This window comes from Carya illinoinensis, chromosome 9 (genome assembly GCF_018687715.1).
Source record: "Carya illinoinensis cultivar Pawnee chromosome 9, C.illinoinensisPawnee_v1, whole genome shotgun sequence".
Classification (NCBI taxonomy): domain Eukaryota; kingdom Viridiplantae; phylum Streptophyta; class Magnoliopsida; order Fagales; family Juglandaceae; genus Carya; species Carya illinoinensis.
Window position 1 is genome coordinate 33,347,616 of NC_056760.1, and position 72,089 is coordinate 33,419,704.

The 72,089-nt window shown below is 38.0% G+C and overlaps 2 protein-coding genes across 2 annotated transcripts; one reads left to right on the forward strand and one right to left on the reverse strand.

Annotated features, from left to right (window-relative positions):
- The first annotated feature begins 29,961 nt into the window (after positions 1-29,961).
- LOC122275083 lies at positions 29,962-31,644 on the forward strand. The gene is made up of 2 exons (XM_043084022.1): positions 29,962-30,400; positions 30,955-31,644. Exons 1-2 carry the CDS (start codon positions 30,065-30,067, stop codon positions 31,219-31,221), a joined length of 603 nt encoding a protein of 200 aa, XP_042939956.1. The 5' UTR covers positions 29,962-30,064; the 3' UTR covers positions 31,222-31,644.
- Positions 31,645-53,161: 21,517 nt separating this feature from the next.
- Positions 53,162-56,023, reverse strand: LOC122275252 (thylakoid lumenal 15.0 kDa protein 2, chloroplastic). The gene is made up of 6 exons (XM_043084233.1): positions 55,745-56,023; positions 54,763-54,866; positions 54,385-54,475; positions 54,134-54,202; positions 53,952-54,061; positions 53,162-53,811 (listed from the first exon to the last, which is right to left on the reverse strand). The coding sequence occupies exons 1-6, from the start codon at positions 55,929-55,931 to the stop codon at positions 53,719-53,721; spliced, it is 654 nt and encodes a 217-aa protein (XP_042940167.1). The 5' UTR covers positions 55,932-56,023; the 3' UTR covers positions 53,162-53,718.
- Between the last annotated feature and the right edge of the window lie 16,066 nt (positions 56,024-72,089).

A 72,089-nucleotide genomic window follows, 5' to 3' on the forward strand; every position in this document is an offset into this window, starting at 1 on the left:
GCGTAATTAGCTAGGTTGTTTGAGAAAAGAGGAAAAAGAAAGGGAAGCCCTCCGTTCTGATGAAACTGCTTTTGTTAAGGAGAAGATAAATTCTAAAGAAAAGGGACTTACGTCGTTTTGAGAAACAAGGAAATATATATATATATATATATATTCAATTGTTATAATGTGTCATTCTTTGATTTTTTTGCGGAGAAGTTATTTTCTCATCTTTCCATCTGCTTTTTCTCAAAGAAGCGACCAATCGATCACCGAATTGCACTGCTAATCCTGTGTGATTCACACGGCAAGAGACTGGACACATATAATACCGGCGGGATAAACGTGTCTAGCCACCGAATTGTACTTAACAAACTCTATTAATCATCACTTTTGTGATTATTAAACCAAAATAATGAAAACTTAGCTAGATAGAAAGAAACTCCCTCGCTTACATTGTAAAGAGTACACACATCTCGGTTCCTTTTCCAACTCTATCATTTCCATATATTTTCTCCTCTTTATTTCTGTTAATTTTTCTTCTCCTCTATTGAAGCTTCGCTAGTTTAGGTTAAATTTATTACTTTCTGACAACTAAAGAGTCGGATTTTTTAATGTAGATATCATATTTACTTATTTTTTTTATTAAAAAAAAAAAGCATATACGACTTTTGTGTATTCTATAACTATAAAGGTCATCAAGCTTATTTGTGGGGGGTGGGGGGGACAACTGACTCCAAAAAGTTGAATCATAAAAAGTGATTCTAATTTGACAAAGACATAACTAAAAGGTCATAATGTAAGATCATATATACTACCAAGAAAAACGGATTTATTTTTTTCAAAATAATTATTACAAAAACTCACTTTTCTTATAGTGCATGTACAAAAAAAAAAAAATGCAAGTCTATAACTTTTTGTTCCCAATCCACCTACTGCATCTCATATTCCCACTTGTCTCTGGTTTTCAAAAGCGTGCTAATTGAGAGATTTGATTCATCTATTGAATATTTCGTAAAGTAAAGTTTGGATTTGTGATGTAATTTGACAGCAAGATCCCAACCTACCTGAGGAAATGTTTGATTTTGATGTTGACTTTTGGGCCACTTTGTGGATAAGATCTGGTATTTGTCTAATTCTAAAGTAAAAGTCGCATTGAAGTACTGTAGTCATGTAAATACACCAAATCTCATTATCTGACCAAACGAACCTCGTCGACCCAGCTGAGCTCGTTAATTAGTTTTTACTTTTTATAGCAATTTTATACAGAAGAATACCCAGAGTTGCCTTTCTAAGCATAATTATACGTATACTCTCTAATGTCATTTCTGTGTTTTTTCTTATTTTTCAAGAGTAAATTTATTGGAGCCACAATTAAGAAGTCACGGCAATTGCACTTCGAATCAGTTTATCTCATTCTTCTTTCTCTCCTCAAATTCAAGCACATTCCCACATTTGATGTTCATCTGAGTGGGATAGGCCACCTCGCATGGTGGGATGACTCTGGGTGGTATATCAACCACCCTACTCAATGAGCCACTCTTTATTAATATGGTTCGCAAGCAACCAAGCTACCTACCTCTCATGGAGTTCCTATGGGTATGGGAAGGAAGTGTTCCCTCTTGCCCTCGGCCACCTTCCCTCTATCCTTTCCATGCTAGGAGGACGAGTGTTGTATATTTTTCGTTTATTAATAAATTTAGCATTTATTTTTTCTATGTTTTGAGCGGTAGATTTTTTTTCAAAGATTATGAATTTGAACTTGATGTATATGACATTTTTTTTAATTTTTTATATTTTAAATTATGGTCATGTAGGTTCAGGGTAATGTGGTAAGGCTGCCACTGATTCAATTAACGAAATATGGATAAAATGTCTAATTTATAAAGTTTACAAGCTCAAAAAGTAGATAATGAAATTTAAAACTACCATAATTTTTTAAATTAATAATTAACCTTATAACAAAGTATTTCGTAAATTTCTGATACCCAAACTAGGCGTCTAAAATATAATAAATGCAAGGCTACATAGAATAGATGCTGAGGAAGCTAAACATAAGGCCTAGAGATGAGTTTGATTAATGTCCTTCAACTAGCTTGGCCCACATCCAATTTCAAGAATGTGCTGCGCTCTTAGGAGGACTTTGGGTAGAGAGGAGAAATTTGCAACAAAGTGAAATGCGTGTGCAAGAGTACTTGGGCTTAGTCCATTAATTTCTACTCGGTGCTCAACTAAAGATTTAAAAAGAGAGCCATGGCATAACTACGACCCAGCCCACCTTCATACTATTCTTGAAAACCTTGACCAAATCCCTGTCCCAGACTCTCTGTCTTGAGCCACATTCAGAGATTCTTCCATGGCAATTTGCACCCTTGGCGTTACAAGTTTTGCACTAGAATGCATCATAAGTGCGTGTTACAAACACCGACGTTGTCGCCACTATCCTCCCGTTCTTTCCATCCGCCATAATTGCCATGTTTGAACGAAACAAACAATTTGGGCGACATCTCTTCATCTATACCATCAAACTTAAACTAATTATTACATTTAAAACTCATAAATCATATATACATAATTTGCATTGTTAATGTCATGTTTTTCATACTTTTGAGTCAGGTTTCAATGACTCGGGTATTCAATCTCGGGTCTACACACAGTGAAAACACAAACTCGAGGGTCTTTTTGAAGGCACACTCTCAATCTATCTTATTTCATCTCATCTCATTATTATAATTTTAAACAAACTTTTACATAAAATATAATAAACAATTCAACTTTTTAAATACTAAAACAATAATAATATTGAAAAATAATATTTTAACAATATTTTATTCAGCTTTCAACTTTTATATCAACTCATCTTATCTCAACTCACTGTCCAAAACTAATATAAGTTAGTATCACTTTAGTATTTCGTGCAAGAGAGTAGAAGAATCAAAGACAGTTCTTCATAACCAGGAATTGACTTTTATAATAGGTTTCTGGAGGCCAACCATCCATGCCCTTTGTCAGGGGATGTATCCCCTTAACAATTAAACTATATATGTTCACACGTATAATGGTTTACATTCAAATGTACTGATCTTAAAAATGATAGCGTATTGTTCATGTGCGAACATAAAACACTTAATGTTTGAACGTTGGTCAATTCAGCAACCAACTTTAGTGATGGTTTGACGAAACCATCATTGAAGATTATATTTGGTGACGGTTTATGGACTGTCACAAATTCTGATCCGACACAAAATCTCAAAGTTGCTGTAGTGAAACATGTAAACTGGTCTTCTAATATTTATTGAGTCTTTAATTCTATAAAAGAATTTGAGACCTAATTCATGAGTTTATCTCTTCCTCACTCTAAATTCTCAAATTTGACTAGAAACTTTTAGATATCTAAATCATTTTTTCTTTGAAAAAATAACTACCTAAATTAGGGAAAAAAAATCATACTCCAATAAAACTCTATTGGGTGAACATAGTGTAAAATAAGAATAACAAAATATGCAACATAAGTCCAACAATGTGTCCCAATGAAAGATAATCATCAATTCTGTTTAGTTCACATATATCAATACAACATTATAATTAACGAATAAGGTAAAAAGTTAAAACCAAGGCTTCATTTTCTTGTCAATGATGCTCGGTCCATAGGTTGAAACAAGCATGTCAACAAGAAGGCGAAATTGCATCAATACAAATAGAATAATGGGAGCACCAGCCAAACTAATGGTAGGAACAATGATCCGATATTGTCCATGTAACATAAGTAAAAGAGCAGCAGAAAAGGCTATCATCATGGTTGCAATAAAAAAGAAGAGAGCAAAAGGGCCTATAATCATCTTTCTGGGTAAGGATACAAGAAAGTCTTCTTCTACATAACGCGATGTGAGATTCTCAAAAGCGTTAATACTGAAGTTGAGGAAGAAAACAAAGACAAAGAATCAGTTACTATAAAGAGTTTAAATATGTTGTCATGCACGAGGATTGGGAAGCCTATATCTTAGTTGTTACCACCAAGAATAGTAAATGTTGTTGCAAACATAATGGTAATAATGAGAACGCCGACCACAGTACAAGAAGTAGTTGTGTCCTTCATCCATCACTCTCTCTCTTTCCTCAATTCTTGGTGATCTTTCTTAAACAATTGTTTGGGACTCAAACCATCAATATTTAAAAGTTCCTTACAAACAAGAGGGAAAATGCTCTCCACCTCCTGCATTTATCCAACTAAATCTTAGAAAGCATAGCAACTAAAATATTGCAAGAGAACTATCCATCAATTATTGAGTACATACTATGACTCTCATCAACTTTTCATAAGATTTGTGTACATACATAAAATAGATTACTCTCTAGAATCCTTAAAGTTTGTAGGATGATTCCATATTAGAGTTTGTAGAACATAATCTACTACGAAGTTAAATGATAAAGATTTTTCCACCCCACATTCATTTCCAACATTTTCATACTGCCAATGAATTGTAACCAAAAAAAGAAAGGAAAAAAATAAATAGTTTTAAAACGTATCAAAGTTAATATATAAAATAAATACTAAAATATATATTTTTTCGTTGGTATAAGTTTTGAAGACAAGTAGTAATTTCATATAGTATGAGAGTAGAGGTCATAAGTTTGAACCCCGATTCTATACTCTATCCTATTTATTTAAATATTCTATCTATTGGTTCCACTTATGAAGAGTGAGTTTTAAGATATAAAATAAGTAATAAACTTTACTTTGAATTCCCATCGGTTTAAGATTTTGGAATACCTGGTGATTTCACAAACAAATACTACCATGGTAATTTACTAAGAATGTAATTAGGTAATAACTTCATATTTAAGAAACTTCAAGATACGGCAAAGGGTTTCAAGGCGACTCATTGCCTAATAACTGAAGTTTACACCTACTTTGCTTATGTTCGTTGTACTTGTCCTTTCTCAGTACTTTGGAAACCTCAGATTTTGTAACATATGTAGTAAGACACAAGTAATTAGAGAGTTATGCCCGAGAGAGCAGACCTTAAACATATCTTTGCATTTGCAAAGCTGCACCTCTTATGTGATCAATTGGAGTGATTTTTGTTAATATCCCCGCCATGTGTAATAAGGTATTTTCCAAGTCATCTACCAAACTCAGTCCAGAATTCCTCTTATTTAATCCATATATAAGGCTAAAGATCCTTGGTTGGCGATGCAGGACAACGCAGTGGAATATGCTCCTTCCTTTGCTATCCAAGATCAGCAACAACTCTCAATTTGCTTTACGTAAACGATAAAAAAACTCAAAGTTCCCTGCACTGATGGCACAGAACAGTGCTGTTGCAAAACTGCTCAGTAGTAAATCATGATCTTGACTTGTACTAGATGTAATCACTTCACACATATGAGACAGTAGTTGTTGGAATTGGGCATGTACCAACTTCATTTCATATAAAAGCTTGAATCCTTTGAGCAATTACGAAATAATAAATGAAAAGAAAAGGGATAAAACAAAAATATATCAATTGAATGGATGCAATATTATACCCAAGAGCTTCAAGAGACTTGAAACGAGTTGGTGCAATCGAGCTCTCGCTGCAAATGAAAAGCGAAATTTACTCATCAAAAACACCAATTAGAAAAATATTACTAAAATGGGTCAAAAACTAATTTAACTTGTTTATTATTCAACTGTTCTATTGGGAAGTTTGTGATATTACCATTACTAGAACCTCTTGCTGTGTTAGTAGTTACATAAATTCTCTGTAAAATTAGCTTAATTTAGAAATTAGTTAACATTATCATCTATAATATTATGGCATGTTCTCTCTCCAAAAAAGAAGCCCGCTATAAGTTTGCAATCATTATTGTGACAATTTAAGCTCACTATCTTCTACATGGATTAAATGTTTTTAGTTTGCTTAATTTTGTTATGGGTACTCATAAATCCAAAAAATTTGGGCTCTATGATGTTGAAATATTAAATAAACTATTAACTCATTCACATCTTTATACAAGTTTAAGGTTTTTGGACAAATGATGACTTAATATTATATAATACAGGGTGGTGGTCACCCTTAGTGGCCACACCCCTCTCCCTTGAATTGCCAGCAGCAACGCTTAGCATTACTCCAAGCATTATGCCTGTATAATGAATTGCCTATTTTGGCCACTTCTTGCCCATTGATATGGCTATGGGTAATGCCCAACCAGGGATTACACAGTTGGGACTATATACAGAGAGTAGTATCACATGCACTTACAATTATTACTTATATTTTTACTTATAATATTCAATTTGTTAGTTTTTTTTTTTCTTGAAATTCAAATTTTAAATTTTAAATTTTATAATTTTCAGTATATCAATAATTAACACGTGGAAAAATAAGTTTTTTCTGAATTTTTCTTAAGTACAAATATCACTTTTCATATATATATATATATATATATGTATATATATCCCCTTACTTTTGCTACAAATACATGTACAGAAACATTTATTTCTCAAAATTAGTTCGCTGTGAAAGGCTCTCTACGTCGTACACTCCAGTCACTGTGTATGGAGACAAACTCAAGTTGATCAGATCTTGTAAAGTAGACATGAAACTTGTGGAACAACTACACTATTGAAACTAAGGTATATTAACCTCTACTGTGTATAATTTTTATGAATTCTAACACGTGATCGTATTCAAATAGGCCAGGATATAAAGTTCAAGTCTGTATTTTTTCCTACTTTGTGAGCTATTGCGTATTGTTGTAAAGTGAAAAATAGGTTTACCAATATATACCGTTTTCTTCGTTGAAAATATCACTATTCCGACAAAAAACAAAGCCTCCCAAACTTTGATTAACTTTGTCACTAGTCAATTAAAACTTCAGGGGAAAGAAGATGAGATTGATAGTAAGTAGGGAAAGAACATAACTTCTCGAGGTTCTCCCCCTGAGACCTGTGCAGAAGTTTGGTTTTTCCTCTCGTCTTTTTGTATGAGGCATGGCGGAAGATTTATAGCAGCTGTATGCGAGTTTGCTGTTGACAGAGAGGGAGAATGAGGAAATTTCTTTGGAAGCTAGCCAGATCGAGGAAGTGCTTGAGAGAGGTGGCTTCTGTGTCATCATGAAACTTTTGACTCGAAAGCACTATAATCACGATGCTTTCAAACAAACGATGAGGAAGATATGGAGTCTTGTTAAGGGTGTAAAATTTTGGGACTTGAATTTTGTTTTTACTCTTGTTGAATTTGAAAATGCTCAAGATAAATTAAAAGTTATGCGCAAAGGTCCTTGGACATTCAACAAACATCTAGTGCTCTTGAAGGAATTTGATGGAAAGATATAGATCCATAATTTGCATTTGGTTCATGCTCCCTTCTGGTTACATATCTATGACTTGCCTCTCATGGCATGAAACTTATATGTGGGTAATCTGGTTGGTAATTCGTTGGGTGAGGTGTTGGAAGTGGATTTGGATATAGGGGAAATGGAGTGGGGAGAATAGATGAGAGTTTGAGTGAACCTGGATATTTCCAAGCCATTGTTACGAAGGAAGAGTATGGGAGAAGGGGATGGTAAGTCCTGCTTGCTTCGTTTTGCTTATGAAAGGTTACTGGATTTTTGCTATCAATGTGGTCTGGTGGGTCATACTCTACGTGAATGTGATGAAGTTGAGGCAACCAATAACTAAGGAATTGTTCAAAAATGCAGACATTCTTCTCTCTTTTTCCTCTCTTTCTCTCGGCCAGGTGGGAGAATAGGATCTAGAGGTGAAGTTTTTGTTGAGTCCCGGTGTACAGTTTTGATACTGTACGGGGGGTGGTCTTCCTAATTCAGTGTGCTAAGTTGAGGAAGGGTTACTATGGATGCATTGGAAGAAAAATGGAAGCACTTTCGGCTATCGGAGGAGGAAGAGGAAAGTATAGTGGTGGTTGAGGATTTATTAGTTGTTTCTCTTAGAAAGGGTGAAAGGAGTCTGGTGGGTAAGTTGTGTTCTGAACGAGTGGTGAATAAGGATGTAATACACAATACCATGTCCAAGATATGGAGAGTGAACAAGCCTTTTCAATTCCAAAGCATAAGTCCTAACTTGTTTGTCATAATGTTTGAGGATGAAGCAAATATGGAGAAGGTGAAGATGGGGAAGCCATGGTTATTTGATAATAATTTGTTTGTTTTAAAACCGTTTGATGGTTTGGTATCTCCAAACCAGTTAGTCTTTGATACTGAGGCTTTCTAGATCCAGCTCTATAATTTACCATTGGCTTGCATGAATAAAATGATCGGCACCCAGATTGGTTCTTCCATTGGTGAAGTGCTAGACATTGATGTTAAGGATGATGGTACGGGATGGGGACAATTCTTGAGAATGAAGGTGGAGATAAATCTGTATAAGCCCATAGCAAGGGGTAGATGCATTAATATTCATGGCTTGAGTACGTGGATTCCACTCAAATATGAGAAACTGCCCAAGCTTTGTTTTAAGTGTGGAAGGATCGTGCATGATGGTCAAGGTTGCAAAGGTGGGAAGATTGACAAACTAGAATCAGGCCATGATCAGTTTGGTGTTTGGCTTCGTGCTGAAACTTTTTTTAAAAGAAAGTTTAATGATCACTCCAGCAAAGATGTCCATCAGAGAGGGTCCAGCTCCGATCAACAAAGATGGAGGAAGGAGGTGGATGGAGAGATGGCGGAGGGGTTGCAGTCTTCGAGGAGGCAGGATAGGATGCAGATTGTTTCGGAGGTTGGGAGAGGCAATTTAGGAGGAGTAGTTATTATGGATATGCCAATGCAGGATAAGGATGGGAATTTGAATTATGAAAAGGGCAGCCAGGAGATAAGAAGCAGGGATGGGGGAGACTCTGGGAAACAGAAAGATATGGTGGTTACGAATCAAGAGGCTGCTGATTTGGAGCCAACAGTTTTTCAAAAAGTAGTTGAGGATGAGGTGCCAGTCTTAAGCTGGAATGCTGAGGCTGCTTACCAGTTGGGCCCTACACCAGAGCCCATATTACTGAGCCCAACGCAAGGAGTTGCTACTAATGGGCCTTCCTATTATTCTGTTGAGAAGGGTAATAGTATGGAGGTATCTAACCAGAAGCCAGGGTCACATGGTGAGGTTAAAATGGGCAAGAAAAGAGGGTGGAAAAGGAGAGCTAGATAGCAAGGTCTCCTGAATAATAATGAGACTAAGGCTCAATCTAGCAAGGTGGAAGTTAGTCAGAAGAGAATGTTGAATGATGAAATAGCACTCCAGAATAGTCAAGGTCCAAAAAAACGTGGGCGAGTTCTAAAAATAGATAATGGAACTAAGGGTACAGGTGTCATGGCGGAGGCTATCCTACAGCCCCGCCAATCATTATGAAACACCTAAGTTGGAACTGTCGGGGGCTTGGGAACCCCCGTGCAGTTCATGATCTCTGCTTGCTGGTCAGAGAAAAGAAACCCAACTTAGTTTTTCTCATAGAGACAAAACTAAGAACATCAAAACTGGACTCAATTAAAAGGAAACTTGGGTATGATTGTTGCTTTGCTGTGGAGCCTTTGGGAAAGAAGGGAGGATTAGTTATGTTGTGGAAGAAAGAATATGTTGTTGAGTTAGTGAATTACTCACAGCATCACATCCATATGTTAGTTACTGAGGAGGAGGATCAGCAGCAGTGGTTTTGCACAGGTTTTTATGGTCATCCAGAAACCAGTAAAAGAAGCAGTACATGGAATCTTCTCTCTATGATTCGACCAAGTTTTAACCAAGCTTGGTGTGTCATGGGCGATTTTAATGAGATATTGACTTCAAATGAAAAATGGGGTGGCAGACTAAGACCTGAAAAACAGATGGAGGAGTTTAGGCATGCAGTGCATTGTAATAATCTACATGATTTGGGCTGGAAAGGGAGTTTGTTTACCTGGAGCAATAGACAGCAAGGTCATCATTACACAAAGGAAAGACTAGATCGTGTAATAGCTAATCCTCAATGGATAAACATGTTCAAAAGGTCAGCTGTGGAAACTTTAGCTGCAAGAAGATCAGATCACAGACCAATTCTGTTGACCTGTTATAGAACTGGTTTCCAAACTGTGGTTAAAAGTCATAAGTTCATGTTTGAGGCTAAATGGACTAAGGATGTGGAAGGGGAGGATGTTGTTAGAAAAGAGTGGAGAAGGGTGACATGTGGGCAAGATGGGTGGGGAAAGATTAAGGAAAAACTCAAGGCTTGTTATATCACTACTGTCAGCTATTCAGTTTTGATAAATGGAAAAATTGGGGCCTCTTTTCAACCTGAACGTGGGATTAGGCAAGGAGATCCACTATCTCCTTACCTATTTATCTTATGTGTTGAGGGTTTAAGTGCCTTGATAACTCAGGCTGAGCATAAGGGGGAGATTAAAGGAGTTGCAGCTGCTAGAGGAGGGATGAGGGTTAGTCATCTCTTTTTTGCTGATGACAGTGTGCTCTTTTGTAGAGCAACTATTGAGGAGTGGCAAAAGATCCAAGGATTGCTTCAAGTGTATGAGAGGGCATCTGGACAGTGTTTGAACCGAGACAAAACAACTGTTTTCTTCAACTCAAATACCAGTACAGAAAAAAAGCAGGAGATTGTTACAACAGTAGGTGTATCAGCAGATAATAGCTATGGGAGGTATTTAGGACTACCAACTACAGTTGGAAGGTCTAAATACCAATCTTTCAGATCTATTAAAGAAAGGATATGGACCAGAATCTCAAGTTGGCAGAATACTTTCCTTTCACAAGCTGGGAAGGAAGTATTACTAAAAGCAGTAATTCAAGCAATCCCAACCTATACTATGAGTGTTTTTAAGTTGCCTAAAAAGCTACTGCAGGAAATCAATTCGATGATGGGAAAATATTGGTGGGGAAGTAGTAATAACAAGCAGAAAGTTCAATGGAAATCTTGGACAAGTATGGGAGTTTCTAAGAAGGATGGGGGTTTGGGTTTTAGAGATTTGGAATCTTTTAATAAAGCCATGTTGACTAAGCAAGTCTAGAGAGTTCTCAACAATCCAAATTCCCTGGTTGCACAACTCCTAAAACAGAAGTATTTTAAGAGGGGCTCTATCTTGAATTCAAAGAAGGGGACTAATTCATCTCTGGTGTGGCAGAGTCTATGGTCATCCATTGAATTGATCAAGGCAAGAAGTTTATGGAGAGTGGGGTCGGGTTCTAGTATCAGTATTTGGAATGATAAGTGGGTTAAGAATGCTGTGCTGTTACAACCCAACTTTCCTATTCTTGGTTTTAGCAGGGATCCATCTGTTTCTGAGTTGATTGATGAAGGGGAATGCAGATGGAAGAAGGAAATGCTGGATCAGTTATTTCATGAGGAAGATGTGGAGAAGATTTGTCAGATTCCTCTAAGCAAAACTGGGACTCAAGACCCCTACAAATGGTTGTTTCACTGTGAGAAGTGCAGACTACTTACAACAATCTCTGGTCAGACAAATGAAGGGGGAGTGCTCGAGTATTGTAACTGGTTTGATAGATTGGAAGCATTTATGGTCTCTAAATGTCCCTATGAAGATTAAGCTGTTTGTATGGAAAGCTGCCCACAATGTACTTCCCACTTTGCAAAATCTGGCAAGCAAAAAGATAGTTAATGGTGACTTGTGTTCTATCTGCAAGAGAGAAGTTGAGTCTCTACTACATGTAATTTGGGGTTGTCCTGCAGCTAGTGATGTTTGGGCTATGTCAAGCTGTCCTATACACAAGTGGCCTATTTTTTTCCCTGATTTTAGGACTCTATGGTTCTCTTTGTGTTCTAAGCTGGATGTGGATTCACTTCAGCTGGTCTGTTTTATTATGCAAAGGATCTGGCTAAGGAGAAACTATTTTGTGCATGGAAAAGATTTAGAAAGCCCTCAACAGGTGGTGATTGCAGCAACTGCAGATAGAGATCTGTTTTTATGCTCATTAACAAGCACAGATGCAGTACCTTCTAATAATAGGAGTGACATAGGAGACATAAGGTGGAAAAAACCAGAAGTTAGAACATTGAAGGCAAATTGGGATGCTTCAGTGAGTACTAAACTCAATAGAGTAGGTTATGGTATTGTTATCCGAGATGAGCAAGGAAGTATAATGCTCTGTGTGTGTGCAAGCCACAAGCCAGTTGTAAAGCCTGTGTTGGCAGAAGGCCTAGCCTTAAGGAGGGCAATGGAAGTTTGTGCTGATTTGGGCTTGGGAAGGATGGTGTTTGAAGGTGATGCTCAGATCATTGTTCAGGCAGTGACTTCTGATGAGGAGATTAGTGCAGATTATGGGGTTCTTGTTAATGATGCTCGAAGTATGTTAAGAACTTGGACTCAATGGCACATTGCTTTGTTCACATAGAGCCCAACTATGCTGCTCACCAGTTAGCAAAGTTAGCTTTAGACTATGAGTATGAGAAGATCTGGATGGAAGATGGTCCAATGCAGGTTATGTTGACTGTACAGTTAGAACAGTCTATGTAATGTTGATAGTATCTTTATCTGTCTTTGCATTTTTTACATCAATATATGATCTATTTGATTTGATTCAAAAAAAAAAAAATTCGGATGTAGATAACTATCCCTATGGGCAATGTTTGTGTGCTGGTTTTTTTATCAATCAGAGAGGTGGACGACGACGGTATGAGATGAAAAGGTCAACAGTGTCACCTAGTGCAGAGCCTCCACCGAAGGTGGCTACCGGTGGTCCGGTAAGTAGTAACGGTGGGAGTTATGTCTTAGTGTCAGAGATGGAGAAGGTTACATCCGTTCATAATGGAGTTATGGAGGGAGTTTCGGTTACCACTAATGATGGGGTGGAGTGTCCTTCAGAGAAGATTTCGAATGTGAGTGCAGGTTCATTAATTTTGGAGGTAACGAGTGATAGAAGGAAGGAGGGGGTAGATCCAAGTTCAAAGGGGTAGGGCCCGATGGGCTCTAAATCCTGAAGGGCAGTTGAGGAGGGGGTATTAATGGATGTACCTATCTCTGAGGCTGCTGAAGTGGGCTTGGGCCCGAATGGGCTTATGGAAGTGGGGGGGCCAGTTTTTACAAAAGGCTTGTTAGATGCAAAGGGTAATCACAAGGGCCTTTCTTCTCATCCACTTAGGGCACATTCAAAAAGGACACGAAAGATTATACGTGCTATAGAGGTGATTGCAGATGGGATTTTAGAGGAAGTTGTGGCTAACGACAGAAAGAGGAAGGGGTCTGAAGCATTTGCACCAAAGGGAACCAGTCCAAAGAAAGTTGCAGGAGGGGCCAAGAAGGTCAATGCAGTCCAACAACCCGAGATATCGGTGGTGGCTGTGTCACAGCCCCGCTAGATGCCATGAGAATCCTAAGCTGGAATTCTCGTGGGCTTGGAAAGCCACGAGGAATTAGATCACTTCGTGATTTGATCATAAAGGAAACTCCTGACGTGCTGTTTTTACAAGAGACGCAGTTGTCTTCACGGAAATTCGATCTCTGTAAGTTTACATTTGGATTTCCAAATTGTTTTGTTGTGGATTGTGTGGGTCATAGTGGTGGTCTAGCGTTAATATGACGCCCCCAAATTCCCATGCGCGGACACGAGAAAATCGAGACGTCCGAATGATGACATCACGGGTCACCACCCTATCGACGTGTGCCAAGTGTGTGGATAAGCAACAAAGGTGCACGAGAAACACGCAGTGAAAAGCAAAGTCAATAACTAAGTACCAGAATTTTTTCTTAGTTTAATACAAAACTATTCAAAACATACATAATAAAATATTACAAAATACAAATATTATTTCAAAGCCAAATACAAAACATAAACTCCACTCAGAACTTCGGTGGAGCCGCATCCTCGGGCTCAACCTCCTCCTCCTCCTCCTCGAACTCTGCACCAAAATCTACGGAACCAAAAATAGTGCCGCAGGTAAGTAAAATCCAAACACCACTAGATAAAAACATATAAAACTCAAACAATATGCTTGAAAGGAAAACCAACGCACACGTCTCGTAAAACCATATTTTTCCACGCACGCCAAAAACCCATTTGGCCCAAAAAAACATATCGCTTAAAACCAAACCTCGCAATTATCCCAGATAATGGCCCAAACCACCATTTTCCCAGAAAATGGATCAGAAACCTCAAAACCAAACCTCGTCATTTTTCCAGAAAATAGCCCGTATCCGAAAATCATAAAAACCATCCAATTATGCATGCACCATGATCTCCCCTAGGGATCATCTGCACACCCTGGCTCTGTGCCACACTACAGGTAACGACTACGCATGTGATACCTAAACGAGCGATGCCCAGACTCGCGCCCCGCGCGTACCTGGCCAGGCCATCCTCTAGTCCCCACCACTCTAGGGACCACGGAGTCGACACGACAGCGTTACCGTATCGTGCGATCCGGTCGTCACCCTACGACAACCTAGGGGATGTCACTCAATATTATCCACTCCCGAGTGACCAGAGGAGATCCACCGAGATAATAACTCATCCTGGCTTGGGCTCGTGAGACACACGCACCCAAAAACCATTTACGCCAATAAAACGGGATTTTCTCAATTAAAATAAAATGCACAAACATGCAATATGCAACGCACGCCTCATGGCATGAATAACCAACCAAATCACAAACAAACATAACCAAGCACTCTGTCATCAAACCATCCGACCCCCGAACTCCTTGGACTCAGTCCGGAATCAACCAACCAGCAGATAAATATTTATTGTATGAGCAAAATACATTTAAATCTAAAAGTAGAGTTTTGAAAATACTTACAGCGCTATATGGTATTTTTAGAAAGCACACGGCATTGCAAAAGGGGGAAGAAAAGCAACATAACAGTGAAATTTCACTGTGGCCGTGGGTTGTAAAATATCCACTTTTGAACGGGGACAAACCAAAGCTCGGGATTGACAGGGAATAGCCTAAGGATTTTTATGAAGCTAGTGGAAGTGGAGTTTGACCGTGGGTGGCGGCAAAAATGGCGGAGAAATGCCAAAATACCCAAATCGGAAAGCTAGCTCGTGGGAGCTACTCTGGTGACAGAAAGAGGCCGGAAATGGGTTGGTTAGGACGGCAAGGAGTCGGTGATGAAGTGGTGAAGAGGTGGTGGCCGGAGGTGGAGCGACGGCGGCAAATCGGAGCCAAAACCGTGTGGCTTGAAGGTGGTTTTTCGGCTAAACAGCGGCTCCGTTGGCGGTGGAAATTTGTGGGGTGGTTCACCAGAGGGAGGGGAAGAGATTGGTGGTGGTGGTGTGCCGCACGGTGGCCGGCGGCGGTGGGTCTGGGCAGCTGGACGAAACGGCGTGAGGGAGAGGAGAGAGAGTGTCGCGCGTGAGAGAGAACCGGGGAGGAGAAAAAAGAAAGAAAAAAGAGAAAGAAAAAAAAGAAAAAAAGAGAAAGAAGAAAAAAAAAAGAAAAGAGAAAAAGAAAAGATGAGGAAAAGAAATGAGGTCCAGTCCTCACTCCGGAAACCAAAACAAATCTGCCGAAAACGATTTTAAAAACCGTAAAACGACTAAATAAATAAAACACAACATCAAATAAATTAAAAAACCAATTTAAAACACAATTATTTAAAATAAATAAACCAGTATATTAATTAAATTAAAAACAACCCTTCAGTGAAAATACACGTAAAAGCAGGTCATCACATCCTCCCCCCCTTAAAAACAAATTTCGTCCTCGAAATTTGCAAGATCAAACACCAACTTGAAACAAGCCACATAATATCACGTAAACCACCTGTGACCAAGATTAAGAAACGTACCGTCATTACTCAAACAAGTATGGGTACTGCTCCCTCATGGCCGCTACTCGCTCCCAAGAGAAGTCTTGAGCTAACGGATCTCCCCATGCCACCTTAACCAAAGGTATCGTCTTGGACCTCAACTGTTGCTCCTTACAATCCATGATCTGCAACGGAACAGCCTCATAAGTAAGGTCTGGTTGCAACTGAATACCCTCTGGGTTGACAAAGCGTGGCTCTTGTTGTCCAAAACTCTTCTTCAAGGATGATACGTGGAAGACATCATGAATATCCCCAAAATATTCTGGCAAAGCAACTCTATAGGCGACGGACCCTACCTTCTCCAAGATCTGAAAAGGGCCGACATACCTCGGATCCAGTTTCCTCTTCTTACCAAAACGCTTAACACCTCTCATGGGAGAGACTTTGAGATAAACCCAATCACCTTCTTCAAAAGATAACTCTCTCCTCCTGGTTTCAACATAGCTCTTCTGACGGCTCTGAGCTGCCGCCATTTTATCCCTGATGATCCGAACTTGGCTTTGCATCTCTTGAATTATTTCACGTCCAATTATCTTACTCTCCCCGACTTCATCCCAACACAAAGGCGATCTGCACTTCCTCCCATAAAGAGCTTCATAGGGAGCCATCTGAATGGCCGCATGGAAGCTATTATTATACGCAAACTCTATGAGCGGCAAATGGTTTTCCCAACTCCCTTGAAATTCCATGACACATGCTCGCAACATGTCTTCAAGGGTCTGAATGGTGCGCTCTGATTGGCCGTCTGTCTGCAGGTGATATGCAGTACTGAACTTCAACTTAGTACCCAATGCTGCCTGCAAACTCTTCCAGAACTGAGACGTGAACCTTGGGTCTCGATTCGACACTATACTCTTCGGTATGCCATGTAGCTGCACTATCTCTTTCACGTACAAGCGTGTCAACTTACCTAAGGAATATGTGTTATTAACAAGCAAGAAATGAGCACTCTTCGTTAACTGGTCAACAATCACCCAAACAGAATTTTTCCCACTAGGCATCCTCGGCAAGGCCACTACAAAGTCCATCGTGATGTCATCCCATTTCCACTCAGGGATAGGGAGGGGTTGGAGCATACCTGCGGGTCTTTGATGCTCGGCCTTGACTTGACGGTATGTGTAACATTTCTCAACATACAAGGCAATATCCCTTTTCATTTCATCCCACCAATAATTTTTCTTCAAGTCCCGGTACATCTTTGTACTGCCAGGATGAACTGAATAAGGGACCACATGAGCTTCTGTCATGATCCGATCCTTGAATTCTGAATCTTTTGGGGACCACCCTATGATCTCGGAACCGAAGAATCCCATCTTTATCCATACTATAATGCAACGACCCTCGAGATTTTCTGATATCCAGCAGCTTTGGATCCTTCCTTTGAAGAGTCTTCGATTCTTCAAAATTAGTTACCCGAATATCAAGAACTGAAGATAAAATCTCTTCTTGCTGTGAACTTTCAATAAGGAGCCTTCTTATCTCACAAAGCAAAGAATCCAATTCTGACGGCTTGGCTTCATCTTCCAAATGCGATTTTCGGCTCAAAGCATCAGTAACTATATTTGCCTTCCCCGGATGATACTTGATCTCGCACTGGTAGTCACTGATTAACTCCAGCCATCGTCTCTGCCTCATGTTAGATTTTTCTGGGAAAACAAGTGCTTCAAGCTCTTGTGATCGGTGTATACTTCACAAGCTTCCCCATACAAAAAGTGCCGCCAGATCTTGAGAGCAAAAACAATCGCAGCCAATTCCAAATCGTGCGTCGGATAATTCTTCTCATGGTCCTTTAGCTAACGAGATGCATAGGCAATAACCCGTCCTTCCTACATAAGGACACAACCCAATCCAAATTTAGATGCATCGCTGAAGACTACGAATGGCTTATGCGGTTCTAGAAGCGTTAACACTGGTGCCGTCGTCAACCTGTTCTTTAATTCTTGGAAGCTTCTCTCACATTTATCTAACCAAAATAATTCTGCATTCTTCCGAGTCAAAGCTGTGAGAGGTCTGGATAGGCGAGCAAATCCCTCCACAAATCTTCGATAATATCCGACAAGTTCCAAGAAACTCTGGATCTCGTGCACTGTAGTCGGATGCTGCCATGACAAAATGGCTTCCACCTTAGTAGGATCAACAGCCACTCCGTCTCGGGAAATCACATGCCCAAGAAATCTGACTTCCTCCAACCAGAATTCACACTTACTGAGCTTGGCATACAACTAGTGTTCTCTCAATTTTCCAAGAACTAGACAAAGATGATACACATGCTCTTCAACATCTCAGGAATAAATCAGAATATCATCAATGAATACTACCACAAAGGAATCCAGATAAGGTCGAAATACTCGATTCATTAAATCCATGAAAGCAACAGGGGTATTGGCTAATCCAAACGGCATCACCTTAAATTCATAATGCCCATATCTCGACCTGAAAGCAATTTTAGGCACATCCTTGTCTCTGATCCTCAACTGGTAGTATCCCTACCTCAAATCAATCTTCGAGAACATAGCTGCTCCTTGAAGCTGATCAAACAAATCATCGATTCGTGTGAGAGGATATTTATTTTTGATGGTCACCTTATTTAATTCCCGATGATCAATGCACATACGGAGGGTTCCATCTTTCTTTTTAACAAACAGAACTGGCGCACCCCACGGCGAAGTTCTTGGTTGAATGAACCCCTTATCTACCAGCTCTTACAACTGAGTCTTCAACTCTTTTAATTCAGCCGGTGCCTTGCAGTAAGGAGCTTTATGTACAGGAGTCGCTCCAGGTTCCAAGTCTATAACAAACTCCATTTCTCGAACAGGGGGTAGTCCAGGCAAGTCATCCACAAACACATCGGGGAATTCTTCCACAACTGGAATGTCTACCAAAGACTTCTTCTCAGACAGCGTGGACACCATCTGGACTAAGAATGCATCCGCTCCCCATGCAATCTCTCTTCTTGCTTGAATTGCCGATATAATTACCGGCTTTTCTTTTAGCTTACTTCCCGTAAATTCCAAACAATCACCATCTGGAAGCTGAAAGCTAATTACCCGACTTCTACAATTAATACTCGCAGAATATCAATATAGCCAATCCATCCCGAGGATGATATCAAAACCCAACAGCTTAAACACCACCAAATCAGCATCCAAGAACCTTCCATCAAAATTTAACGGGCATCCCAAAGCAACCTTGGAACACCACACCATTTCACCATTGGGTAGAGTCACTACCAATGACTTTGGCAAAGGTTCGGTGACCAAATTACACATCCGAGCAAACGTGGAAGATACAAACAATTGTGACGCACCGGAATCAAACAAAGTGCAAGCATAAAACTCATATAAACGGACTCTCCCTGAACCAAACACATAAACCCATGAAATCCAAAAGCACAAAGAAATCAAAGCACACCAAAAATCAAATCCAACATAAAATTAAATTAAATCCATACCTGTAATTACTCCAGCATCATGGGTCGCTGGTGCTTCATCATCCACGTCTCCGGGTGTGACAGCATAAACCCGGGTTTGCACTGCTTGTCTTGGATTTGTTCTTCCACCGCGTCTACCTCCACAGCTTCCTTGAACTGGTCTTGGATACTCACGGGAAAAGTGACCCTGCTGGCCACAATTATAGCATCAAGCCCCACCAGAAGGGCACTCACCCACATGGGCTCTATTATAAACTCCGCAAACTGGCACACGTCCTCCCATGCGAACATCTGAGGATGCTTGCGGTCAGGTTCCGGTCCGCTGAACAAATTTCTGAGGTGAACCCGAGCTGCTTCCTTCACCAAAAAAACTCCGCCTCTTATGTCCTGGAGGGGAGCCCATACTCAGATTATTCTCTCGCTCTATAAGGGTGGCCACATCCACTAAGTCCTGAAAAGTGGATATCTGGTGACTGACCACCATACGGCGTATATCAGTGCGTAGTCCCTCCTGAAAACGCTCAGCTCGCATTTCCTCAGTGGCAATGAGGTGGGGAGCAAATCGCCCAAGTTCTATAAATCTTCGGGCGTACTGTTCCACTGTCGCGCTCCCTTGGACCAAATTTGAGAACTCTCTTGCCTTTTGCTTCCTTACAGAAGCGGAAAAGAAGCGATCATTAAACTCTTTCTTGAAGAGCTGCCAAGTCACAGCGGTGAAAGATCCCAATTCTGATTTCAGCATTACCCTCTTGGTATCCCACCAATCAGAAGCGGTGCCTTGCAACAGATAGCTGGCGTAGAGTACTTGTTGCGCCTCGGTGCAACCACACACCTCAAAAGTTCTTTCCAAGTCTTTGATCCATTTTTCAGCTTGAAGTGGATCCTCTTCTCCAGTGAAGTGTGGAGTTCTATGCGCCAGAAAGCGCTCATAAGTGCATCCAGCTTGCACCATGCCACTAGGCCCTCCTGGGTATAGCCAAGGCCCACCCTGATGTGGCCAAGGACCTCCTAGTTGTGGCCAAAGCCCTCCTTGTTGTGGACAAGACCCTCCTTGTTGTGGCCAGGGACCCCCTTGTTGTGGTCAAGGTCCTCCTTGTTGTGGTCAGGGCCCTGTCTACTGTGGCCTAAAATTCTGCTGCATAAACTCTGTCATCTGTCGTATTGCTTGGACTATGGAGTCATCTCTTGATGTATCGTCCCGTGGCTCCTAAGTAGATTTCCTTGGTCTCACCATTTTTCCTATCACCACAACCTTTGACCCCCTTTAAGAAAACAAAAACAAATAAAACCAACAACAAAAAAACAAAACCCAAAAACCAACACCACATAACAAGAAACAAAAAGAAACCAGCTTGCAAAAACATAACTAAATAAATAAAAACAAGCAAACAAAGCTCAAACAAATAAAACAAATAAAACAAATCAAATAGCATTAACATAACTTTTAAAACATGACTTTAAAAACATTCTGATACTACCTACGGGACATGTGGTTTTACCCAGAGCCAAACCGCTCTGATACCACCTGTGACGCCCCCAAATCCCCATGCACAGACATGGGAAAATCAAGACATCCGGATGATGATATCACGGGTCACCACCCTATCGACGTGTACCAAGTGTGTGGATAAGCAACGAATGTGCACGAGAAACACGCAGCGAAAAGCAAAGTCAATAACTAAGTACCATAATTTTTTCTTAGTTTAATACAAAGCTGTTCAAAACATACATAATAAAATATTATAAAACACAAATATTATTTCAAAGCCAAATACAAAACATAAACTCCACTCAGAACTCCGGCGGAACCGCATCCTCAAGCTCAGCCTCATTCTCCTCCTCGAACTCTGCACCAAAATCTACGGAACCAAAAATGGTGCCGCAAGTAAGTAAAATCCAAACACCACTAGATAAAAACATATAAAAGTCAAACAATATGCATGAAAGGAAAACCAATGCACACGTCTCGTAAAACCATATTTTTCCACGCACGCCAAAAACTCATTTGGCCCAAAAAAACATATCGCTTAAAACCAAACCTCGCCATTATCCCAGATAATGGCCCAAACCACCATTTTCCCAGAAAATGGATCAAAAGCCTCAAAACCAAAGCTCACCATTTTCCTAGAGAATGGCCCATATCCGAAAACCATAAAATCCATCCAATTATGCATGCACCATGATCTCCCTTAGGGATCATCCGCATACCCTGGCTCTGTGCCACACCCCAGGTAACGACTACGCATGTGACACCTAAACGAGCAATGCCCAGACTCACGCCCCGAGCGTACCTGGCCAAGCCATCCTCTAGTCCCCGCCACTCTAAGGACCACGGAGTCGACACGACAGCGTTACCATATCGTGCGATCCGGTCGTCGCCCTGTGACAACCGAGAGGATGTCACTCAGTATTATCCACTCCCGAGTGACCAGAGGAGCTCCACCGAGATAATAACTCATCCCGGCTTGGGCTCGTGAGACACACGCACCCAAAAACCATTTACGCCAATAAAACGGGATTTTCTCGATTAAAATAAAATGCACAAAAATGCAATATGCAATGCATGCCTCATGACACGAATAACCAACCAAATCACAAAAAAACATAACCAAGCACTCCATCCTCAAACCATCCGACCCCCGAACTCCTCGGACTCAATCCGGAATCAACCAACCAGCAGATAAATATTTATTGTATGAGAAAAATAAATTTAAATCTAAATGTAGAGTTTGGAAAATACTTACAGCGCTATATGGTATTTTTAGAAAGCACGCGGCGTTGCAAAAAGCGGAAGAAAAGCAACGTAACAGTGAAATTTCACTATGGCTATGGGTTGTAAAATACCCACTTTTGAACGGAGACAAAACAAAGCTCAGGATTGATAGGGAATAGCCTAAGGATGTTTATGAAACTAATGGAAGTGGAGTTTGGCCGTGGGTGGCAGCGACAACGGCGGAGGAAGGCCAAAATATCCAAATCGGAAAGTTAGCTCATGGGTGCTGCTCCGGTGACGGAAAGAGGCTGGAAATGGGTGGGTTAGGACGGCAAGGAGTAGGTGATGAAGTGGTGAAGAGGTGGTGGCCGGAGGTGGAGCGACGGCGGCAAATCGGAGCCAAAATCATGTGGCTTGAAGGTGGTTTTCCGACTAAACAGCGGCTCCGTTGGCGGTGGAAATTTGTGGGGTGGTTCACCGGAGGGAGGGGAAGAGATTGGTGGAAATTTGTGGGGTGGTGGTGGTGTGCCGCACGGTGGCCGGCGGCAGTGGGTCTGGGCAGCTGGACGAAACGACATGAGGGAGAGGAGAAAGAGTGTCGCGTGGGAGAGAGAACTGGGGAGGAGAAAAAAGAAAGAAAAAAAGGAAAGAAAGAGAAGAAAAAAAGAGAAAGAAGAAAAAAAAGACAAGAGAAAAAGAAAAGATGAGGAAAAGAAATGAGGTCCAGTCCTCACTCCGAAAACCAAAACAGATCCGCCGAAAACGATTTTAAAAACCGTAAAATGACTAAAAAAATAAAACACAACATCAAATAAATTAAACCAATTTGAAACACAATTATTTAAAATTAAACCACTATATTAATTAAATTAAAAATAACCATTCAGTAAAAATACACGTAAAAGCGGGTCATCACAGTTAATGTGGAAAGATGATTTTGATTTGTCTATTGTGAATTTCTCTAAACATTATGTGCATGCTAAATTTCATGGTGCTGATGGGGAGAATTGTTTGTTAATGGGTGTATATGGTCATTTTGACCCTAGTAAACGTCCGGAGATATGGCAGTTAATTGAGGGTCTGGGTCGTGGCGTTGGGTTGCTGTAGTTAGTGTTTGGGGATTTTAACAAGATTTTATTTCATTCTGAGAAATGTGGGGGTAGAAGTAGAAGTGAGAAACAATTAAAGGATTTTAGGGATGTGTTAGCAGTGTGCTGTCTTAGAGACTTGGGGTTTCGTGGGGTGCCTTACACATGGTGTAATGGGAGGGAAGGGGACTAATTAGGGAACGATTAGATCGTTTTCTTGCAAACTCTGTGTGGTGTGATTTGTTTCCGAATATGAGAGTGCATCATGGGGTAGCTGCTTACTCGAATCGTGTTCCTATATGCTGGGTTTCAAAGGGAGGTTTTTCAAGGGTTCATCACAAAAAATTGTTTCGGTTTGAGGCTATGTGGGTGGGGGAGAAAGAGTGTGCAAAGGTCATTGAAAGGGCTTGGAATAGGTTGGATGGGTCCCATTCTCTTAACCAAGTAATGGGCTCCATAGCTAGATGTGCTTCTGACTTGGGTAGATGGAACCAACAATTTTTTGGGAATGTGCAAAAGGAGTTGTCTAGTGCTAAAGAGAGGCTAAGATTATTGCAAGAGGCTGATCCATTGAGGTTCTCTCATACAAAACAAAAAAAAAGCTAGAGATGATGTTCACAAGTGGCTTGAAAGGATGAAGTCATGCGGAAACAGTGGTAACGGGTTCAGTGGCTCAGAGAGGGAGATAGTAACTCAAGGTTTTTTCACTCAAAAGCTTCAACACGCAAAAAGAAGATTTCTATATTTCAATTACAAGACGACTCCGATAGCTGGAAGAGAGGATCTCAGTTGGATGAATTAGTGGTGGACTACTTCAACAAGTTGTTTATTGTTGCAGATCAGGTCGAAATGGATGAGGTTCTTTCAGGGATTGAGGTTCGAGTGACTGAGGAGATGAATAGGGACTTGATGAGACCATATGTAGCTGAAGAAGTTGAAGCTGCTGTTAAACAAATACATCCATCAAAGGCTCCAGGACTGGATGGGATGTCTCCAATTTTTTATGAAAAGTATTGGAATGCGATTGGTAAGTCTATAAATGAGTCAGTGCTTTTGGCATTGAATACTGGAGAGTTTCCCAGGGATTTGAATCGTACTTTCATAACTCTAATTCCTAAAAAATCTGGTCAGACTAAAGTGGCAGATTTTAGACTCATTAGCCTTTGCAATGTGCTTTACAAGATTTTGTCTAAAGTCATTGCAACTAGTCTAAAACAAGTACTGCCATTGGTTATTTCCGAGACCCAATCTGCTTTTGTGTCTAGTAGTCAAATTTCAAATAATGTTATGATAGCTTATGAGTTGTTACATTCTTTTAGGAACAAGAGGAAGGGTAGAAAGTGTTTTATGTCGCTCAAACTTGATTTTAGTAAGGCATACGATAAAGTGGAGTGGCTATTTTTAGAGAAAATGATGGAGGCTCTTGGCTTTGCTAGAGGTTAGTCTTATTATGAATTGTGTCAAAACAGCTTCTTTCTCTGTTTTGGTAAATGGGAGTCCTAAAGGGCATATTATTCCAAGTAGAGATATTAGGCAGGGGGATCCTTTGTCCCCCTACTTATTTCTCTTCTGTACCGAAGGCCTTATTAGCTTGTTAAAAAGATCGAATAGAAGGGAGGGTGTGGAGGGGGTGAGAATTTGTAGAGTGGCCCTGAGAGTTAGTCATTTGCTGTTTGTTGATGATAGTGTGATTTTTGGTAAGGTGAATGTAGAGACTACTGCAAAAATTCAATCTTTATTGAGTTCCTATGAGAGAGCATTTGGGCAATGCATTAATAAAGAGAAGAGTTCCATGGTTTTTAGTAGGAATGTTAATGAAGACCTAAGGGCTCAGACTATGCAGCTGTGGGGGGTAGTCATATTCAAGAATTTGAGAAGTATTTGGGTCTCTCACCTATGGTTGGTAGGTCAAAGAAACAAGCTTTTACTATAATTAAACAAAGGATGTGGCAGAAACTTCAATTGTAGAAGGGTAACTTGTTGTCACAATGGGGGAAAGAGGTGCTAATAAAGGCTGTAACTTTATCCATTTCAACTTATGCTATGAGTTGTTTCCTATTTCCTAAATCTCTTTGCACTGAGTTAGAGAGTATGATGGCTCGGTTTTGGTGGGGAAATCAATCACAAGAAAGAAAAATTCATTGGGTTAGTTGGGAGCATTTGTGTGTTTCTAAGTTTCAAAGTGGGATGGGTTTTAAAGACTTAAGGCTGTTTAATTTAGCCCTTTTAGCAAAACAAGGTTGGAGACTCTTGAAAAACGAGAACTCACTATTGTTCAGCATCTATAAGGCGAAGTATTTCCCCACTACCAGTTTCTTTGAGGCTAAAGTTGATGTATGTTCTTTTGAGATTTGGAAGGGTATTTGAGAAGCTCGCTAATTTTTAAAGAAAGGCTGCAGATGGCAGGTGGGAAATGGAAGAAATGTCAGAGTTTTCAAAGATCCTTGGATTCCAGGATGTGATCAACTAGCTATCCAGCTTTTAGTTGACGAAGATATGCGCGTAGAGTCTTTGATAGACGAGAGGACAAGATGGTAGAATATTCAGCAGTTAAGAGCTCTATTCAATCCAAATGTGGTGAGGCAAATTTTGAAGTTGAATGTGTGTTTAGAGGCAGAATATTCAGTTTTCTGGGAATATGGGAGAAATAGAGTTTATTCAATTAGAAGTGCATATAGGATGTTTCAAAATAATGGAGTACAGATACTTGGTGAAAGTTCCAGAAAAATAGCTGCTTCAGCTTTTTGGAAATCATTGTGGCATTTGAAATTACCAAGAAAATGAAACTTTTTGCTTGGAAAGCCTGTTTGGAGAAATTGCCTCCATATAGAAACTTAAAGAGAAAGCACACTATTGATAATGATGCATGTTTGTTCTGTGGGTGGGAAGGAGAAGATGCTACTCATGCTGTATTTTATTGTCCGAATGTGAAGAAGATTCACAAGGAGCAGGTTCATCTATACAGAAATGTTGATTCTAAGAAGAGTTTTTAGGATTTGGCAAATATGACTCGGGATAGAGTTTTGGAAGAGGAGTTGGCTAATTTTATTGCAATTGCATGGGCATGTTGGCATAGAAGGAATAAGTTTATATATGACCAGACTCTTCTGGGCATACGGTGGGTGGTTAATAAGGCTCTATCTTTGAAAGTAGAGTACAAACAGATTCAAGTTTTTGATGCTTCTCAGAATCGGAGTAAGAGAGTAGTATCTTAGAACTCTCCTCCACTAGGTTACTTAAAGTTGAATGTGGATGGGGCAGCTTTCTATGATCAACAAATAGCTGGGATAGGAGTGATTCTTCGATATCATCGGGGAGAGGTTCTAGCTTAATGCAGTAAAGTGGAAAGGGAGGTTGTGTCCTTTGAATTTATTGAAGTTATAACAATGCTAAGCGGAATACAAATGTGTGCTCAATGGGGTGTTCCAAAACTTATTCTTGAAACTGATTGCTTGCTGCTAGTGAATGTTTTGAATAATCTGGCTGACTATATTACAGATTTTGATTTTCTACTTCAAGATATTCGAAGAATGTTCAATTGCTTTCAGGAAATTCAAGTCTTGCATGTTAATAGGCTCGGCAATACTGCTGCACATCAGATGGCACGCCATGCTTGGAAAATTCGGGATATAGAAGTTTGGTTGAATTACTGTCCTTCGTTTGTAAGAAAAGTCATTTAGCTTGACAAAAGCAATTTGATGTAAGGACTTCTTTGTTTCAATGAATGAATTGTTGGTTATAAATATAAATAAATCTTCAGGCAAAAGAAATTAAGCATCAGCATTAACATACCTGATCCGATAGTTTCTTCTTGACCTGTTTGAATGCTCAGACGGACATGATCGGTAGCACTAGCACATGAAATGTGTATACCTTCCCCTATCAAAACAAAAAATGAGAACAAAAGCCAAAAAATAATATGGCAGTACTTTTAATATATACAATTGATAGAACTGTTCTGTTGAGTGAAACAAGAATTTATTTATTAATTTTATTTATAAGTAAGAGGTAAATTTTATTAAAGAGAAAGAAATAGGCAAAACCTATGTACATAGGATGAAGTATATAAAAGAAAGCTGAAACAAGAAAATTAATAAATAAATCTTCGGCACATGCATGCGGCGGATATTATATGCAACAACTGTAATGTATAATCTTGATTCTTAACAAATAAAGTTTCAGTTTTTGTGACTTTCTTTATATAATTTATATATACAAGTAGTGGAGTTGAGTTTTAATTTAAACGGGTTATAGTGTTTATAAATAGTGCAAAATTAAAAATTAATACCTAAGTCTTCATGGGTTAATTATATATCTTAATAAACGAAAATCAATGCAAATGAATGGACATGATATATCTAATATAATGATATACTTGCAATAATGTTATATATGGTTCTTTAGAACTTGTTTTAATCGAACGATACGTAATTATGTCAAATTTAAAATTAAAATATGCTAATTATGCAAATTAGTTTTGATAATGTTGTACTTTTACATTAATTGAATGTAAAATGAATTGTAAATTAGTTGTATGAATATATTAATTCATTTAGGGTCAAGATGATGAATTTACGATCATTTTATAATCCTACTATTGTTGATGTTGCATGCACTGTTAGATTGATTGGTTGTAAAATAAGTGACAAAAAAAAAAATAACTAAGAGGAAATTAAGGAGAAATACTGGTACTAACAGTGATTGTAGATCCATCATTTCCAGAACACGAGCTGATTTCCAGTCTCGAATGCGTTAGTCAGATTAGCCAATGCGGACAGAGGAGAAGCATCTATATTTTATGGCTCCAAGGCAAAAGCCAAACGAGGACATTCCTCCATTATATCCAAAGCCATATCTTGCATCATCATCATCATGTGTTGTTGTACCACAGTTCATGAACAGTAAAAATGAGATAATTATATATGAATAATTCTATTTAGCATCTTTACACACGACTCTTCTTTTAATTTTTTTTCTTTTTTTACATAACAAATATGTGGTGTATAGATGATGATCAGTAAAATAAATTAATTAATTGTTCATGAATAAAATAAAATAAAATTTTAAAATATATATTGTGTATAGTGTGGAATGATTTCTAATTATATTGCCAATAATGAATGCTTAAAAGAAAACAAGTACACTAGCATCTTGTTACCTATATCGTGATAGATAGAACGAGTAAGAAGTTGACAACCCCGGCAGCCTTTTTCTGCCATTAGAATTTTGAACGGAGTGTGAGAATAGAGATAGCGAGCTAATTTTTTTCCCCATATCGCATAGCCATAACAACGGGAAGGTCCATGCAATCTGCAATGCTCACCAACTCCTTGTTCTTTCTAACTAGGCACTCTACCATCCTGAAATCATGGATGTATTTTGTTAAGTATGTTTGGATTACGATTTAACTATTTTGGATATTATAAATTTGGTGTATAGTATTGCTCAAAAAAAATTATCTGCTGTGAATATTGCATAATACTATATGCTTGTTAGGAATATTACATCTTATATGTCATGAACGAGGACAAGTAACCTTGTGTCGAATGTCTCGACATTTTAAATGTCTGTTCGATCCCAAGCGAAATCTTGAAACATCAAAAGCAGTGTCAAGAGAATCAGCTACCTCATCTACGAGGAGACATGTGGTGTTCTCAAGATATTTCTCGAAAACGTTATCCGCAACGACGTGACATATATAGAGCATGCTTGTAGGAAGACGGTGACAACCATGGATATGGTTTATGTGCTCAAGAGGCAGGGGAGGACCTTGTATGGGTTCGGTGATTGATTTGGTTTGCTATTATGCTCTTTCAGACCTGTAAATCGGTTAATTATCAATGTACTAGTCATAGGTTCTGGTCTAGAGTTCTTGCTTATGTAGTTGGGTTTTTGCTTGTAGCGAAAACCTCTTAGCCTTTGGTTCAACTTATGCTGAATTCCTCTCGAACTATTTTTTGGAAAAAATAAAAAAAAATAATAATAAAAAAATAAAAACTAATCTTTATCGGTAATTTGCTCGTTGAGATTCTTGTATTTCTATATCAATACCCAGATCGAAAGTTCTTAGTCCTCGAAGTGTCTGCATTAATGGTTTGCTCATTAGTATTTGAATTGGACAATTATTTGAAAGATGATTATATTCATACGGCATGGAACAACATTCTAAAACTTCTTTGCGGTTTCTTATCCGATCTTATTGGTTTGTTCAAACTACAACATATGAGAGCGGCGGAGGAGTTGAAGAAAATGAGGGAATTGAAGAAAATGAGAAAACGAGAATGCCAAGTACGTGTTTAAAGACAAATGAGAAAGAGTTTTGCTACATATAAATATAGTCGCGCACTAATCTGTATACCAATATTGATTTATTCATACTTAAAATTTAAATTAATACTGTTTTCAATAAAATCTACTTTTTGACCAATCACATCACATTAGTGTACAGATTAGTACACAATTATACTTACAATTATATTTTTCCAATAAGAAAATGGCAGTTGAATTCTCAATTATACAAATGCCCCTTGACATATATCATCTTTCGGTGCGCAATGGTACATGAAACTGCTTGTAGCTAGCAAAACTGTTATAATAGTCTAACTTAATTGTATATATGAGAATGGTTGAATTAGGAAGAGTTTCCAGATTATATGAGAGTTTTTTACAAAAGTTTTTGAGATTTTTTTTTTCTTTTGTAAAAGTAGAGAATTTTGTATAAAATATATTTTGGATAACAATCTTTTAAAATATATTTTGTGTTAGAGTATGTTAAAGATATAGTTAAATTTCAAAAATAACTTGAATATATAATATTAGAGTTATTTTTTGTGATTTTTATATATTATTTTAGAGTTACTTTTTGTATTTTTTTATGTAAATCTAAAAAAATGATTGGACGAAAATATTTCAAAGAATTTTTTTTTTTTTTTAAGTATATGAAGATGTTTGTATTGAAATTAGAAAAAAATATGACGAAAAATTTTAAAACCTTTTTAAAGTTGGTCCAGTCTTTCTTTCCAGACATACATGTCAAGTGTCAACAATGGTTTCCAGAAAGAAAGTCCTTGAGAAACAGTAGCGTGCTTCGTAAGTCCACTTCAACCAGATCGAATGGCATCGGCAATCCCTCAACCACTGTGGCCACTGTTTCGCCAGCACAGATCAAGTAGAAGATTCCTCATCTCCCTAAATCCTCCACAAAAATGCACCGCGAGAAAGAAGAGCAACAATGTTTCTAGTTGTCTTCCTAGACTCCCCGATCTCCGTCTTCGTCACTATAATCCTTCTCATCTTCCTCTCCCGCTTTGCCCTTCTCTTCTTCTTCCTCGTCCTCCTCTTCATTCTCTGCTCCAACCTCGTTCACCTCCTTTTCGTCATTCTCTGCCCCTCATGAAAACCTATCAGGCTGCAGCTCAGGACTCGACCACCCAGCCCTCAACCAAAACGGTACATACCCATCTCGCTCTACCTTTATCTTTTGTTAGTAATAATGTGTTATAGTTGTCTCTCTAAGATTTTCAATCATATCGGTGTAATGGGTGGCTGTGAGGTACGCTAATTAATGATAATTGGCTGTCCCTCTAGCTTTACAGTCATATTTTGAGTAATGGGGCTCTTGATTCATTCGGTAATTCATGATTATGAGCTTTTCTGGACTCTTCTAGGTTTTCCAGTTCGTCAGAACTGGGTAATGGGTCACCGTGAAATATGAATTAACTAATAATTGGTTCTAATTAGCTGTTTTGCTGGGTTTTTCCATGATTTATGTGCAATTTTCACTCTAAACTCGTTAATAGTAGTGTTTTATTTGGCGTTTGCATAGGTCTTTAGTCTTACGGAAATGGTGGGTTGCTCTGTATTAAATTGATACTAAGTGACAATGGGTTTTGATTCAGTCATGTTTTTTAGTAGTGTTTCTCTCTTTATTCATCGGTCACGGCCTGGTTATAATTTGTAACTTCCCAAATAGTGTTTAACGAATTTTGGGTTTTGAAGTACAGGTGAGGGTGGCGATAAGGGGAAGGGTGCAGGGGGTGTTCTACAGAAAATGGACGGTGGATAATGCTAACCAACTGGGGCTTAAAGGTTGGGTGCGGAACAAGAGGGATGGCTCTGTGGAAGCTCTGTTCTCTGGGAGCCATGAAGCTGTGCAGGAGATGGAGCAAAGGTGTCGCCGGGGACCAGCAGATGCACTGGTTACTGGCCTTGATGTTTTTCCCTGCAGTGATGATCCCGGCTCTGGATTTGAGCTCAAGCCAACAGTGTGATCAAGCCATGTAAAAGCATTTCCCCCTTGTTGCTAAGCTAGGATGTATAGCATAGTATTTTCTATATTCGAAAATATGCTTCAAGACTCTATTTAACCAACATATATGAAGTCAATATTGTTGAATGTTAGGCATCTGCATATTATAGAGTGATGATAGGGATGCTAAAAAAACTATGATACGTTCAATTATAGGCTTTCGTCGTCATTTAGGTTGATGACAAGTGTAATTTGTGATAGCGGCCAATTAAGCACCCCGCAACCAAATTCAGAGGTTGGTTAGTGTGATACATGTAGCCGGCCATGTCAATTGTTACTCTTTTCTTGTAAATTTATGGTACCCCTAGCATTCATCTTTTATTATGCCATCTGATTGTACCAATCAAAATAAAATTATGTCACCTGACTGTGGATTTGGTGTCCCTTCAATCGTCTTTGGTAGATGAGTATTTAGTTCGCCCAGTATTTTGTTTAAATTGGAAATTGCTTGTACATGACTATTGCCCCTTGCAATTCATCTTTCATATAAATTATATTTGGTTGAGTAGTTGCTTTGCTATCGAGGAAGCGTATGTTGATAGATACAACAGAATACTTTATCTCAAAACTTCTTGTCTTACCTCATATGCATGGAAAAGCATTTGTTGGGCGAAGGATATTTTGGCAGAGGGTTGTATATGGAGCGTAGGCAATGGTGAAAGTAATCAAATCTGGTAGGATAATTGGCTGCCCTCTTTTACACAATAGAAGGTTCCGTGTCCCCATGTAAAATACTGCAGCCAAATACTATGATCAATGAACCGATTGAGATGGAAACATATAGTTGGAAAGCAGAGATTATTATAAATATCCTCTTCCCTTTTGAATTTGAACTTATTTTAAAGATTCCTCTAAGCCCTCCCCCTAGAGCAGTGTAGACCAATTAGCATGGGGAGGAAACAGGAGGGTGAGTTCTCGGTGAAAAGTACCTACTTAAAGCCTATAGTTAAGGAAGCAAGAAGACAGCTGAAAGTTCTAAGAGTGGTGAAAAACCAGTATTTTGGATCCAACTTTGGAACTGGAACATAACAAAGAAAGTCAGGTACTTTGCTTGGAAGGTCTGTTCTGAAACACTGCCAACTAAGCACAACCTGTATAAGAGAGGCGTCCTCTCTGTTTCCAAGAACCCATATCACTGTTTCTACTTCTGCAGTTCCTGATAACGATAATGGTGATTATGATCAACTGAAAGCTAGCTAAGGAAGGCAACTCTGTATATGTAGCTTCATTGAATTGATAACTCTATTATGGAGTATTTATGACTTAGGTATTTGAAAATTAAGAAGCTATATAAATAACTAGCACACATGCACGTGTGAGAGTGAGAATGTGTCTATACCTAAGTTGCGATTTGAATGTTGAGATAAAATGAGATGAGATATGAAATCTATAAATAATAGTGAAATGGTTTGAGTTAAGATGTTTTATAGAGTTTTGGAAAAGAAATGAGAAAAAGTTGAATAAAAAAATTATAAAGTTAAAATACTATTAGAATATAAATTTTTATTATAATTTTTTTTTTTTAATTTGAAAAAGTTGAATCTTTTTTTTTTTTTTTTAAAGTTTGAAAAAATTGGAATGATTAGGTAATAATTAGATGAAAAATTTGAAATTTTGAAATGAAAAATATTTGTGTTTGAGTGGTATTTGGATGTTAAGATGAGATGGGTTAAGACCAACTCAACATCCAAACAAGGAATTGATGTTCTTTGGAAAGAAAATGAGATAAAACTAAATGGGATGAGTTATGTTTTTAAACATCCCCAAAGTGTTAGAATTAATCTTCAATTAGGGAGCCCTCCTCCTAAACAAAATAAGAAAGTAATGTATATAAATACAATATTAAAGTTTTAGTGAAACGCAGTGGATGAAATGGGACAAGCTAAGCCAAGGTAAAAATAAAGGCGGCTTGGATTTGAGAGATTTCAAAAGTTTTAATGTAGCCATGCTGACCAAACAAGGGTGGTGGATACTTCAGTCACCCCATTCCCTGCCTACTCAAATCCTAAAACAGAAATACTTTCCTAATGGGGAGTTCTTAGAAGCTAAATTGGGTTATAGGCCATCCTATGTATGGAGGAGTATCATGAGTGGGATTGAGGTACTGAAAGAAGGACTAGTTTGGAGAATTGGAAATGGTAGACAAGTTAGAATCTGGGAGGACAAGTGGATCCCTAAGGCCCACACATTCAGAATCCAATCCACCAGAGGGGAACATGCAACACAGATGATGGTGTCAGAATTAATTGATGAAGATTTGAGAAGTTGGAATGAACCACTTCTGGCTAGGCTCTTTTCGGCCCAAGAAGTTGACATAATCAAATCGATTCCACTAAGCATGGGGGGTAGAGAAGATCAACTAGTCTGGCACTACACCAAAAATAGCCTTTTCTCTATTAGGCGTGCATATTTCTTACACAGGGCTATGCTAACAAGATCCACAGGAGAAACATCCAATGACAAGCTGGAAGATGGGTTTTGGAAAGGAATATGGAAACTTCCAATTCCTAGTGCAGTTAGAAGCTTCATGTGGAGAGCTTGCAATGAAGCCTTGCCAACAATGGTAAACCTGATGAGGAGGAAGATAGTTGAAAACAGCAGGTGTCCTATCTGTCTAATGGAACCTAAATCTTCAGAACATGTTCTATGGAGCTGTAGGGCTGCTAAAGATATATGGAGCCAAGGCAGTCGACAAATCCAGAAAATGAGTACCCTTTGCTCATCCTTCAAAGAGGTTTGGGAACACTTGAGTAAGAATCTGCAGGAGAGCAGTCTCAAGGAAGTGGCAGTGATTGCAAGATTAATCTGGGCCAGAAGAAATGATTTCATTTTTGGCAAAGGTTTCATGGACCCGAATCAAATAGTCAACAAAGCCAGGAGAGAGCTTGAGTTGTTCCAACATGTTCAGAGACAACACGAAGGTGGTCTGCAAAGAACCAAGGACCAGATTACTGCTAAGTGGCATAGACCCCCAATAGGTTGGTATAAAATGAACTGGGATGCAGCTATAAGCGAGGCTAAGGGTCAGGTTGGCATGGGGGGCATAATCAGAAACAGTGATGGTCAGGTGATGGCTACCATACAAGCTCAAAGACAGCTGAAGCTGGAGGCTTTCAGTGGTGAAGCATATGCAATGATGATGTGTGTAAGTTTTTGCAGAGAAGTTGGGGTAAACTAGTTCATACTTGAGGGTGATGCCTTGCCGGTTGTGAAGTTACTAAATGAACCACAGAAAGATTGGAGTTGTGGAGGCCTTATAATTGAGGAAGCAAAGATGCTGTTGTTCAATTTTGCAGAGTGGCAGGCAGATCATACAAAGAGGGGAGGCAACAAAGCAGCCCATGGATTGGCACAAGAAGCTTTATCTCAGTTCTGCTTGGCCACTGAGAATTCTCAGATGAGAATTTTGAGTTTTAAGATTAAATATTAAAATATTATATTTTAATATTATTATTGTATTGGGATTTTAAAAAGTTAAGAAAAAGTTAAATTGTTTATTATATTTTGTATGGGGATTTGAAAAAGTTATAATGATGAGATGATAATTATTATGTTTGAGATGAGAATTTTAGTGAGGATGTGTATGTTTTTGAAGAAATTCCTTTTTGTATTCAACAAGTTGTAATCTAGAAATGTTGTAAGGATTTCTTAAAATAATGAAAGTAACTTATCTTTTAAAAAAAAAAAAGTGATATATAGGTTTCGGAATTTTGAGAACTTGTTAGTTATGAACATGAAATAGTGATGGAGATACAATAAGGACCAACCACTTGCCACCTTGAGGTTGATCGAGTTTTTGGCAAATCCCTTAATTTTAGATATGAGACTTGTTGGCAAATTCTTTAATTTTAGAGGATGAGTCAAATCCCTTAATTATAGAGGATGAGACAAATTCCTTGATTTTAGGGATGAGGAATTGGAGGAAATGACCAAGTTGTTACTTATAAAAATTAAGAATTTTACCAATTTGTTAATTAGTAGATTTATTTCATTAATTTAGGGATTGTTTCCCTTAGATTTAGGAGTTTGAATTATTTGGGATTGAAATCTAGATTGGGGGAGGGCTAGCCGAACCCTAGATATATTTATTTCGGATTTGTATTATATTTTTATTATGCTATTTTTCAATAAAAGTTTAAACACTTGTTGCCGAGAATTAAGTGCTAACCCAAGTTAGTTTTGATTTTTATACTCCAACCAATTCAGATCTTAGTGTTGTCCCAAGGTAACCCTTGATTCATCCATCCAACACGATCGTAAACACCTAAGCACGAGCGAGGCTTCCATCATTAGTGCTTATGTTGAGAGGGGCGTCCAACCCATGGAGAGGAAGCCAAGGGAAAGATCATGGTCGATCGACAACCAACGCATAGGGAGTGGATTGAAAACCTTAAAGCCACTTTGGAGGCACAATAAACCGCCATCAATTAACGGCTTGGAAGGATAGATGAGGTATTCCAACAATTGGTGAACCAAATGAGGGTACCCGAGAATGGAAGTGGAAGGCACTATAGAAGAAGGGCCGAGAGACATCATAGTCCCAAGGGTTCCGTTGGATCTAGAAGAAGCCAACACCATGGGGTGGAGGATTCAGATTCATCTAATAAAGATTCTTCAAACTCTAATGAGGAATCAATCGAGAAAAATGAAAGGGAAGAAGAAAACGGAGATGAAAGAATAGGTGTTTGTAATGGAAGTCGAAGGGGGGGAGCCATCAAATCTAAGATGGACTTTCCCATGTTCAATGGTGATGACCCAAGCACTTGGGTAAGTCGGTCCAAGCAATATTTTTAGTATAATCACATGGAGAGACATGCTAAAGTGTTCTATGCCGCCTACTTCCTTGAGAGGGAGGCTAACCAATGGTGGCAATAGATGAGGAAGACCTATAGAGCTCAAAGAATGGAATTAAAATGGCGAAAATTTGCCAAGGAGCTGTTGGGGAGGTTCAGGCCAACCAAATATATGGATTACCATGATAATCTCTCAAAGATCATGCAAACCAGATTTTTAAGGGATTATCAAAATGAGTTCGAATACTTGTTTACAAGGGTACACAGGTAGTCGGAAAAAGCCCTCATTGGGACTTTTGTGGGATGCTTGAAAAGGGAATTGGCGGTGGAGGTAAAGATTAAGAAGCCGAAAACCTTGATGCAAGCCTTTGAGGTTGTACGGATTAAGGAGAATCAACTTCAAGATCTGAGGAAGAATAGCCGTTTTGAGGTAAGGAAACTACCCCCAATGATTTCTAAGTTTGGTGCAAACAAAACTTTTAGTAAGGATTGTTCACCAAGAGGCCTTAGTAGAGGTGCATCAAATGGAGTCAAACCACTACCTGCAAGCATCAAGAGGCTATCATGAAAAGAGATGCAACGATGAAAAGAGAATGAACTTTTTTTAAATTGCAATGAGAGGTTCACAATGGGCCACAAATTCAAGGCAAAGTAAATTTTTCTCATTGAGATGGAGTTGGAGGAGGAGGAAGTTAGGAGAGGAAGAACAATGAGCAATTTCCGAAACTTGACCTCGGTCTTGAAGGGGGGAGGACTGATGGAGAAGCAAGAATGACCAACCACTTGCCACCTAAAGGTTGATCGAGTTGTTGGCAAATCCCTTGATTTTAGAGAATGAGTCAAATCCTTTAATTGTAGGGGATGAGGCAAATCCTTTGATTTTAAGGATGAGGCGGATTGGAGGAAGTGACCAAATTGTTGCTTCTAAAAATTAGGAATTTTACCAATTTGTTAATTAGTATATTTATTTCATTAATTTTAGGGATTGTTTCTTTTAGATTTAGGAGTTTGAATTATTTTGGATTGAGATCTAGATTGGGAGAGGGCTAGTCAAATCCTAACTCTATTTATTTCGATTTTGCATTATTTTTTCAATATGATGTTTTTTAATAAAAGTTTAAACACTTGTTACCGAGATTTGAGTACTAACCCGAGTTAGTCTTGATTTTTTTACTTCAACCAATTCAGATCTAGTGTTGCCCCGAAGTAACCCTTGATTCATCTATCCAACACGACCGTAAATACCTAAGCGCGAGCGAGGCTTCCATCAAATAGGCGTGGTTGTGATATCCCCTTTTTACGTGTATTTTCACTGAAAGGGTTTTTAATTTAATTAATATAGCAGTTCTTTTATTTTAAATTATTATATTTTAAATTGGTTTTATTTTATTTGATGTGGTGTTTAATTTATTTTAGTCGTTTTATGTTTTTAAAATCGTTTCTGGTGGATCAGTTTTTGGATTCCGGAAGTGAGGACTGGACCTCATTTCTTTTCTCTCATCTTTTCTTTTTCTCTTTTTTCTTTTTTCTTTTCTTTTTCTTTCCCTTTTTCCTTTTTCTTTCTTTTTCTTTCTTTCTTCTCCTTTTTCCTCTTTCTTCCCGCACACTGCAGCTCCCCTCTTCCTTCCCATCGTCGTCCAGCCCTCTCACCCTACCCATCGCCGTCCGACCGGCGTGTCCGACACAGCCACCACCAATCAACTCCCCTCCGGCCAGCGCACCACCCCACCAAAAATCACCTCCATTCGAGCCGCCTATCACCACCTAGAGCCCCATCTTTCCGCACGGTTTTGTGCCCTTTTTGGCGCCATCGCTCCACCTCCGGCCACCACCTCTTCACAACTTCTTCCCCTATCTCTTGCCGTCCTAACCCACCCATTTTCGGCCCCAATCCGTTGCTGAAGCAGCTCTCATAAGTTCAACTCCGATTTGGCCTTTTTCCGCTTCCACCACCGTTTCCATCACCACCCACGGCCAAAGCTCACTTCCTTTACCTTCATAAACATCTCAAGGCCATTCCCTATCAATTTAGTGTCTTGGTTTGTCCCCATTCAAAAGTGGGTAATTTACTACCCATGGCCACAGTGTAAAATACACTGTTACGTTGCTTTTCCTCCGCCGTTTGCAACGTCGTAAGCTTTCAAAAAATATCTTATAGCGCTGTAAGTATTTTCCAAACTCTACTTTTAGATTTAAATATATTTTTGCTCTTACAATAAATTACTAGATTGGTTGGTTGATTCCGGACTGAGTCCGAGGAGTTCGGGGATCGGATGGATTGAGGACAGAGTTGATTGGTTTGTTGATTTGTGATTGGTTGGTTGTTTTGTGCCTTGAGGTTGCATTTACATGGTGCATGCACGTGCATTTTATTTAAATTGAGAAAATCATGTTTTATTGGCGTAAATGGATTTTCGGGTGCGTGTGTATCACGACCCCAAGCCGAGATGGGGTATTATCTCGGTAGAGCTCTTCTGGTCACTCGGGAGCATAATATACTGAGTGACGTCCCCTAAGTTGTCGCTAGGCGACAACAGGAGCGGGCGTGATAGTAACGCTCTCGTACCGACTTCGTGGCCCTTCGCTGGCGAGAGCTAGAGGATGCTTGGCTATGAATGCGCGGGGCGCGGAACTGGGCATCGCTCGTTTAGGTGTCACACGCGTAGTCGTTACTCACGGTATGGCACAGGAGCCAGGGGTCATCCGCAACACAAGTCACCACCCTATCAACAAGTGCCAAGTGTGTGTACATGTAATAAGTGTGCAAAAGAAAACACACAGCGGATAAACAAAGTCATATAACTAAGTACCAGAATTTTTTTATGTTTAATACAAACCTGTTCAAAACATACATAATAAAATATTACAAGCTACAAATATTGTTTCAAAACCAACTACAAGGCATAAACTCCAAATCAATACTCCGGCAGAGCCGCCTCCTCGACCTCAGCCTCCTCCTCCTCCTCGACCTCTGTATCAAAATCTACGGTACCAAAATGGTGCCGCAGGTAAATAAAGATCCAAATGCCACAAGATAAAAACATATTAAACTCAAATAATATGCATGAAAGAATGCAAATGCACATATCCCATAAAACCACATTTTTCCATACACGCCAAAATCCTATTTTGGCCCAGAACATATCCTTTAAACATAATCTCGTCATTATCCCCAATAATGGCCCAAAAACCAAACCATCAGAGCACTGTAGGCGGGAATCGCATGCGGGGCTCACCACCATCCCTACGCCGTGTGCACCGTAGGCGGGAACCACAGGCAAGATTCTACTGCCGTCCCTGTTTACCACTATTCCTACACATGCTTTTGACTCAAACCAGTCAATCCAATCGTTCACATATACCAAAAACATTTCTCACTTGAAAGCCCAGTTTTCAAGTTCCAACACATGTACATACATGCAATGCACACCTCAAGATACAAAACATTCAACCAATCACAAAAACAACAAAAACCAAACAACTCTATCATCAATCCATCCAACCCCCGAACTCCTCGGATTCAATTTAGAATCAACCAACCAGTCAAATAATTTATTGTAAGAGTAAAAATATATTTAAATCTAAAATAGAGTTTGAAAAATACTTACAACGCTATAAGGTATTTTTCGAATGATCACGACGTTGCAAACGGTGGAGAAAAAGCAACGTAACAGTGTAAAATATACTATGGCCGTGGGTTGTAAAATACCCACTTTCGAACGGGGACAAAGCAAGACTTGAAATTGATAGGGAATGGTCTAGAAATGTTTATGAAGCTAAAGGAAGTGAGTTTTGGCCATGGGTGGCGGTGGAAATGGTGGTGGAAGCGAAAAAATGGGTAGATCAGAGTTGAGCTCATGGGAGCTGCTCCGGCAACGGATCGGGGCCGGAAATGAGTGGGTTAGGACGGTAAGAGGTAGGGGATGAAATGGTGAAGAGGTGGTGGCCGGAGGTCGAGCGATGGCCCCGAAAATGGCCCAAACCTGTCCGGCTTAGATGTGCTCTAGGTGGTTAACGGCGGCACAGATGGGGCTGGTTTTTGGTGGGGTGGTGCACCGTCAGGAGGGGAGTTGACCGGTGGGGGCGGTGCCGGCCACATCGCCGGCAAGCGGCGGGTCTGGGCTACACAACTGGATGGCGACGGGAAAGAGGTAGAGAGAGCAGGTCGCGCGTGGGAGGAAGGAGGAAGAAGAAAGAAAAGAAGAAAAAAAGAAAAGAAGGAAAAGGAAAAGAAAATGAAAAGAGAAAAAGAAAAAGAGAAAAGAAAAAGAAAAGATGAGGGAAAAGAAATGAGGTCCAATCCTCATCTCCAGAGTCCAAAAACTGATCCGATGAAAACAATTTTAAAAATCATAAAACGACTAAAATAAATTAAACACCACATCAAACTAAAATAAAACCAATTAAAATACAATAATTTAAAATAAAAGAATCAATATATTAATTAAATTAAAATACTCCTTCAGTAAAAATACACGTAAAAACAGGATGTCCCATAAAAGATCATAAGTTGGACAGATTTTTTTTTTACCTAATTCTACTGAATCTGTTCTATGTGCAGTCAAGAATAATATTTAAGGAGTATAATAATAATATTTTGAATGGGTAGCAGCTTATACTTATTCAACTACTAAACATAAATGTGTTTAGCTTTTAAGCCTTTTATCTAGATGTTATTTTTGCATTTGGTTCAAATCCTTTTGTTTTTTTCTGCTTGTGGAAGTCTTTAGTCTCGTCAACCATCTTCCATTTCTTTTATCCCTAATTATACACTTGATTTTGTTATCCTTTATACACTTGATTTTGTTCTCCTATAGTCCCGTAGAATGGTAGAGGGCATGACCTTTAAAAGCTCCCACTGATATTGTCACCATGTCCCATCTTCAGTGTTTAGAAAAAATAAATAATAAAACGATAAGTGATTGTTTACCCAAAATTCTAGTATGTAATAGGCTGCATGTGAATCAGGGGACCATCACTTTGTCCACCACATTGATAATTTACCTATTGTATTCGTGGGTGGTGATGGGATTCCTCTGAGCGTAAGGAATATATAATGAGTAGCTAGCTTTATATCTTAAAGCTAATAAAAACTCCCCATAAATAATTAATACATGATTTTGCACCTGCCCTTCTACCTCAAGCAAAGACCCTCATGGCTGCTTTCTCCATCTCAAGCTAACTTTCTCACACGCTCTTGAAAGTTTGCTGAAATCTGCACAAACGCACGCGAATCAAATGGCTATATTAGACCAAGAAGTCATAATAATCTGCCGCCATTCTCTTAATTAGGAACCTGCCCTTTGAATAACAATAGGTTCTTTTCATTAATATTGCTTGAAATTCCAGATTCAGTGTAGGTAGCATGCATGTGTACATGAGGTTGTTGCATATTCAGTAAGATATGCACTTATAAGCCCCATTGAGAGTTGCTATTATAATGTCAAGTGCTGCCATCTAGTTGGAAGGACCCATGGATAGTAATAGTCTTATTTTTTATACACTAATTGGGTATATTGCAACTTTTTCCTAAATCCTATCATTTTCAATATGCAAGAGTCATTGTCGAGGTAGCTATAGCCTGGCCACCTGCATGCATGTCCTCCGGAAAAGAGCCATTGCCTAGGCATTACACTTCTGGATCCATAGAAACTCTCGTGACACTCTCTCTGTGGCTCTAACAGTCTCCTATATATAATCTCCGTATATATATAATAATCCCTAAACAGAAAATCACAAAGAAAGAAAATCACAAAAAGATTTGAGATCATGATCAATGCAAACAAATAACTATATGCTAGATTAATATATATATATATATATATAGTCCCAGCTTACCTACTATACTAAGCTAATTCATCAATTTGTCATCTGATACTAATATTTTCTTGATATTATTATATATGATTAATGGAATCACATACGCTTCAATTAATATATATTATATGGTCAATATATATAAATAATATTTATAGTCGTGAAGTGCGCAAGCTCTGTGTAAGTTGAAACTTGTCAATGTATAGTTATGATATAAAGGTTCTTTACTGCTTTATTTGAACTAAATATAAAGTGATGGTCTTTTTTGTAACTTTTTTTTTTTATGGTGGTTAATATAAATCTAAAACCTCATGATTTATTTTTTGTTTATGTTTTTTACAGGATTGAACCAAGATATCAAGAAATATATAGCAAAAACATTTCAGAAGCTGTCAAAGATCGATAGAATCAAAGTTCAACCCATATAGAAAAAATTTCACTTGTAAATTTATATTCCATTGTGATGTGTTGGATGGTATGGTGTAAAACTTAAAACATTGGCAGTGGTGAATTTCAAATATGTACTTTTGAGGTTATCTGAATGATGTTATAAGCAAACATAAATTTCTTCAAATATAATATTTATTAATTTATTAACAATTAAGTACCTGTCATAAAATAAATAACTATCAGGGAAAAAACAACATACGAACTAAAAAAGTATGCTGAGATTTCAAGCATTTCCGGCGAAAATAGTCAGCCAAAATAAAATTTTTGGCCAATTCCAATAGCCCAGCAACTATTTCCGGCTAAAAATTGTAGCTGCAACAACTTATTTCTAGCAAACATAAACCGCCGCAATAAAATTGACTATTCCAAGAAGATAGTAGTTATTTCCGGCTCTAGAAAAGTAGCCGCTAATATATATTTCTGGCGAAAAATGTATGGCTGGAAATAAAATTGGCAATGGATGATGGATCTTGGAAAATTTTTTTGCGACAAATTTTTTGACATTGGCGGCTATTATTATTGTCGGAAATAATGTGTATTTTTAGCTATTCTAAAAGTAGCCGAAAAAACACATACTTGGCTCTTTAATAGCGGCTCTTGGCAAATATATATAGTCGGTAATAGTTAATAGTGGTGAAATTCGGTATTATTTCCGGTGACTTGGGTCGCCAGAAATGTGTTGGGAGCTGTTCTGACACAGAGACGATTCTAAATAAAGGAGGGACGAAATTTAACGTGGTTCGGCAATTGCCTACGTCCATAGCTGCTGTAATTTCACTATAAAATGATTTTTACAGAAATCTCTCTCTCACCCACTTTGATACACTTCTCTGCTACACACACAGCACTCTCTATTTTCTCTGCTCTTTTTTGCTGCACACTCCACACACTTAAGCTCTCCTATTTATAGGAGAGCAGATCAGTACATTGCAGCAATTTGCTGCATGATTCATGGGGAGGTGGGGAGGTGCCTAACAATACAAAGGAGCAAATGGTGCAACGGTGCATTCGGTGTCTTTCGGTGCACTGTTCACTGTTTTTGTCTCCACCTGCAACAATCTCCCACTTGGAGACAAATGAGTCTACATATCTTTATAGCAACTATCACAGCAACTTCAAGTCATCCCTTTAAGTACGAAGTCCAACTGAAGCTATACACAGCTTCAGTTTGTCAGCAGTAACTACTTTTGTGAACATGTCTGCAGGATTCTCTGTTCCTCGAATCTTCTCAAGTATCAGCTGTCCACTATCGAGAAGAGATCGGATAAAATGGTATCGCAACTGTATGTGTTTTGTTCCGGAATGAAAGGCTGGATTATTTGCAAGAAAAATAGCACTCTGACTATCACTGTGCAGAATGCCTTTTTTATTCTTCTTTCCCAATTCCTCCAAGAATGACTGCAACCAAACCATTTCCTTCCCTGCTTCAGTTATAGCAACGTATTCTGCTTCTGTAGTTGAGAGAGCAACAATCTTCTGTAACTTAGAAGCCCACGATACAGCTGTACCACCCAGCGTATACACAAATCCAGTAGTACTTTTTCTGCTGTCAACGTCACCTGCTAAATCAGCATCTACATATCCCTGTAGTTTTAAACCTGCTTTTGTAAAGCATAGTGACGTATCTGAAGAGCCTTGTAGATATCTTAAAATCCAATTGACTGCTTCCCAATGCTGCTTTCCTGGATTACTCATGTACCTGCTCACAGCTCTCACTGCTTGTGCAATGTCTGGCCTTGTACAGACCATGGCGTACATAAGACTACCAATAGCAGATGCATAGGGTATTCTGTTCATGCATTCTTGCTCTTCCTTCGTCTTTGACGATTGATCCTTAGTTAGTCGAAAGTGACTAGCTAAGGGTGTGCTCACTGGTTTCGCCTTGTCCATGTTAAACCTTCTGAGCACCTTCTTCACATACTCCTCCTGCGAGAGCTTGAGAGTATCATTAGACCTGTCTCTAATAATTCTCATACCAAGGATTTGTTTTGCAGCACCCAAATCCTTCATCTCAAACCGCTTTGACAACTGCTTCTTCAGTTCATTGATTTCCTCGATGCTTGACCCTGCAACGAGCATATCATCCACATACAATAGTAGGATAATATAAGACTTGTCAAAGTTCTTCATATAGCAACAATGGTCAGCCTGCAGTCTTGTAAATCCATTACTGCACATGAAGTTGTCAAACTTCCGGTACCATTGTCGTGGAGCTTGTTTTAGGCCATACAAGCTCTTCTTCAGTTTGCAAACTAGATTCTCTTTTCCCTTCACTGAGAATCCTTGTGGCTGGTGCATATAGATGTCTTCCTCCAAATCACCATGAAGGAATGCAGTCTTCACATCTAACTGCTCAAGATGTAGATTCTCTGCAGCCACAATTGCCAACACTAGCCTGATCGTTGTCAATTTTACAACTGGAGAGAAAATGTCTGTGTAGTCGACACCTTCTTTTTGTTGAAACCCCTTCACGACCATTCTGGCTTTGTAGCGCTTGCTACCATTGTGTTCTTCTTTAATTCTGTACACCCATTTATTGTGCAAAGCCTTCTTGCCTTTTGGAAGCTTAGTTAGCTCCCATGTCTGATTTGACATCAGTGACTCCATCTCATCTTGCATGGCTTTCTCCCACTTGATCGAATCTTCAATTCGTAGAGCTTCATCATAACTTTCCGGTTCACCACTATCTGTTAGCAAGATGTAGTATAGAGATGGTGAGAACCGCTGTGGTGGCCTAATTGTTCTTGAAGATCTTCGAGTAGCAGTGAGTGGTGTACGTTGTTCGATCTGTGTATCATCATTTTCTTGATCCTTGTTCTGATCAGTGTTGACTCGAGTAACATCAAAGTCAACAACCTCAAGTTTCTTTGGCTGTTCCTCAGATTCAGCTTGTGACTTAGCTTTGTACAGAATCTGCTCATTAAGTATCACATTTCTACTTCTGATGATTTTGCGATTTTTATCATCCCTAAATCGATAGCCAAATTCTTCATCACCATAACCGATGAAAAAACATTTTCTAGATTTGGCTTCTAACTTGTTACGATCAGTAGAATCTATGTGAACATATGATAAACAGCCAAAAACTTTCAAATGGGAAAGATTTACCTTCTTTCCGCTCCAGACTTCCTCTGGTAGATCTAACTTTAAGGGAACTGAAGGTCCCCGATTAATCAAATAGGCTGCAGTGTTAATTGCATCAGCCCAAAAACATTCAGGCAATCCTGAATTCAGCCTCATGCTTCTGGCACGTTCGTTGAGAGTTCTGTTCATGCTTTCAGCTACGCCATTCTACTGCGGTGTCCCGGGAATAGTCTTCTGAAATCTAATCCCATTTGCAGCACAAAATTCTTTGAACCCTCCGTCGATGTACTCTCCCCCATTGTCTGACCTCAGACATTTTAACTTCAAGCCTGTTTCATTTTCAACTATTGCTTTCCACCTCTTGAAAGTATCAAATGTGTCAGATTTATTTTTCAAAAAATAAACCCATACTTTCCTGCTTGAGTCATCAATAAATGAAACATAGTACCGCGATCCTCCAAGAGAAGCGACTGGGGATGGCCCCCACTAATCTGTGTGCACCAACTCCAACTTTGTAGATTTTGGAGTTCTACCATTTTTCAGGAAACTAACTTTTTTCTGTTTCCCAAAAATGCAACCTTCACACATTTCAAAATCAGTTGATTCCAACTTTGGTAACTTCCCCTTGGATAATAGTACTTTCATTCCTTTCTCACTCATATGACCAAGCCTTTGATGCCATAAGTTGGCATTTGCATCAGCAATTGCAATAGTATCTCTAATACTTGAAGTCATGTATAGAGTACCTGTTTTTGTGCCTCGAGCTACTACCATAGCTCCTTTTGTTATCTTCCACGTGCCACCAGTAAATAGTACCGAATGCCCATCAGCATCAAGTTGTCCTACAGAAATCAGGTTCCTCATGAGTTTGGGAACATGTCGCACCTTCTGTAGCAACCATGCACTTCCATTGGGCAGATTGATTGGTACATCTCCCATGCCTTCGATTTCCAATGCTTCACCATCTGCTAAGTACACCTTCCCGAAATCACCAGTGACATAATTCTGCATGATTTCTCGGTGTGTTGTAGTGTGGAACGAGGCTCCCGAATCTAACACCCAAGATTCAATTTAGTTGTCGACTGAAAGGAGTAAGGCATCTTGGAGATCTTCTGTTGTGGCATTAACAGAGTCATGCTCATTCTTCTTCTTTGCTTCCTTGCAATTATTTTTGAAGTGGCCAATCTTGCCACAATTCCAGCACTGTACTTGTTTTCCGGACCTTGATTTACTTCTGCCTCTTCGGGACTTCGATCTGCCCCGATTTGAACTTCTACTAGCTCCTCTACCTCTCGTCTTGAGGTTTAAGGCAGAACTGGAAGTTGATGCTTCTCCTGTATCTCTTTTGTGAACTTCCTCGCTTAGAATATGGTCCCGGATATCTTGATACTTCATCTTTGTTTAGCCATAAGAATTGCTAACAGCTGTTCTCATGGCTTCCCAGCTCTTTGGCAATTGAGCTAGAGCAATCAATGCACGTACTTCATCATCAAATTCAATCCCCACTGAAGCTAATTGATTGATGATGGTGTTGAACTCATTCAGATGCTGAATAACTGGAGTTCCTTCTGCCATTCTCAAGTAGAATAGCTTGTACATCAAATGTACTTTATTATTGGCTGATGGCTGCTCGTACATGTCCGATAGAGCTTTCATCAAATCCGCCGTGGTCTTCTCCTTTCCCACATTGTGTGCAACTAATCTTGACAGTGTTAGTCGAATGACTCCCAACACTTGTCTATCAAGGAAACTCCAATCTTCATTGCTCATGTCATCTGGCTTTCTTCCTAGGAGTGGAAGATGTAGTTTCTTCCCATAGAGATAATCCTCTATCTGCATTCTCCAGTAGGCAAAGTCTGTACCGTCAAATTTCTCGATACCAACACCTTTAGCTTCTTCTCCAGCCATAACTTTACAAATGAGTTCAAATTCAAACAAACAAAGATCACCGTTGCGTCCGAAATGATCCAAATAGTTTGTCAGCACTATTTGATCGTCGCGATGGAACTTCAACTGGCGTGATCTAGCCCAAAATGATCTGCAACACGTGGATGGTTCAGATCCAATGTACTGATGCCGAATCTCAAAATTTCGACCGTATGGATGAGTCCGGAATGATCCAAATAGTTGGAAAGCACTATTTGATCGTCGAAATCGGACTCCGAATGGCTTAGATCTAGCCAAAAACAGATCTGAAAAATGGACGGTTCTGATCTGTCTGGCGCGTGAGATACACGCGCTGCACAGTGCGCATGGCAACGCGTGGGCGCGTGTAGAACACGCGCGTACAGTACTGTGGCGCGTGGGGGAGACTGAGGCGCGTGTGACACACGCGTCGAACCTCTCTAGGGCGCGTGGGCGCATGTCCTTCACGCGTCTTCAACCTCTGGCGCGCGTGGGGGTGCGTGGGAGCGTGTGGTGCACGCATCTTCAACCTCCGGAGCGCGTGGGGCGCGTGAGTTGCAGCAGATGCACGCGCCAATCTTCTAGAGGCACGTGTAGCCTCGTCCGACCTCCGTTTTCGATTCCGTTTGCGGCAACGAATTCGTCTCGACGCGAGGAACACCGTGGAGTTGTCAAAAATTGATTTTGAACAACTTGAATTTTCGGACAGCTCGAACCAGTGCTCTGATACCAGTTGTTGGGAGCTGTTCTGACACAGAGACGATTCTAAATAAAGGAGGGACGAAATTTAACGTGGTTCGGCAATTGCCTACGTCCACAGCTACTGTAATTTCACTATAAAATGATTTTTACAGAAATCTCTCTCTCACCCACTTTGATACACTTCTCTGCTACACACACAGCACTCTCTATTTTCTCTGCTCTTTTTTGCTACACACTCCACACACTTAAGCTCTCCTATTTATAGGAGAGCAGATCAGTACGTTGCAGCAATTTGCTGCATGATTCATGGGGAGGTGGGGAGGTGCCTAACAATACAAAGGAGCAAACGGTGCAACGGTGCATTCGGTGTCTTTCGGTGTACTGTTCACTGTTTTTGTCTCCACCTGCAACAAAATGACCTTATTTCTTGTAGTACGTGTGAATCTCATGCATAGTTTGGATCATGTGTAAGACATACGTGCCATTCGTTTGGAATATTCTTCTAGAAGTTGAAGGATCGGCAGATGAGGCATCTTGTGGCGTGGTGCATGAAGGTCATAGGTGACTGAAAAGTAGTAGATCGGCCAATCTCTATGCTATAGTCGAAAAACATGAAAAGAAGTTGGAAAAAATCCACTGGACAGCTTAGGGAAGAACCGAAGAGTTGGAGGAAAGGTGGAGCAACTGATCTGGATGGAGATGGGAGGATCTTTAAGAGATGGGTGGAGGTTTGTGAGAGAGCTTTCGGGACAAGAGAGAATGAGGTTTCTTCTGTTTTTTTCTACCCTTCACATCGGAATGACCAGTTAAAAGGTAAGGTATAAATAGCAAAATTAAAGTTTTTACTGGTATACGGCTTTTGCAATTTTCCAGATACTTAACTCTCGCCTTCATTAAAAAAAAAAAATACTCACTTTCCTTGTTTTGAGCTTTTCCTTCACATCTCAAACATTTACAAGGTGCAGCCTTTTTTCTTTCTTCCCTTTTTCTTTTTAATTATTTTTGAGTATTTAGTCTGCATCATATGCTTGTATAAGTGAACTCTAAGGGCTTCACTGAGAACCTGAGAGGACATGCATCCGCGTGAATGGCCCCAGCCATAGATGCATTTTCCTCTAGTCTCCATGAGTCTATCCTCTATGTGCTTTAAATGGGACCTAGTCTCTTTCATTGTAAGAGTTGGGATTGTTTCTTTCTATATCCTCCAAGCTGGTGCATTTATGTTAGCTTTGTTGTTTTCTTCTAACTAAACTTATCTTTTAATGGAGTACTCCCATGGCTGCTTTCCAGGAAAGGACGTTTGAATAGCACATCAGCAACTTAAAAATGATAGACCAACCAACACCAAGATATTTTAGGAGAGAGCGAAGGAATTGCAGAAGTCCTCATGACCTTTTACGATATGTACGTTTGTCCTTCCAGGTGTTCTTCTGGACCCCATTATTGCAGGTTACGAAAAATAATGCATCAAAGATACAGCTAATTTCGTCTTGAAAAGGGGGTGCAATGAAACTGATAATTTATGAAGTACCACATGCAATGGTCCCACAGTAAAGCTGTCTGGTTAGCAATTTTTCTTATCTGCTGTTGGAGTTTGATACTGGATGCATTATATATACCCACTTTTGCTTGTGGTAGAACCTGGAAAACATCTTCTTGTCTCGGAGTTAAACTGAAACATGGCTAAACCTGGAGATTATAGGGGAAAAAGGAAGGGAAGCAATGGAATTCTAGGCTCCATTATGGGAAAGCTGCACACTAGTATTTCACTCTTAAAAGGAGTGAAACAAGGCTACTTTGTTGTAGTTGCAACTGAAGGCTGGAAACCAAAGAGGTTTGTCATTGAACTGGGTTATCTCAATAATCCCGAGTTTTTGAAGTTGTTAAAACAGGCCGAGGAAGAATTCGGGTTTTCCCAGGAAGGAGCCCTTGCAATTCCTTGTCGACCTGATGATCTGCAGAGAATCATCGGAATGAGGAAGCTATGAAAGAGAGAAGTTGGAAGGATTACATCTTTCACGTTAACTACGTTTATTTGTTCATGTATTTTATATATAGTCTCCTTTGAGCTTTTTCTCTTGTACTTAATTCTGTTACAAGTGTATTCATTGATTTCAGATAATTCAAGTTTAGATAGGAAAATTGTTGGTGAAGAAGAGAGAATAAAACTCAGTAATGGTATCTATTCATGAATTAAAGAACTGGGAGTACGGCTCTTGGTAATATATATGCAATAAACCTGAAACGTACCAAGTCTAATTTAGTAATGGTTGATCAAAATAACAGAGTAATTTAGAGAAATTGAACATGAACAGCCAAATATTCCACTAACACGATGCTGCAACCACATGCATGCAATGGCTCCACACTGACCCTTTGAGAAATTTCTAGGATTTCTCACTCTTAGACACCTAAGGACGGAATATCTCAGTCTGGGCAAAAGATTCTTGATGACAGAAGGCAGAAGAAAGCTGGTGCTGGAGAGTGTCTGACCATAATTTATTGCAGGGTTTTTAGGAGAATGAACAGACGTGCATGTATTTTTCCTTTTTTTTTTTTTTTAAACCCCCGGGAAAGCTTTCCTAAATCAATACTGTTGATTTCTCTCGAGGGAATAGCCATATGCCCACCAAGTAAAACGGCAAATAATGAACATCCTATTAATTACATTATCTATTTCTGCCTTCTGGGATCAAGATGGTAACACAGAGATATGAAATGGTTGGAGGAACTGCAGCAGGTTCACATTGGTGGGGAAGTATATCTTTCATCCATGTGAAGTCAGCTGGCAATTGCAAATGCTATAAGATGGTATATCACAACAGCAACAGAATAATGATAACTAAGCCCGGACCGAGAAATAATCTCAACTCATCGCATCTCATCATTACAATTTTGTCAAATTTATATATAAAATATAATAAATAATTCAACATTTTCAAATATTAAAATAATAATAATATTAAAAAATATATTTTTAATAATATTTTATTTAACTTTCATCTAAAATTATCTCATCTCATCTCAATATCCAAACCGCATCTAAAGCTTGGAAAAAGCACCACACAAGAACAGTCTCATCAAGCTTCTTCCTGGACCCTATCACATATATAATTTTTGAAGCAAGTAGTTTTGCTCACATGTAATCTATTTTTGCATTAAATGGTTATAAACTAAAAAATAATTTGAGAGAATATGAAATTTTAAAAGCCTGGACTTCACTATAAAGTTTAAAAAAACAACTAAGAATAGAATATACTTTAAAACAATTAATAATTTATATCACAAATCATGCGGATGCGCAGCTACTATTGTTAATATCTACCCGAGTATACAACCATGTGTCGAGAGACAATAAAGCATGTTTGGACACTAAGTATCTCATAATTTTCTAAATAGGAGTGAGTACATCTATTTCATTTGATTTTAAGAGATGAGAGAAAAAAAAAATTGAATAAAAATATTATAAAGTTAAAAAATTATTTGAATATTATTTTTTAATATTATTTTTGATTTGAAATTTGTAAAAATCGCATTTAGTTTTGTATTTTTGTTTTGAAGTTTGTAAAAATTGTATTAATTTTCATGTTTAACCAATGATTAGGTAATAATTAGATGAAAATGTTAAAAATTTGAAATTGAAAAGCATTTTATATTTGAGTGATGTTTGAACTTTGAGAATTCTCATGTCGACTTTTAAATTCATGTCGATAAGTGATTTGGCCATAGTTTCACAGTGATTGACTATATAATTTTGGGGAAATGATGCATCCCAACAAAAGCTACCGATTCCTTCTTTTTTTTTTTTATTTAATTGTTAAGAAAGTATTTTTAAATGAATTTGTGAATTTTTTCCTCTTTTTGTTAAATATTTAAAGGGATTTAAAAAATTCTTTAAAAAAAAACAAAAAAACAAAAAATTTGACCCTAGCAGGACTCATAATTTTGACCCATATGATGCGTTCATATTTGAAACTGCTAGTTCTAGAGGATTACTCTCAAAAAGGCAATAAACCTCACATATATGATTTATTGAGAGTTTTGATAATATTTCAGAATTTTGAGAATTTTTATAAATGTACCGTTTAGAATGGAGATAAAATTTTGAATAAATATTTTTGAAAATAATGTTTGTATTTTAGCTCGTGAAAATGGATAAATAAAGTTAAGAAGTTGTTTGAATATAGTTTTTTTTAGAGTATTTTTGTTTTGAAGTTTATATTAATTTTAGTGTTTGGGTAATAATCAGATGAAAATTAGAAATATAAAACTTTTTTAGGTTTATTGTATGTTTGAGAATGAAGTTATGAGAAAAGTTGAAAACGTTGAAAAAAAAGACTGATAAAATATACTTGGGTGCCAAACAAGACCTTAGACTTGAGCATGATACCTCTTGCCGTACAAGATGAACTGAAATGCTCAAACTAAATCAAGCCATCATATATATAACGATTGCTAGTAAATCCGCTTTCAATGGCAATGGCTCCTGCCTTTCTATCTTCTTTGTTTTGCAAGAAAACGAACCTAAAATAGGACTGACTGCTCATACAACAAGCTGTTACCTAACTGTCAGACAACTAGAACAAAAATATACAATAACAGAGTGCCGTACTATATTTGCACTTCACCAATACATTGCATCAATGAATGTTCACACTTAAAACAGTACAAGAAGCAATTGTTCAACTTTAACCTTTGATTGACTACACAATTGTTCAGATATTTGAGACAAAAAAGAGTGGCGTGGTTTTTGGGATGCTAATCATCTAAAGATCAATCGATGCAACAGGTAAAAGAATGTGATAATGGAATGCTTATGATATATAGCAGGTTATTTTCTGCAGATCAGGTAGATGGGGCAGACATATGCATGTGCCCTGTGTTTTGAAAGACCAAAACGAATTGAGAAATTACTGATTCAAAGAGTTAGAACATAGTTTTACACAAATCTATAGATGGAAAACTTTTAGTTTCATATCACCCCAACCTGTCCAAAGTAACAATAACAAAAAACTTTGAATTCTGCATATGAATAAAAACATAAACTAAGATTTATTACGTGGTAGAAGAAATCTAAATCGACGTTATTAAAGCTCGTCGGAAGATGTCAAGAAAATTAAATTTCTAGTTTATGCAGAATAATAATAAATGTGAAATAACATATAGCCCTGTAGTATTTGAAAGCTTAAATATTATAGACATATGGCAGATTAAACAACAGAGTAGTACTTTAAAAAACCGACACACCCTCTTGTTACAACCTACCAGCACCACATATTTTGTTTGGTGGTGTTTGCTACAAATGTACGCTGGCATAAATCTAAGATGTGCCTAAAGTTGAAGCCTGTGATTTTGTCCCTAGCCTCCTTCCAGACAAACTTAGGAGCCGAGGTCTTATCCTCCTTTCAGAATGTTGATGAAAGTACATATTTGCAGTCTAGAACTAGTAGTGTGATTATCTTAAAAACCAGGACACTGCTCAATCTGTGGCCCTCTTCGGAACAGCATCACATGACTCTCTATAAATACATATACTGGCTGTAGTTCCAATAGGACAGAGGAAACAAGCATTCACAATTTTGCTGCCTTTTATGTAATATTACTTAGTATTGACACCTAGCTGTAGAAATCATGAACGCATTCTCATACTTTACAAAATTGTTGATGAGTACAATTGAGAGAACTATCTTTTAGTATCCATTTTGGTACTATTTTACCTCTGAGCAATTATTTGGGCCTACAGGTTCTTTCAAGCAATTAGATATTGCCATTACAGCTGCTTCAATTGATGCATCTTCCCCCTGTGTTAGGCAGAAGGAAACATTAAGTACTATTTTAATAACACCTCGTGTAATCTAAACAAAATTAAACTCAGCCACGAAGAACAAAAGTAATCAACCCTAAGAAAATACAGCGATCCAGGCAATAACTAACAATCTACCTTCTCTTTCCAGTAAAAAATATTTCCATATTTCCCCGCCAATCGGCTCCAAAAACTACGAGGAATGTCCAGATCAATAGACGCCCCAACATTGAAGTTCAATATGTTGCCTGGTCAAATAGACCCATAAACATGAAAATCTATGGGTATTCAGAAGAAGATAGTAACTTTGAATCCTTTACCAAAAGTGGGGTCAGCAACAAAGACAATAGTTCTATCATCCACTTGCCAAAAATCTTTAATCGCCAGCCCTACAAGAATGTTGGTCATGGTAATGATTAGCCCTTTAATATTTTGAATTTTCCCCAGAAAAAATGTTTTCAAATTTAAAAGAAACAAAGCCATTGATTAAATAGAAAAAAACATTAAAAATCAACAAATATATCGATCAAGTAAACCATTTGAGCACCAAAAATAGAAACGTTAAGCATACCTGGTGTTTCGGGGTAATTCTGGGCCAGAACTCTCAACTTGAACCCAGTATCCTTTTCAATATCATCTATCTCTTGAGCCAGTCTTTTCTCCTGCTCACTGACCACAGGGCATCAGCAATTTATCATATATTGCCTTCACAAGATCCAATCACTCAAAAAGGCACCACTCGTAAGTAAATTTATAAACCAGACAATTGCTTGTCTATGTAAGAGTTCAGATGTGTTGATCTTGGAAATAAGATTAATATATTTATTTTAAAAAAAGAAAACCGGAAAAAATGAGGGTACAGAGAGAATGAATGAACTGAATTAGCAAAAAATTTTACAGAAGGCTATAGTACAGACTGAATCAAAGACCAAGAAGAAAGAAACCTGACCTGGCCATCAGACAGGAACCCGGCTACATCAATGACAGGACTAAACTCTTTAGGAAGCAATTCAGGCTTGTTGACCCCAACCTTTGCCTCTGCAACTCCAATTCCTACAAAGATAAAGTTTGGTTTTTTGTCAACTGCGATTTTTCATCTTTCTCCAAACATTTTATTTCTCCTATCTTGAGGCTCAGAACTGTTTGAGTTTCCTAAAAGAGTATAGAATTGCGATGTTGTTTCATTTTCCTTTGTAACGACTCAAGCAAAACCCAAGTCAAATATGGATTTATACTCCAAAATGACTAGTAAATGATACAACTGGAGCCCATTGGAACCATTATAAACCATGAGAATATTACAATAACCTCAGCTTAAGTCCTTGGTGTTCTCAGCAAGCCATTCCATTGTACGTGTTACAGCTCAAGTCTCACACTTGTAACTGGAATTAACTCCGGTAGAATTTATACAATTGGATTCCATATTGCTTGAAGAAGAATTTCTTGCAGTTTTTAATGATCCTAAGGGACGGAAGAGCTATTGCAGTTTCTAATGATTCTAAAGGACTCCAATTGTAATATTAACTAGTTCTTTTAAAGTATAGCCCAGATGTGGCTTGGACCTTCTCCTCGGATCATTACAAATGGTATTAGAGCCAATCTCGAGCCATTAAATGAGGGACTTAACCATTTCACCTATAGTCCCTCAAAAAATTTTCCATTATTTCTCATCCACATCTCATAATGTTAACAATAAAATATGTATCATACCATAAAATGATACATATAATTAACTGCTATGGGCTTTGTCAACCTGCCAATTGCGACTATAAAATGAATGACATACAATGTAGAGACCCAGTTGCAATAAGGTATGTTTATCTTTTAAACCAGAAAAACATGACGCTTGCTGAAATAAAAAAATCCCCTAAGAACATGGTACCTTCAAAAGATAGGCACAAAATAGAAAGAACACAAAAAGAAAAATTCACCTGCAAGGGAGAGACCGACCGTGAGAGCCCCTGAGAGCACGAGATTGAAAGACTTAGACCGAACCCACTTGGTGAGTTTGACCGAGTTTTGAGTCGCGAAGGCTGGTAGAGACAGAGGAGCCGATGCTGCCGTGATAGGGACTCTAAACGCAGGACGCGAGGCAGTAGGAAGACGGAGAGACGCCATTACACTCGCCAGCGACAGAATAGTGATGGCCGATTTGGTGTCAGTGTGGGCTCGCTCTCCAGTCTCCACCAAAATGCACTATGCCTATGAAGTCATCGGACAGCTCACAATAATCCACGTCATTTACTAATTGTCTTTCTTTCCAAACTTTTTAACAGACCAACGGCTGTGGCTGACAATCTTCCACCTCATCTGTAGTCTATCCAATGCGACAGCCGACAGGTAAAGCACGCCGCCAATTCCTCGGTAAGGTATTCGTTATACAAAATTGGAGAACAAAGAAAAATAATTTATAAATAATAATAAAATAATTTTAATTATAATATTTTATTCATTCTCTCACAAAGAAAAGTAGTTATTCTAAGAGAATTGGGATCCTTTTTTGAGTTTTATTTTATTAATATTCTATTTCCTTAGGTTAATTATGAGATTCATATACCAAAAGTTCATTGTGAAATTTGAATTAGATGAATTGTTTCAAATTCACATTAATAATTGAGGTTACAAAAAATGGCAACCCTAAAGGGATATAATTCTCATCGTAAAAGTATTATATCAAAGTTACTATGTTAAATCTTTTTTTTTTTTGTATAGTACATGGAAACACATCTTTATTCCGTATTTTAGACTTTAGTTCTGTGGAATAATATACTACTGCTCAGACACAGAAGAATTGAAATCTTAGATTAAAACATTAAATATAGATAATATGAACTACTTAAACAAGAATTCTTGAACATTGAACAATCACAGCTATTAGTCACTACATCAAAAGATTTTCATTAATGAAAGATGTAAATCTATTGGAAAATAAAAAAATATGCATGTCGAATGAAATGGTTGTTTCTATCTGTTACAATAACAAATCATTGGTATCATATATTTTATTACGTTATACTTTAATTTTTTTTCATTTTATTTTCCTTTTATTTCACATGAATATATAACTTGAAAGTATATCTTTTCACAGTTCAAAGCAAATAATACACTTCGAATATATATATATATATATATTTCTATTTACTTTTATCTGTCAAGAAAAAAAAAAAAGAGAATGAATTTCCTATTATTTTTATTTTTTAATATTTTATTTCATTTCAATTATCAAATTAATTGAAATGAATAGTAAAAACTGTAAATGAAAGTCAAATCAGTTATTATGATTTCGAAAAGCCACTACGGTGAAATCGGTAGACACGCTACTCTTAGGAAGCAGTGCTAGAGCATCTCGATTTGAATCCAAGTGGCGGCATGGCATCTTATAAAAGAGTAAGTCCTATAATGAATTCAATTCCCGATTTTCATTTCTATAATTTGGAGATTATCCTCTTTTTTATAATTTTTTTATGATATTTTTCATTTTAGAGCATATATTAACTCATATATCTTTTTCGGTCGTTTCAATCATAATTTCAATTCCTATGGATCCATAAATCTCGACCAGAAAAGAATCAGTAGAAGAAGAAAGTGATTGGTATATTTATCGAAACAAACAAAAGACGAAATAGAAATCATGTATCAACTATGCCCTCTCGGGGACGTGCTTAAGAATAAGAAAAAGGAATTTCATGTAAATACTATGCTTTGAAAGTTTGAAAAAGTTGTAATAATTAGATAAAAATTTTAAAAATTTAAAAATTTAAAATTGAAAAGTATTTATATTTAAATATGTCTAGATATTTAGATGAAATAAAATGATAAGATGAAATGAGATAAGATGTGCATAAGATGAAATAGGTTAAGACCATTTATAAAACCAAACAGGGCCTAAATCAATCATCTCATATTTGTTTTGTTATCTACTCTTTAAATGTATATTTATATTTATTTTTTTAATTACTTTTCTATTTCCATTTTCCAACCATCTTTTTTATCAGTAAAAAGATTAATAAGAAAACAATAAGGTAGAGCTTTTATTAACAAAAGTGTTAGAGCCACAAAAAATTTTATTAAGGTAATCTCACAAACTAATATAGTTTAATATAATATATTAGATCTACTTTTGATGTGAACTCCAATAGATTTGCTTTGAGACCCAACAACAATACTGGAAAAACAACCCCAAGAAAGCCAAACTCAGGTATATGGATGGAGAATCTAGACCCAATGAGAACTCGTTCAAAGAACCTAGATTATATCAAAATCTAGACCCATTGAAGAACCCGTCTCAAGAACCTAGATTACAAAGGAAGAACGCCACAAAGGTTTTGATTTACCCTTGATAACTTCAGAAGTTCAAGAAGAACAAGAGGAGATAACTCAACTCTCAATGATAATTCCATATAGTCTGCCTCTCAAATCAGGTTACAAGTGGTTTAAATAGACAATCTCCAAAAACACTAAGTAAACAATGCGTCGGGTACTGTAGCATGAACAGTGCCATACGCCGCGCTACAGTTACTTCTGAAACCCTAGTAAGACATAAAATTATAACTTTCCAAATAAACCCTTGGCCAAAAATACAAGGCCTTCCCAAAAATAATCCTAGTCCATTAGAAATAAGACATACGTGGACCAAGCATCCTCAAGCCCACTTCTTCTAAACTAATAATAAAATACCGTTAAACAAATTGAAAGCCTTAACAACAATAGGCCCAATCTTTAAGTCATGTCTTCCATAGCTTGTATCAAGTGGATCAAAACTGGTTTTTTTTCCTTTAAGCCCATCTTGAGTATTGGGCTCTTCCTAGCTTCATCCCAAGTGGATTGCACCAATCTTTGCATTGCTTCCTTGATCTTCTTAGCTCTTGATCTTGTAATTGGCCCATCTGGAATTTGCAAGGGATCTTTAAGGATAGCTCCACTTTGGTTCCCATCATTCCCCCTCTCCTCAAAAGGATTCGACCTCGAATCTTCACCTACATCAAAAGGAGAAAGATCAAAAACATTGAAGGTAGCAGACACATTATATTCACTTGGAAGATCCACTTTATATGCATTGTCATTAATTTTCTCAAGAATTTGGAAAGGTCCATCTCCTCGAGGATGCAACTTAGTCCGTCTATGGGCTGGGAATCTTTCTTTGCGCATGTGAACCCAAATCCAATCTCCTAGTTCAAAGATGACACGCTGTCGCCCTTTATTGGCTTGGGAAGCAAACCTTTCATTCTTTTGGACAATTTAAAGTCGTACCCTCTCATGAAGTGACTTCACCAACTCTGCCTTCTTTTGTCCATCTAAGCTCCTCCTGCCATCAATAGGCAAAGGCATCAAATCTAAAGGAGTAAGTGGATTAAAACCATAAACAATTTCAAAAGGAGAGTATAAAGTAGTAGTATGCATGGTCCTATTATATGCAAACTCTATAAATGGCAAACAATCCTCCCAAGTCTTTGAATTCTTATGAACAACAGTGCGTAAAAGTTGAGTTAAAGTCCTATTAACTACTTCAGTCTGACCATCAGTCTGTGGGTGACAAGTAGTGGAAAATAAGAGTTTAGTACCTAATTTTCCCCACAACACCTTCCAAAAGTAGCTAAGAAATTTAACATTCCTATCAGAAACAATGCTCTTGGGCACACCATGGAGTCGCACTATCTCTTTGAAAAACAAGTCAGCTATGCTTGTGGCATCATCTGTTTTATGGCATGGAATGAAATGTGCCATCTTGCTAAATCTATCCACAACCACAAAAATAGAATCTCTGCCCCTTTTTGTCCTAGGCAGCCCCAAAACAAAGTCCATAGATATGTCTACCCATGGCTCACTAGGAACGGGTAAGGGTGTATATAACCCATGTGGCAAAACCTAGATTTGGCCTTTCTACATGTGATGCACCTGCTACAAATGCGATTGATGTCTATTTTCATCTTAGGCCAAAAGAAATGTTCATGCAATATGTCTAAGGTTTTCTTGACACCAAAGTGTCCCATTAATCCCCCGCCATGTGCCTCACGCACCAATAACTCACGCATAGAACAACTAGGTACACACAGTTTATCTTCTTTAAACAAGTAACCATCATGCTTGTAAAACTTACCAAATGCCACCTTATCACATGCCATATACACATCAGAAAAGTCAACATCATCAGTATACATATCTTTCACATATTCAAACCCAAGCATTTTAGCACTCATAGAAGTAAGAAGTACATACCTCCGTGATAAAGCATCAGCAATAATATTCTCCTTACCTTGCTTGTAACGGATGACATATGGAAAGGTCTCAATGTATTCCATCCATCTAGCATGCCTCTTATTCAACTTACCTTGACCCTTGAGATGCTTCAACGATTCATGATCGGTGTGGATCACAAATTCCCTAGGCCACAAGTAGTGCTGCCAAGTCTCTAATGCACGAACAAGAGCATAAAGTTCTTTGTCATAAGTAGGGTACTTCAGGAATGTCCCACTTAGCTTCTCACTGAAGAAGGCAATCAGCCGCCTATCCTGCATCAAAACGGCTCAAATCTCTATTCCTGAGGCATCACATTCAATTTCAAAAGTTTTGTTAAAATCTGGTAATGCTAACACAGGTGCAGAGCACAACCTTTCTTTAATAGTGGCAAATGCATTCTCTTGATTAGCCCCTCAATGAAACCCAACATTATTTTTAATGACTTCAGTGAGTAGTGCAGCAATGGTGCTAAAATCTTTAACAAAACGCCGATAAAAGCTAGCTAAACCATGAAAGCTTCTTACCTCAGTGACGCTCTTTGGTGTTGGCCACTCCTTAATGGCCTTGACTTTCTCTTCATCCACTTCAATACCCTTTGTACTAACAACATAATCAAGAAAAACAACTTCCTCCATACAAAAGGTAAATTTCTTGAAATTAGCATACAACTTTTCACATCTCAACACATTAAATGCATATCTCAAATGCTCAATATGCTCATTTAAGTCCTTGCTATACACTAGGATATCATCAAAGTACACAACCACAAACTTGCCTATGAACGCACGTAGGACATGATTCATTAATCTCATAAAAGTACTGGGCGCATTTGTAAGTCCAAATGGCATAACCAAACATTTATAAAGCCCATACTTAGTCTTAAAAGCAGTTTTCGATTCATCACCCTCTTTCATTCTAATTTGATGGTACCCACTTTTAAGATCAATTTTACTAAAAATACATGAGCCATGCAATTCATCGAGCATATCATCTAATCTAGGAATGGGATGGCGATACTTTACAGTGATATTATTAACCACCCTGCAATCAATGCACATCCGCCACGTCCCATCCTTCTTAGGCACTAGAAGCACTAGTACTGCACATGGGCTCATGCTCTCCCTCACGTACCCCTTGCTCATCAAATCCTCAACTTGCCTCTGAAGCTCCTTTGTCTCATCTAGATTACTTCTATAAGCTGGTGGGTTTGGAATAGCAGCCCCAGGTACGAAATCAATCTGGTGCTCAATGCCTCTAATGGGTGGCAACTCATTGGGCATTTCCTCTGGGAATACATCCTCAAACTCCTGCAACAAAGAAACAGCCAAACTAGGAAGAGGTTGGTTAGTTTCATCAAGATTAAGATAAGACTCTTTATAGACAAGAAAAATCATAGGGCGATCTGCTAAGAAAGCTCTCTTAACCTCACTTTCTCTTGCATAGAAACTCACTTTTGTCTTTCCTTTTCTCTCAGCAGACTCTTTTTCTTTTTCACTTTTTCTTTTTTGCTTAATCTCTTTTTCACTCTTTCTTTTTTTATCACTCTCATTTTCACTCTTTCTTTTTTGAGCAACCTCACTTTTCAGTTTCAGTTGGACCTCATAGACCTGTCTTGGAGTTAAAGGAGCAAGCTTGGTTGTTTTGCCCTCCTTTACAAAGCTGTACATGTTTTTGAATCCATCATGTATCACTTTCCTATCATATTGCCATGGTCTCCTCAACAATATATGGCCAGCATGCATAGGCACAACATCACAAAGCACTTCATCTTGATACTTCCCAATGGAAAAAGTAACTAATACTTGTCTATCCACCCTAACCTCCCCACAATCATTCAACCACTACAGCTTGTATGGTCGAGAGTGTTTCAAGGTAGGTAAATTCAATTTTTCAACTAATGTAGTGCTAGCAACATTAGTACAACTCCCCCCATCAATTATCATACTACATACCTTGCCATTGATGTGGCATCTAATATGAAAAATGTTCTCCCTTTGTTGCTCTGCTTCATCCATCTTAATTTGTGTGTTGAGAGCACGCCTGGCAACAAGGGACTCACCTGTTACGGGGTATTCTACTTCATCATCATCACTAGCATCCTCCAACTCGGGTATCTCATCACGATCATCCTCACTTGCAGTCAGCACCTCCCCATTGTCACGCATAATCATCACACGTTTGTTTGGACATTGAGAAGCGATGTGGCCTGAACCCAAACACTTAAAGCATTTAATATCTCTATTTCTAGAAGGTTGGGATGCTAACTTGGGTTTGTTGCTAGTTCCTTCATCGTTTCCTTTAGGGTTTTGTCTTTGCCTTTGTTACAGTTCGATCATCTTTCTCCCACTTTGGTTTCCAAGGAGTGCTAGAAACTGAAGTGTACCTTGATGTCCCTTTCCTCTTTAATTGCCTCTCCACCTTCATAGCCATGTGCACCATGTCTTCTATTTCTACATAATATTGCAACTCAACCACATTGGCTATCTCCCTATTCAAACCACACAAAAATCTAGCCATAGTGGCAGCCCTATCCTCCTCTACATTCCCCCGTATCATAGCCACCTCCATCTCCTTATGGTAGTCCTCCACACTCCTAGACCCCTGTGTAAGATTCTGTAATTTCTAGTAGAGGTCCCTATAGTAGTGGCTAGGTACAAATCTCCTCCTCATGAGAGCTTTCAACTCTCCCCATGTCTTGACAGACCTCTCATAATTCCTCCTCCTATTGGTCACTAATTGATCCCACCAAATAATAGCATAATCAGTGAACTCAATTACTGCCAACTTCACTTTCTTCTCCTCTGAATAGTTATGACAATCAACGATCAACTCTATCTTCTTCTCACACTCTAAATAAGCTTCAGGGTCAGTTCTACCTTGGAAAGATGGTATTTTCATTTTGATGCTCTCAAGGTCCCTATCTACTCTATCACAACCCCGTGGGTTTCCCCTAAATCCTCTTTCACGCCTGACTCCTCTATGCCTACCCATCCCAACTTCAGAAATTATGTCTTCCTCATCCTCACCATCTCCTTCATCTTCATACTCATGTTCCATTCTAGGTTCACGTCTCCTCCTATCTCTCCCACCATGTAAATTCTTAATTACTTCATCTTGTTGATCTATCCTATCTCTCACTTCCCCTAACATCATGTTCAATCTTTCAAACTGTTGTTGCATAGCCTGCAACATAAAGGAGTTATCTGCCATCCCCTTTGATGATGAGTTACTTTTATGAGACATCGTATGCGCTGTACACAAAAAAAAACTATTAGTGGAAAAGACCTCACACGCTCCCTTACGTGTTTACACTCGAATAATAGCACTCCACTCGTGTTTCACTCTTAATTGGCTTTTTTCCGATAATGATCTCATACTCTCTTGCCTTTTACCTCAAGAGTTTTCCCACTCAAGTTCTTTCAGAACTAATTGAACTATAAATCAAGACAATACACAAACCTGTCTTATTCCAACTAGTAATTAGGTCCAAGAAACTCTTAACAAAAGAAAATACAGAAAGAATAAAATGACACAAGATTCAAGGAAATGCTACGAGGGAAAGAGTACTACTCACAAGACAGTATACCAACTATAAAGATATATGCAGCCCCTTTGATGATAAAAAAAATTCGGATTCCTAAACTTTTTTTTTTCCGAATTTCTTTTTTTTTTCTTTCTTTTCTTTTCCTTTCCTTTCTTTTCTTTTCTTTTCTATTCTTTTCTTTTCCTTTCCTTTCTTTTCTTTTCTTTTCTCACCGATTCAATCACAAACAGCAATATTCAATTGTAACAATCAAACAATTGAATTCAAACACATAAAAATTGACAAGAAAATAGAAGAGAATCAATGAAACGACACTCCAAGGAATTGACAAACTTAAAGATGGAAGAAACTCCAGAAATTTCCAACCTCTATATGGTGTAAATTTTGGCAGCCCTCAAACAAGCAACTTAGCCAACCAATGTTGATAAACATGAAACCAAAATGATAGAGTAATCTGCCAGCCCTAGGAAAAACGAATTTATGAACCTTTTTTTTTTTTTTTTGCAACCCTAGAACAATGAAACCCTAGAATTAAAGATGCAATAGATAAAAGATAGAATTACACCTGATTGGAAACTTTGCTCTGATTACCAAATGATATGAACCCCAATAGACTTGCTTTGAGATCCAACAACAATACTGGAAAAACAACCCCAAGAAAGCCAAACTCAGGTATATGGATGGAGAATCTAGACCCGATGAGAACTCGTTCAAAGAACCTAGATTATATCAAAATCTAGACCCATTGAAGAACCCGTCTCAAGAACCTAGATTACAAAGGAAGAACGCCACAAAGGTTTTGATTTACCCTTGATAAGTTCAGAAGTTCAAGAAGAACAAGAGGAGATAACTCAAGTCTCAATGACAATTCCATATAGTCTGCCTCTCAAATGAGGTTACAAGTGGTTTAAATAGACAGTCCCCAAAAACACTAAGTAAACAATGCGTCGGGTACTGTAGCGTGAACAATGCCATATGCCGCGCTACAATTACTTCTGAAACCCTAGTAAGACATAAAATTATAACTTTCCAAATAAACCCTTGGCCAAAAATACAAGGTCTTCCCAAAAATAACCCTAGTCCATTAGAAATAAGACATACGTGGGCCAAGCATCCTCAAGCCCACTTTTTCTAAACTAATAATAAAATACCGTTAAACAAATTGAAAGCCTTAACAACAATAGGCCCAATCTTTAAGTCATGTCTCCCATAGCTTGTATCAAGTGGATCAAAGCTGGTTCTTTTTCCTTTAAGCCTATCTTGAGTGTTGGGCTCTTCCTAGTTTCATCCCAAGTGGATTGCACCAATCCTTGCATTGCTTCCTTGATCTTCTTGGCTCTTGATCTTGTAATTGGCCCATCTGGAATTTGCAAGGGATCTTTAAGGATAGCTCCACCTTGGTTCCCATCAACTTTACAATAAAAGTAACTTTACTATTTGAAGTATCATATCAAGTCAGTCAGTTTGTAAATTTATTTTTAAGAAATTCCACTTGACTCGATCATATGCCTTATCCATATCAAGTTTGCACATAGCCTAGTTCACCCAACTTGATTCTACTATCGAAGCACTCGTTGGAAATAAGAACCAAGTCAAGAATTTGTCTACCTCTTACAAAGACATTTGGGGTTTCAAGATAATCTTTTCCAATATTGTGCTAAATCTATTAGCCAATATCTTGAAAATGATTTTGTACATCCCACTCACCAAGCTACTAGGAAAAAAATCCTTGTTCTCCATCTCTCCCATTTTTTTCGGATGCCAACAATAAAAAGTAGTATTAAGGCTTTTTTCAAAACTACCTCTTTCATGAAACTTGTGAAAGAAGCTCATGATGTCCTCTTTAACTACTTCCCAATAAGCCTAAAAGAAAGCCATAGTGAACTCATCTAGAACCAGAGCTTTGTCACTTTTCGCACTTTTCACACCTAACAAATCTCCACCTCCTCGAATGGCGACTCTAACTAACTTGCTTCATGATCATCAAGTGACTTGAAAATAAGACCATTTAGTCTTGGAATCCAATAGAACTACTCCGAGAGTAGTTGCTTATAATAGTTGGTGATGTGATTCGTGATCTCGTGAAGGTTTGATATGATCCTCCCATCTACTAACAATGACTCAGTTATATTGTATCTCCTATGTGAGTTAGCCAAGCAATGAAAGAACTTGGTGTATTTTTCCTCTTCTTTTAACCATAAAGCCACCAATTTTTGTCTACAATAAATCTCTTCCATTAAAGTCATATCCAAGGTTGCAAGGTTTTTATTAACTTTTTCTTATTCTGAAAAGCCCCCATCCTTCTCCACACCCTCCAAACCCTATAACTCATCGAAGAGTGACTTCTTTCAAGTGTTTCACATTTCCAAACATTTATTCATCCCAATTCTTTAGATCTTCCTTTAAAGCCTTCAACTTACAAGCCAACATATAACTAGCACTTCCTTGCATGAGATAGGATAACCACCATTAACCACTATTGTCTAACTCTCTCAATGAAAAGCGGAAGAACTTGGTGTATTTGTCCTCTTCTTTTAACCATAAAGCCCTCAGTTTTTTGTCTTTAAGAAATCTCTTCCATTAAAGCCATCATGTCAATATTCGAGGTCGCAGGCTTTTTGTTAACCTGTTTTTGTTCTGAAAGACCCCTATCTAGAGGTGAGTTTAAATAGGAAAACTAGCCCGAACTGAATAAGTTAGTCTAGTTTTGAACCAGTTCGGTTTCATGATTCCACAAACCAGATAGAATCATTCTGGTTTTGGTTCTAGGATTTCTGAGACCGGAATGGTTCATGTTTATATATAATTAATTTAATATTATATAAAATATTATATATTTTTTTTATAAATAATATATATAATTCTATATTATAATTTATAACATAAAATTATAATATTAAACATGAAAATTTGTTTGATCATATGTTATTAATATAAAATATATTATTAATTGCATTTTTAGATCTAATAAATTTTCAACATATTCCTTTGAATCATTTTGATAAATATATAATACATTAGTAATACTAATATAAATTAGTATAGTAATTATATTTCGCTTTAATTAATTGGTATACATTAGTATACTAATGTATATTAATACTAAAACTATATTAAATCACTATAGTATTAGTGATACTAATACTATATTAAATCACTATAACTTATTAGTATTAAATAACTTTTATATAGTAATATTAATACTAGTATTATATTAATATTAATACTATACTAATACTATAATATACTAGTACTTAGTGATTTAATATTAATACTAGTACCTTATTAAATCACTTTTATATAGTAATACTAATAATATATTAAATCACTATAATTTATAATAATATAGTTATACTAAAATCGAAAAACCTGACCAGAACTCGTAAAACTAAAAGTACCAGTTTATGAGGATAATTGGTGTGGAATCGAGTTTTGAAAATATAAAACTGGTATAACAGGTTCAGTTTCAAAAATTTTACAAAATCGGACCGAATTGGACTATTTACACCCCTACCCCTATCCTTCTCCAAACCCTATAGCTCATCAAAGAGTGTCTTCTTTTAGGTGTTCCACATTTCCAAATATTTGCTAATTCCAATTGTTCATATCTTCCTTTAAAGTCTTCTACTTATAAGCCAACATATAACTAGAATTTCCTTGTATGAGATAGGACAATCAGGCCTATCTCATAGAAGGAAGAGAGAGGCTTTCCGTGCAAGCTGGGGGAAAAGGGAGGAGAGAGACAAAGAGGGAAAAGGGAAAAGTGAGGGAAAAAGGCTAGGGCTTAGGTATTTAATCCAAGCTTTCGTCTTGGGATCTTCAAAACGATCTAACTATGAGGATTAAAACACTTATTTGAAAATACGTAAACATTAATTTAACTTAAAACACTGAGATGAATTAAGATAGAATATTTTAAATTAAATTTTAGTTTATAAAATATAATATCAAATGATGAAGTGTTACTAATTATTTTTAAGAGAGTAAATCCTTTTAATTTAATTTAGAGCCTCCAACATAATTTAAATCTCGTAATATTTTTAAATGATTAAAATCGTTTAAATTAAATAATTTTCCACAATTATAATATTTTGGAGCTCTTCAAAAATATTATAATTGTTTTATTTTAAAATCAAGCTTAGTCCAATAACACTGAAAATATCTCATATAAATATTTTCAGGACACCTAAAATATTCGAGAGCTTTGAAACGCTTGGCTTGCTTTAAAAGTCATTTGGTATCTTTAAAAACACGTCATCAAAGTTCGGCATGCAGAACGAGGCTTGTAACCATAAGAGAAGGAAGGAGCGGGATGTTACATTGGAAGAAGGAGCGGGTTGTGTTGGAATTTTTGGTTGAGGGCCAAGTGAAGCTTAGGGAATCGTGTGTAATTATGATTTGTTAATCTGTGTATTGTTTGGCCATTAGTTGATGTATTATTGCCATGTCATCCAATATCTGTCTGTTCATACATCTGCATTATTAATTATTGTTAACCATTATTGTATTAATTGTGCTCTTATTATTAAGTTTCAGATGAAATCAAGATCATGAACTCGGGATGAAGAGAGAAACTTAGAACTGAGATGTATTCTTCTGTATTAACTAAATGGAATTATTATAAAATGAAACTCTGTTTATATATAAGTAAAAATGACTAACTAACTAACTAACTCTTCTTTGACTAACTAACTAACTCTTCTTCCTCTTTTAATTTAACACGTGTTGCTGCTGCTTTAGACTTCAATTCCATTTGTTCAATCTTAGATGCTATACTCCAACACCCCCTCTCAAGATGAACATGGATATTAATGATGTTCATCTTGCATAAAGTGTGATGAACACTGCTCGAGCTTTAATGTTCCAAGCAAACCTCCCTCTAACCTTTTGGAGTGATTGTGTGTTGACAACAGCACACATCATAAATAGAATACCTACTCTTCTGCTTAAAAATAAAACACCTTTTGAAATGCTCTTCAATAAAGCTCCTAATCTTTCCCATCTAAAAGTATTCGGATGTCTTTGCTTTGCATCAACTCTTTCCAATCACAGGCATAAATTTGATTCAAGAGCTTTAAAATGCTTATTCTTAGGATATCCCTCTGACATCAAAGGATACAAATTGCTAGATCTAAACACAAACAGAATATTCATTTCAAGGAATGTAATATTCTATGAAATCCATTTTCCAATGCATCAAATCCACCAAATGAACAAATGCCAAGCACAGAAACACTGACTGAACCAAATAGTCAAAATGCTATGCAAGAACCAAACTTTTCTTACATTAAAATCAACTCTCAATACTGAATCCTCTAGTGATCAACATTCTCACAATATTGATCATTCTCAGCAGCTCAGAAGATCTTCAAGAATGAAACAAACACCTATATACTTGCAGGATTATTTTTGTGGTTCTGTCCAAAATGTTATACAAGCAAATTCTTCATCTCCTCATGCTGCTTGTTCTCCTATCAAAGGTATTTTCTACCCCATCTCTAATTTTATATCCACAACTAGACTGTCTTCATCTCATAAAGCATTCCTAGTATCAATTTCTGCCTCCCAAGAACCCAAAACCTTTAAACAACCTGTCCAAATACCTAAATGGCAAGCTGCTATGCAAAAAGAAAGAAATGCCTTAGAGTTAAATAAGACTTGGGAACTTGTTACTCTTCCTAAACATAAACAGACCATAGGCTGCAAGTGGGTCTTTCGAATTAAATATAAAGTAGATAGAACTATAGAGAGACACAAGACTAGGTTGGTTGCTAAAGGTTACAATCAACAAGAGGGATTGGATTTTTTTGACACTTTTTCTCCAGTAGCAAAGGTTACTTCCATTCGGTTAATCCTAGCCATAGCTACCATTAGAAATTGGCATCTTCACCAACTGGATGTAAATAATGCTTTTTTACATGATGACTTACATGAGGAGGTTTATATGGAATTACCTCCTGGTATGGCTCAAAAGGGAGAAAACAAAGTTTGCAAACTTCTCAAGAGTCTTTATGGCTTAAAACAAGCTAGTAGACAATGGTTTGAAAAATTGTCCAAGGCCTTGCTTCAATATGGTTTTGTCCAAGGTAATTCAGATTCTTCTTTATTCATCAAGAGGTCTGAATCATCCTTCATAGCTATACTGGTCTATGTGGATGATGTCTTATTGGCTAGTGACAGTTTGATTGAAATTCAACTACTCAAAGATTTCTTACATAACCAGTTCACAATTAAAGACTTGGGAGAACTCAAATATTTCCTTGGCTTAGAAGTGGCAAGGTCCAAGAATGGAATCTCAATATGCCAAAGGAAATATGCTCTTGATATACTTCAAGATACTGGGATACTTGCTGCCAAGCCTGCTGCATTCCCAATGGAATCCAATCTTAAGCTCACTGGAACAGATTTTGCCTTGTATGATGATCCATCAGCTTACAGAAGAATGATTGGACGATTATTGTATTTAACTCTCACTAGACCTGATCTTGCATATTCAATTCAAGTTTTAAGTCAGTTCCTTTCCAAGCCAGCAATCAGTCATTATCAGGCAGCCACTAGAGTTCTTAGATATTTGAAAGCAACACCAGGACAGGGATTATTTTTTCCCTCATCATCAGACTTGCAATTGAAAGCCTTTTCGGACAGTGACTGGGCAGGGTGCATTGACACTCGAAAAAGTGTAACAGGGTTTGCTATTTTTCAAGGCAACTCATTGGTTTCATGGAAAAGCAAGAAACAGGCAACAATAAGGAGGTCATCTGCAGAGGCAGAATATCAGGCCATTGCATCAACCACCTGTGAGATTCAATGGCTTCTTTATGCCTTGCAAGATTTGGGTATCAATCATTCTTAATCAACAATGGTTTATACAGACAGCAAGGCAGCCTTATCCATAGCAACAAATCCTGTTCAGCATGAGAGGACAAAGCACATATAAATAGATTGTCACCTTATCAGAGAAAAATTGCAGCAAAAAGTCATCAACTATTTCATATTCCTTCAAGATTGCAGCTGGCAGATATATTGACAAAACCCCTTGGTTCTCTACTATTTCATCACACTTTACGCAAGATGAACATCATTAATATCATGTTCATCTTGAGGGGGGTTGTTGGAGTATAGCATCCAAGATTGAACAAATGGAATTGAGGTCTAAAGCAGCAGCAGCACGTGTTAAATTAAAAGAGGAAGAAGAGTTAGTTTTGAGATAGAAAGCAAGTTGAAAGAAAAGCTAGGAACACATAACACATTATTTAAAGATAATGTGTCAGAGAGGCAAATGGTGCCAATGTAGTTGGCGGAAACTGATTGGCCATTAGGTAGGTTAATGAGAGTATTAATAGGCTTAGGTGTAAAAGAATATAGAAGAGGTGAACAGATAATATGATCTGTTGCACTAGTGTCTAATATCCATAAAATTTCATGCTCTCGGATTGAAGAAACAGAAAAACAAGAAGAGTTTAGAAGGTTACCAGAGAAATGAGAAGTGGTAAGATTCACAGCTGGTGTGGGATTTGTTTGAGGAGGTGGAGGATTTGAATTAGCAAGTGCTAAAAGTTTGGTAAATTCCTCATGAGTTAAAGAAAACTTTCGGTTCTCATTACTGTTGGTAATGTAGACCTCTTCTGTGATACCCCATTTTTACGTGTTTTTTTCACTGAATGAGTATTTTAATTTAATTAATATATTAGCTCTTTTATTTTAAATTATTGTATTTTAATTGGTTTTATTTTAGTTTGATGTGGTGTTTAATTTATTTTAGTCATTTTATAGTTTTTTAAAATCGTTTTTGTCGAGTCAGTTTTTGGACTTCTGAGGTGAAGATTGGATCTCATTTTTTTTCCCTCATCTTTTCTTTTTCCCTTTTTTCTTTTCTCTTTTCTTTTTCTTTCCCTTTTTCCTTTTTCTTTCTTTTTCTTTCTTTCTTCTTCTTTTTCCTCCTCTCCCGCGCACACAGCTCTCCCTTTTCTCTCCCGTCGCCGATCTATCCTCCACCCAGACCCACGACCGCTGACCGACGAGGCCGACACAGCCACCACCGTTCTACTTCCCTCCAGCCGGCGCACCACCCCACCAAAAATCAGCCCAATCCAAGCCGCCATTAACCCCCTAGAGCCCCATCTTTCCACACAGTTTTGAGCCATTTCTGGCGCCGTCGCTCCACCTCCAGCCATCATCTTTTTACCACTTCATCCCCTACCTCTTGCTATCCTAACCCACCCAATTCCGGCCCCGATCCGTTGCCGGAGCAGCTCCCACGAGCTCAACTCTGACCAACCCCTTTTTGCACTTCCACCGCCACCCACGGCCAAAGCTCACTTCCATTAGTTTCATAAACATGTCTAGACTATTTCCTATCAATTTTGTGTCTTGATTTGTCCCCGTTCGAAAGTAGGTAATTTACTACCCACAGCCACAGTGTAAAATACACTTGTTGCGCCTAAACTTTGACTCAAATTAATGAATCAAAAATTTAGTGCAGTTTTACCTGCAAG

Excerpts from the sequence above, each read along its gene's own strand:
- LOC122275252 (XM_043084233.1), bottom strand. The coding sequence starts at position 55,931 with ATGGCGTCTCTCCGTCTTCCTACTGCCTCGCGTCCTGCGTTTAGAGTC. Across the intron at positions 54,867-55,744 it reads GGTCGGTCTCTCCCTTGCAG|GAATTGGAGTTGCAGAGGCA; the intron begins GTGAATTTTTCT and ends TTATCTTTGTAG. Across the intron at positions 54,062-54,133 it reads TGTTGCTGACCCCACTTTTG|GCAACATATTGAACTTCAAT; the intron begins GTAAAGGATTCA and ends CTATTTGACCAG.
- LOC122275083 (XM_043084022.1), top strand. The coding sequence starts at position 30,065 with ATGGCATCGGCAATCCCTCAACCACTGTGGCCACTGTTTCGCCAGCAC. Across the intron at positions 30,401-30,954 it reads CCCAGCCCTCAACCAAAACG|GTGAGGGTGGCGATAAGGGG; the intron begins GTACATACCCAT and ends TTTGAAGTACAG.